We start from the raw sequence: 72,089 nt of genomic DNA on the forward strand, positions 1-72,089 counted from the left end.
AGTATGGCATAAAAAGTGAAAAAGTATAGTAAGGCCTAAGAATGGAAAAAAACTACATAGTATACTATAGCAAAAAAGTGAAAAAACGCCATAATATAGAAAGGCATAATAATGTCATAGTATAGTATGGCATAAAAAGTAAAAAAGTATAGTAAGGCCTAAAAATGGAAAAAAACTACATAGTATACTATAGCAAAAAAGTGAAAAAACGCCATAATATAGAAAGGCATAATAATGTCATAGTATAGTATGGCATAAAAAGTAAAAAAGTATAGTAAGGCCTAAAAATGGAAAAAAACTACATAGTATACTATAGCAAAAAAGTGAAAAAACGCCATAATATAGAAAGGCATAATAATGTCATAGTATAGTATGGCATAAAAAGTAAAAAAGTATAGTAAGGCCTAAAAATGGAAAAAAACTACATAGTATACTATAGCAAAAAAGTGAAAAAACGCCATAATATAGAAAGGCATAATAATGTCATAGTATAGTATGGCATAAAAAGTAAAAAAGTATAGTAAGGCCTAAAAATGGAAAAAAACAACATAGTATACTATAAAATAAAAAGTGAAAAAACGCCATAATATAGGAAGGCATAAAAAGTGAAAAAACACCATAGTATAGTAAGGCCTAAAAATGGAAAAAAAACGAGTATAGTATAGCCTAAAAATGGAAAGAAAAAAAAAAAAAAAAAAACCGACATAGTATAGTATGGCAAAAAAAGTGAAAAAAAAACGCCAAAGTATAGTAAGGCCTAAAAATGGAAAAAAAACGAGTATAGTATAGCCTAAAAATGGAAAGAAAAAAAAAAAAAAAAAACCGACATAGTATAGTATGGCAAAAAAAGTGAAAAAAAAACGCCAAAGTATAGTAAGGCCTAAAAATGGAAAAAAAACGAGTATAGTATAGCCTAAAAATGGAAAGAAAAAAAAAAAAAAAAAACCGACATAGTATAGTATGGCAAAAAAAGTGAAAAAAAAACGCCAAAGTATAGTAAGGCCTAAAAATGGGAAAAAAACGACATAGTATACTATATCATAAAAAGTGAAAAAACACCATAATATAGGAAGGCATAATAATGTCATAGTATAGTATGGCTTAAAAAGTGAAAAAACGACATAGTATAGTATGGCAAAAAAAGTGAAAAAAAAACGCCAAAGTATAGTAAGGCCTAAAAATGGGAAAAAAACGACATAGTATAGTATGGCAAAAAAAAAAGAGAAAAAAACGCCATAATATAGGAAGGCATAATAATGTCATATTATAGTATGGCATACAAAAGTGAAAAAACATCATAGTATAGCCTAAAAATGGAAAGAAAAAAAAAAAAAGGACATAGTATACTATGGCATAAAAAGTGAAAAAAACAACATAGTATACTTTAGCATAAAAAGTGAAAAAACGCCATAATATAGGAAGGCATAATAATGTCATAGTATAGTATGGTATAAAAAGTTAAAAAAACCTCATAGTATAGTATAGCCTAAAAATGGAAAAGAAAACGACATAGTATACTATAGCATAAAAAGTGAAAAAACGCCCATAGTATAGTATGGCATAAAAACTGAAAAAACGTCATAGTATAGTTAAGCCTAAAAATGGAAAAAAAAACGACATAGTATACTATGGCATAAAAGGTCATAAATATGTCATAGTATAATAAGGCATGAAAATGGAAAAAACGTCAGTATAGTATGGCATAAAAAGTGAAAAAACATCATAGTATAGTATAGCCTAAAAATGGAAAAAAAAACGACATAGTATACTATGGCATAAAAGGTCATAAATATGTCATAGTATAATAAGGCATGAAAATGGAAAAAACGTCAGTATAGTATGGCATAAAAAGTTTAAAAAAACGTCATAGTATAGTATAGCCTAAAAATGGAAAAAAACAACAAAAAAAAAAAACTAAAAAAACCATAGTATAGTATGGCAAAAAAAGTGAAAAAAAAAACAAACCATAGTATAGTGTGGCATAAAAAGTGTAAAAACAACAGTATACACTATGGTATAAAAAGTGAACAAATTTCATAGTATAGTATGGCATAATAACGTCATAGTATAGTAAGGCCTAAAAATGGGAAAAAAAAACCCAACATGGTATACTATGGCATAAAAAGTGAAAAAGAACCGCCATAATAAAGTAAGGTATAAAAAATGTCATAATAGTAACGCCTAAAAATGGAAAAAAACAAAACAAAAAACAACATAGTATAGGAAGGCATATAAACATAGTATAGTAAGACCTAAAAATGGAAAAAAAACAACTATACTATGGCATAAAAAGTGAAAAAACGTCATAGTATAGGAAGGCATAACAACATCATAGTATAGTAAGACCTAAAAATGGAAAAAAACGACTATACTATGGCACAAAAAGTGAAAAAACGTCATAGTATAAGAAGGCATAAAATGGTAGTATAGTAAGGCATAAAAAGTGAAAAAAAAAAGTCATAGTATAGTAAAGCATGAAATGATATCAAAATATGTTATAATGGGGCATAAAATTGTCAAAAAGCACCATAATATGTAAGTTATAAAAACATTAAAAAAAACAACTACATAGTATAAGGCATAAAATTGTCAAAAATGTCAGAGTAAGGTATAAAGACGCTAAAACATGTCAGAGTATAGTAAGGCATAAAAACGTGAGGTATAAAAAAAATTCTGTATTAAGGTATAAAAACGTCATAGTACGGTTGGGGCATTAGAGTCGCCAATAAACCTAATGTGCATGTCCTTGTACTGCAAGAGGAAACTGATGTACTCAGAGAACCCACGCAGATAAAGAGAAAACATACAAATTCAACACAAACATCAAAAAAAAAAGTCAGTGTAATAAAAAAGGCATAAAAAAAAGTTTAAAAAAAAAGCCATGGAATTTTTCAACAAACTAAACTCATACTTTGATATAGCACACCATTTTATGTTATAAGGCACATTGGAATGACCTAATTTAACTTCACTCCAAATATAGTGCAAATAAGTTCATTCAAATATTGTTAGGGACAATTCTGGCCTCCCAAAATATTGGTAGGGACATGTCCCTACCATTCATATGCAAACCTACACCCTTGATTAAGGGATTAAGTAAAATACCTTAATTGTGCATCACATTTAGCAAGTGGTTACTCAGTTTTTAAAGAAAACCCCACCCACATCAAAAATCACCTCTCTGAAGTACTGTCAACCACAATATGCAAATAATATGACTGGGTTTCAGATCACAAGCATGTAAGAATGCTCTAATATTCCATTGCCCACCTTCACAAGATGGGAATTCACTAGTCCATCCAGACTTCTTGCATATCATATAGTTTGGTCCTTTCAGGGTGTATCTGTCAACGTGGAGAGATATGTTATTGTCAAACACAAATTCAGAGTTTTATTCTGACCAAGTTTTACATGAGCTTCTTCAGGTATAACTTACCCCTTGTTGCATTCAGCATAAACCTTCTCCCCAAGGTATGAATTCCCTTCATAGTGCAGCTGACCATTTGGCAGATCCCCAGCATAGCCACATGATTTCTCTGTAGGGGGGGCACACACCCAATCAAAATTGGCAGGAAGGGAAGGCTGTAATCGGATTCTAATCCATTTTGTATAATTGAAGGCATCAGATTCAACTCACTAACTTCTGAGTTTTCCCACCAACATTTTGTCATTTTTAAAAACACTGGAATGGTAATATACTATGGGAGCTCATCTACAGACCCCTACAGTTACCCATGTGTTATTGTAAATCAAAGCAAGACAAATTTATTGGGATAATTATTTCGTCATTCGATCCAGCAAACCCAACAGGTACAGGAAATGAACAAGCTCTGCACTCTTTACAACATGAGACATTAAAATTGATCCTGTACAGTTGAGAGTTAGCAACATACATACATACATACATACATACATAATTAAGCAATACAAAGCTTAAAAAAAACTTCAGTGACTGCTGGAATAACATGCAGGGTTCCCTCATGGCCACTAGGGGGCGTTTGGCTTTTCTAAGCTGCTGGTATTTCAAATTTAAAATTTTTGAAAAAATGAAAAAATATCAATTGTTTTGCAAATATCCCACTGAAATCAATTATTTACGTCTATGTAGCCTATATGTGCCTGTCTGTCCAGGTAAAAATGTACAGGAGTATTGTGTGCCTATTTTATCGGCCCTATCATATTTTTTACGCCCCCTTTTAAATACTTTACATTTTTTGTGTACTTCATCACTTTTTACGTTATTATAGGCCTATTTGTTCTTTGTTGTTTCATAAGCCTACAGCCCTTTGAGACGTAGCCTGCTTTGTGATACTGGGCTACAATAAACCTTTACTTACATGGTAAACAACATTTAACAGTCTCTTTTCTCTGTTATTCATACACAGAGACAGCGAATGTGCCAGGTACTTACTTTCACATTTCAGACTCAGTTTGGTCCATTGTCCTCTATCACACTCCACACTTCGGCTGCCACTGGATGGAGTGAAGTCCCCATGGCAGTTGTAATAAACCTTCTCCCCATGGTGGAACTTCTGCTTGCTGGAAAATGTTTTTACTAGTATGGCGTGTTGATATTCCGGCGGCGACGAACATTCCTTTCGTTCCCTAGCTTCTTTTTTTTTTGGAAGACCAATCACCATTAGTTACAATATCAAAACAAATCACAACCTGCGACATTCATGTGGATTTTATTTGTTTAATTTACCTGAAGTAAGCGCAGCAAACCAGAAAAGCAGAATATTCCTCCTGAAATTCATCACGTTTGTAGTCTGCGTCGTTCAGTGCGAAAACAGTTTAGTCGCGGATTACACTTCAAGTGGCAACAGCAGGGTCAAATTAAGTAATTTATAGAGTAGGAGTGTCACAAAACAGGAGCAGCCCAGGAGACCAGCTGATGGAAATATACTATCACTGAGAAAACAGCGCCAAAGAGACAGAGGGACACAGAGCACTGTATTTAAAAAAACAAACAAAACACACACTGATTCACAAAAGAAAAGAAAAGAAAAACTGGGTATCCAAATTTAAGAGTGATGTCACGTTGGTTAACAAGCACCTCGAGAGGTAGCTACTGTGAAAAATACATTTAAAAACTTAATCATTCTAACAGAACCCCTATGGTGTATCTACATGAAGGCTAAAAGTAATTCAAATCAGGCCAAATCAAGCCCATATACACACAATATATGTGGCGCAGTGGTGTCCCAAACCTATCTATCTTATCCAAGCAAGATTTCCAATTGGAATAAGAATCACATACGTAATTCAAAGAAGAAAAAAAGAACCAAAACATTTATCTTATGGAAATTATTGCAGTAATTGTTGAAATTATAGAGTAATTGGAGGATTTTATCATAAAAGATGAAAATCCTCAGTATGACAGTAAAGCATATATATTCACAATTTTCAAGTCAGTCTTAAAAAATGTAATCAGGTGCCCATATGTACACAGGAAGAGTTTCCTTTTTTCTTAGCTTTAATCATCCCTCCTGTTCATACTGGCTACAGAGCATCACCTTTTAATGCACTACCTATGTAAATCTGCATTCCAAATTCTAAAGTTTATCTGAAGTTAAAATGAGGCTTTAGCAGTCTGAGTTGGACAAATCAAGGTGCTATCTGTCAAAGTTAAAGCCTTTCTGGTACAAAATTCCTTATTTTTAACCTTATTTTTTACCCTTCCACTACAGCTCAGCACAGAAACACTGAACAAAAAAAGGGAATTCTGTACAAAAATGACTGTGAGAGGCTTGGAGAGAAGCCCAATTGACTCGATTGATTCAGACTGGTGGAGAATCACATAGCGTCACTTTAGAATTTTTGCATGAAACAAGGACTGTGGGTTTTGCATCCTCCAAGGGAACAAAACTCCCATTTCATTTTAACCCTGCTGACCTTTTACCATTAATAGCCGAGTAGACAAAAATTGTTTGATAGACTAATAAACAGTACTAATAATAATCCTGAATTACAAACAGGCTATATAAGGCCAGAATACATGTTGGAGCGCAAATGGAAATTTTTTTTGGCCTCCCTTATCCAAGTTGTTATGATTGTATTATTTCTGGTTATTTTAAATTCCACAGCTAAATAGTTGGACTTCCTGTGGTGGTGGTAACAATCACGTCACAACTTTCCCAACGTGATTTTTAGTCACTGTGGTTGTGACTGTGCACCAAAGCAGCTCTGGATGAAGTAGTAGATCTCTGAATAAAATACCAAAGGGTAAAAAGCCATATTTACAAGTGAAAAGTGTGTAAAAGATGTGAAATATTATCCACTAAAGGTAAAATATTGCAAATAATTGTGCCTTTCGGGGCATTAGATTATGAATGTATTATATGTGAGGAGTATTTTTAGGTTGAAGCTGCTTCATTTGTGTATTTTTCTCTACTCTTCCCTTCATGTATGTAACAGATAGTTTTACCCTCACAGGCCTCTAAAAACCTTTCAACTGAAACAATCTGACATAACTGCTCACAATTCATTGACATATGTAATCTGTGAGAAGAGGTAACATAAGACACAGCTTCATCTTTAAGGGATGTGAACCAAAAAGGTTGGGCACCAATGTTTTTTATGAGGTCTTTCTGTGGAAGCCAAGTAAGTCCATACTCTCAAGATAACAAAATTTGTTATCCTGAGATAACAAGATATCATAAGGAAAAAACAACTTTTTGTTATCTCGAAGTAAAAAACATTTGCAATATGGCTTTTCTCAGCTTCTGTACTTTTCCTGCTTTGAATTTAAGAATCTTAACCTACAACATATCTAATAAATTTGCAGCCATCAGAGGACTGTAACAGGGAGTTAGATCCTTTGAGACTCTTAAAAATTAACAATCTGCCTTGCTCAGCTTTCTGGAGAATCAAATTAGATAAATTACATTGTATCCTCTTTGAATAAAATATCTCTTTAAGCCTGTATTCGGGAGCTCCTTCTAAAAATGAAATAAAAACAGTTTGGCAGATCAAAATGTTATGAATACATCAGAGAAACACAGATGCCCCAGATTGGCAGGGTTGAAAATTAGTTGGGTAAAGGATACTCGCCAAGAAATCTCAGATGACTGTGGGAAGGATTTTTTAGCTTCTTGGTACACTTACTAACATGAATCACAATCCCAATTAATACTTTACAAGACTATCAACTTGCAAAACCAAAACTGAGGGACAATGACACATGCTGGAGATGTGGTAAAGAGGGACCCTGGCACATGTACTATATTTATGTGAAAAAGTAGGAAATATGTGGAAAAGAGATTGTCTTCTATGAATGAGTTCTATGAATGAGTTGGTAGGAATGCACTCCTGCATTGTGTCTATTTGGTTGCGGTTACCGCCCTGTTATGATTACAGGTTGTGAAGTAACTTTACGCCATTGGAAATCCTCCACCTTGTCTACTTTTAAAGAATGGATTCCATTGATGGCTAAAACGGCTTCATATGAACAGGTTACATACAGTACGTCTGGGAGAGAAGATCTTTGTGAAGGAATATGGGGTCCACTCCTTCATCCCAGTTAGAGATATTGATGAAAAATATCACACCTGAGATTTATGTATATGGTGCACAATGCAAACAAATATCACTTCCCATGGATGTTGCATCTGTTTGCTTCTCTGATTCTTCTTGATTCTATGATGTTATACAGTCTGGTTACATTGTGAGGTTATTATCAGACTTTTTTTTTAATGCTGCTGTTGTTGCGACCCAAACCTTCAAGGCCTGATTGGCACCACTAAGACCTTCAAATGTAAATTTAAGTAATTAAATCATATTACTACAGATGTGTCAATTTCTATCTTTCATTGAATAGTATTTTATACTACTAAAACTAAGAATGAATAATACATTCGTATGTATCATTTCCTTTTAAAAATCTGGAACAATTTCTTGTTTAACATAGGTAATGAGCCTGGAAATGAATCAGAGCTTTCTATCGGAATCCACTCATTCAAGGATTATTTACTGCGTCAAAGCAATTTGCAGATTAAATTCTCTGAAATAAAAATGATTATTTGACCCTTAAGGCATGTTACATAACTTTAAACATTCAGTGAGTGTAGTAAAATCACATCTAACTAAGAGCTCCTGGGATGTGTTTGAGATGTGTTTTTTAGACAGGAGTGACTCAGTGATACCGGCAAATAAAACAAACTGTATGCCACGCAGTGAAAGTTGCATCATTTGTATCCTTGACAATTTCCCCAGAAGCACTCTATGTCATTCTGACAACACCACAGCTGGCCAAAAACAGGATTTGGATGTGTTGTGTGAAGATGTGTTGTTCACACTCGTAAATCACTGTTTTGGGTTCATGTGAAGTGAGTGAGTCTGGCTCTTCGTAACATGTGTTTAGCAGACAGGGAGGAGGCCTCCAGTGAGCTCACTCTTTCTCTCTCTCTCTCTCTCTCTCTCTCTCTCACACACACACACACACACAGACACAGACACACAGAAACACACACACACACAGACACTTTTTCACCACAAAAACACAAAACAAAACTCCATGCAAACACAACATAAAACTTACTTAATTTAATGAAACATGTACATGACAGTGTGCAATAACATTAAAGGTTTTACATTCAAATGTATTGCCAATCCTTCAATTCAGATGAAACATCATTTTGCACATCAGGTACAGTATCTTGATTTCTATTGCCGCAGCCTTGTAGTCCTTCAAATTAAAGGCACTTTTCCAAATAATTTATTTTATGATCAGGAATTAAAGTCGTCTCAGTGGATGTCATCCATATGGATACTATCAAGGCAATACTTAACACACAGTATCATTATTCTATCAGCAGTACACAACCAATATTTTCCTTATGAAGAAACTAAACAGCATTAAAGCTCAGCATAATATCCAGCATCAATATCAATATCAGCACTTTGTGGTTGAAATATTTGCTTAAATTTTGTTGAGTTCAAATGTGATCGGCTTTACATTATCACAGTGAGAGGCTGAATATATTCAAGCTAGTTATTGGAGAAGAAGGAAACATGTACAGAAAGGCGTCATTGACGAAAAGAACGGAATAACTGTCACAGAGAAAAAGCACAGAGACATTGTAGCTGCTGTACCTTTTATAGAGCTACACAAAATATTTCATTACTTTTTATAGCTTATGTCTGCCCACAGCAAATTAAAATTCATATTTAATATGCTTAAATGACACTTTGGAATAAAATTACTACTACATCTTGTCAGATCACCAGTGGAAGGATGCACATTACCTGGGAATGTTAAAATAAGTAATTATCAGAAAGAATCTGAGGACAAATTAAGGCTGTATATAGCTTCCCTCTAGAGAGGCACCTTCTTACACTAAAACTGAAGGCAGTAGCTTCCACTGAGGTATACGATTCACAATCAACACTTTCTATATCTAATACAGCATCATATGACGAGTGCACTACTGTAGGAACTAATGGACAAGTTTTCAGAGTCACAACAAGTCTTTACATTGTATATCTGAGGTGGATCACAGCTCAGTTTCTGAGGCTGTTCTGAAAAGGCATTGAGTTCATTTTGTACATAGTGTATGTGCACATTCATGTTGACACACACATTGTCCTATCCAACAAAAACTGAACAGACAACACATAGTGGGTGAGACACAGTGTGTGGCACAGTGCTCAACAATTTAATGGCTGAAGCTGGTTGCAATTTTCACTGCTGGTCCTCAGAACTGATGTAGCCAAGTGAAGAAAAGTGTAAAGTAATTAGTATGAACAAAGATACGAGGAATTTGCGGAGAAGAGTACACGTATTCCACGTGACAGATGAGTAAAGGGCCGAAAATTCCTCTTTGTGCTTCTCTAACTCCGAACACAGTCATCTGTGTCTGCTGCACTGAAACCGTTCAGAGAGTCCTGCAAGAAGCAAAGGAGAGGCAGAGAAAGTTAGAAGCATTCAGGAAGAAAGGAATGAGACGTTTGTTTTGACTGGCACTGACTGAACTTGAGCTAATATTAAAATCTGAGGTTACCACACAAAGCAAAACACTCCCTTTCAACATGTCTGTTCCCAGTTCCCACAGTAAAAAAACATTGGAAAAACTATAAGATCCATCCCTTCACATCCAAGATGTTTATCAAGGGCACTGTTTGTTGTAAACATCCAAGCACATGGAAAAAAGAACATCATTGAATGTGAGCACTGATCTCTGGAGTAACATGTGAATATATGGAATCCCAAAACTGACAAAAGGCAGAAAAAAAGAATCAGATAACACAAAAATATAACCAGTTAATAATATAGCTGGTTGCACATGGACCTGCCATGTTATCATATAGCAAAATAGGGAATGCATAAATGATTAAATGTGGACCAAGATGCAACATGTAGAAAAACTAGGGTGCTGAAAGATAAAATGAGCTACTGCAAGAAGAGTAGAAGTAGAAGAGTAAAAAGAATTGTAAACAAAAACTAAAAAGTGTTTTTCTTTTTAACCATTGATTGATTGATTGGAGGTTAGAAGTAAAAATAGAAAATTTAATACATTTCTTTTACTAAACCGTGGTTATTTATCTAGCTGAAATGTTTGTTGTTTGCATTCAGTTCCCTTTCCAACATTTACTGCCTTTTGTTGGTTTCTGAGCTCCATATGAATTTACCATATCTTGTTAACTATAATATTTTTCATTTGAATTTCCATTTGTTCATTGGTTCGTTGGTGAAAATGTTGTTTTTACTGTCACAACTGTCAAAACAATTCTTCTTAATCCTATTTATATTTTCTGTTTTCAGAATCTTGTAAGCTCCGTTACATTTACAACACTGACCTCACTTTGCAGCAACTCTGCTCCCTCAGACGCCTCAGAAAACTGCATGCTGGGTAAAGTGGGGGCCTGGGACATGCGGGCCTGTGGAGGGTTGCCCACGCTATAAAGACGAGGACGTTTAATCTGGTCTTGGCTGGACAGCGGAGTGAAGCTGTTCCTTCTGAGGACAGCTGGCGGCACATCTGTTTGGACTTTATTCTGGTGAGTGACGAACAGACAGAGAAAGTGGATTGATTAAGGTGTCTTTTTATGTTGTACTAATTAAATCGCTCTCTGGTCTGGACTCACTGTGTCCTGTGTAAATGGCTGTCAGAAGGCAAACAAAGAGAAACAGCAATTGAGAAGAACAGCCCTAATTATAGAAGCCACTGTTATATTGGTCTCACCAGACAGGATATCTCTCACCCCATTTAACAAGGGGTTTCTCAGTAAATGTGTTTATGTGTTAACACCCACTCTGATTTGAGGTTGAAACGTCCAGTAATCAGCACAAACTTATACACCCAGGGAGAAAACATGGTGCTGACTGATTAGGAAATCAAGACAAAAGGCACTGTACTGTACAATGGTTCAGCTCCCAGTGGGTACAGATGAAAATACGACGTGCACTCACCACCAACATGCATACGTCGTTTCCCCACACGTTAACATTTGTAAAAACAGATCATGTGGTGAGAATATGTGCACCTCATGCATACTTCAGGTCAGGCATAGTTTTTCTAGAGCAATCCAACGATGGTAGAGGTGGGTTTTTAATAATTAAACGTTGTACATTCAGCCTGCCAGCCAGTTTCGCCAACTGTGTGATGTGATGCCAAAAACATATTTATAAACTTCATTTGGAAAACATTCCTTTTGAGAGCTAAATTTTATTACTCTTTTCATTTACATTGGAGGCATTGTTCTATTTCTCTGTATACCCTTAGTCGTGAAACACAAGTTCCTTTCAATATGGTCGCTATAAATTAATGAACTGATCAGCTTTCTGACGTTTAATGATGTTTGAAGCTTCACTGCTGATGATGGTTTATGGGTACATGTGATAAATTCATCCTTATACAAGCGCTATAAATAGCCAGAAACGTGCAAAATGGTTGCATGTAATGACAGATGCCTTGGTGTAGTTAAAGGGCTTTGACTGCACAACACATATAATCAGTGAAACTGTGCTTCTCTCTGTCGTTCTTTTCATCAACAGACGGAGCAGGCAGACGTGTGCATGTGTAAATAGGTAATTAAAGGAACAGTTCAACATTTAGGGAACTATGCATATTTGCTTTCATGCCCAAAGTTATAAGACAAGATAAATAACACTCTCATATCTAACTTTTATATATGAAGCTAGAGCCAGCAACTGCTTAGCCTATCTTAGCTGAGCATAAAGACTGGAAAAGGCTAGCCTAGCTCTGTCTAAAAGGTAACAAAATCTGCCCACAAGCAATTTATTAAAGTATCACCTTGTACTTGGTGATACTTAAATAAATTGCTATCACCATGTACTTGGTGATACTTAAATAAATTGCTTGTGGGCGCAAAGAGTACCATGTACAAAGAGTTTTAGTTGTGACATCTGGGTCTGGGATGTTTTAGAAAAGATATCTGACTCCTGAAAGTCAAAACATCAGCATGTAATTTTGGTTTGAATCCATAAATAAAGCCCTGACCTTACTGTCGAGTTCAAACCGCCTCTTCAAGCTGCATGCACTGAACACGTGCACTGCAGTGAACTGGGTGGACAGTGCAGACTTCAGAGTAAAAAGACTGAATGTGCATGACACAAAATATTAAAGAGAAGCTTACTAGTGGCCTGTCCCTGTGAGTGTTGACAGCCTCAACCTTCAGATCAAACATGTCCACTTTACAACCTCAAAGAGAAAAGCAGGAGAAAAATGCGTCACAAATGCGTCAGAAAATGGTTTAGTTGACTTATGAACAGTGCAGTGACTTACCATAAGCCACAGGGGTGAGTTTTAGGACAGTGTGCAGGGGACACTTCAAGTAGGGTAGGTCATCTGTGGCAACAAAAATAAGACTTGTGAGACTTCCTTGTGAGGCTTCCTGTTCTGTGGTTATATCATAAATGAGAGGATTTTTCCCTCAGTTTCTGGATAGGTGTCAGGACAGCTTCGAATCTTATGCTGTGCTTTATAAAAGGTACAGTACATTTAGTTGTGTTACGTCTGTAGAGTACAAGTCCAAAAGGTGGAGGGTGCAGTGGATAAAATGCCAGTCAGAGCTGCAGCCACAATGGTTGGTTTAGCCTTTACACAGATGCTGCAACGATGACCACATCCGCTCCTGACTAACGTCTGCCCCAGGTCTAATTATGGAACTGACTTAGAACATCATTTTCCACTCTGACCATGCGGTTATTACTTGGGTGCTCACAACATTAAATCAAATGTAAGCACGTTTTTTTTTTGTTTTTTTTTTTGTTTCCACTATTTGCATTACAATCAAGCCAAAATGTAAAATGTTGTTATACTTTTTATTTTGGTTTATTTATTTTTGCTTTTGGAAATTGATTGTTATTTTTTTCCCCCATTCTATTTATTTTTGCCTTGATCCTTGAATCTTTACAGTGCACTCCCATACCAATTTATTTATGATATAAGTCCATTACATTACAGGATAAGAGTCCTTTACAATATGACAAGCTTGTTCTGTCATTAAAATATATGAAATGGGCCTTATGTTATTCTCACCATGGGGAATCTGCAATTGTCTCATGTTGTTGCTGTTGTTTATACTATGAAACACTGTTTTGTTTATTTGGAAAAACTATTTAAAAAATCTGTCACTCACATCTGCAGAAGTCGACATTACTGCAGCAGCAGAGCATCCCACAGATGTTATCATGTGCTGTACTTTTGGCACTTTATGTTTTAATCAATCATGTAGCATGGATAATTAAAGGCAGTGTGATGAATTTTCAGTGTCCTCTTGTGGTGGCAAAAAAAAACATGTCAGAGAGCGATTAATTTTTTGTAAAATAAATAATTGCTTCACAAGCCACCAAGGTCAAATTTTCTAAAATATTTGCAGCCATTATTCTGTCTCACATCTACATCACCCACAAGTCAGTCACTAGTGTACTTAGTGATCTAATTTCTGGGCGGGTCTATTCTGAATGGGTCTTTGCAGTGGCCTGGAGCTTAAGGCGGACCAAGACCTAGCGGGCAGATAAGCACACCCACCCAACAAGCTAATAGCCTGAGCCTATGCCTAATCCTGTTATAAGTGTTAAGGATATATGTATTTACAAAACAAAGTTGGATGATACCTGTAAAATACAAGATTAAACCAACCAGTTTTATTTCCACAGAAGCACCTAATTCCGTGTGATTATTTTGTAATAATCTTGTGCTGTTTGTGCATGAGTTAATTAAAATATACATAAAGCTTGTGCAGTCATGTTTTGAAATGTACAGTAATTAATTTAATTGTTAATAACTTTTTACAAAATGTCAGCACCTCCCCTCATTTAGGAGCAGTTCTCGCACCATGTCAAATCCAAAGAGCATAGTAGTAGCAGATGAAATGGAAAAACATATTTAAAAATCACAAAAATGCCTAAATGTTGTACGGCTACATTTAATACTCTCCACCGCACCAACAAAAATAGATGCTTGTTTTGGCATCAGTCAAGTGCTTTGGAAACTCACCCATTAAAAGCTGCACTTTTCCATTAGATGGACTGGGCCTTTTTATCTTTAGTTCTTTTCCTATCATAAATACAAATGCTTTTCTGTCTCATTAAGGCATTACCTTGGTAAATTCAGGTCATATTGAATATCTCTCTAGTGTGTCTTCAACACGCCCTCAGAAACATTAAGGTCAGCTGCAATGTGTAAATGTTTTCCTCTTTGGAACAATACGGCTTTGAATTACCTTATGAAGCTGTTTTGCACTGTTATAGAAGTATCACTTCAGTGAGATAAGAAAAACCGGTATAAACAGGTCTTTATAATGTAAGTCATTGTCTTAGCATGTATCATGTTTCTGTTCATGCACATAACCTGCGCTTTTGTCCAGGAAATAGGCTAGCAAGCAGCGCATGACAGCCTGATGACAGATGACCAGAACGTTTCCCTGTCGCTCCAGCTCCATGATAACTGGCTCCAGCCGCTGAACCAAGTCCTGGTACGACTAGAGAGAGAGGAAAGGTACATATCAAGTCAAGTCAACTGACACAGAGTTTGGAGTCGAGGTTAATTCAGTTTTCTGTCTTACATAAGGCTCCCACTTTTTCTTAACCATTGGTTACTGATGCTTTTTTTTTCTTCAGTATACCTTAGCTATGATTATTAGGTAAGGTATTATTTCCAGAGCAGCTACTCTGCACTAAACCCATATAACAGCTACATGTCAATTCACAGGTTTTACCTGTCAGACTCATGTTTTAAAAGGAGCTATTTGTAAGTTTCTGCTGTTGCCACATAGCCAGCGTTAGCATTAACGCCTATAATACACCCTCCTAACAGTGCTACTTCTTCACAGCAGTGGGGATGCTACAGTGACTTAGTATCAGAAAGTGACAAGACGGGCTGACAGAGCTGGGGCTAGCTGGTTAGCATGCTGACTTCAGTTGAAGAAAAGAAGTAATAGAAATAGAAGCAAAACAAAAGGGTTTGCTCTCCACCACTGAAGAAAGCTCTTGGAGAGTAAAAGAATAAAATTTGATGCTGAAAGTGCAAAGTTTCTTCTAGACTGGTAAGTAAACAGCTGTTTGTGATAAAGTTGTCTATGCAGCAATAGTAAAACTCAAAAATAGCTCCCTTAATGTCTTTGTTTATAATCTGTGATGTGAAAAGATCACATGTCCACATATTTAAAGAAATTAAAAGTATGGGTACATAATTCAGTAATAAAATCCCAAATTGCTCCATGTACAATAACTCAGCTATAAAAAAGTCAGTTACACAAATCCTCAACACACTCACACTGCCGACAACACCTATCATTCAACATCACTTTTAGTAAAAGGAAGAGCTTTTACCTCTCCTCCTGGATAGCGGTAGTGATACTTGTCCTGGTCCCTCATGACAAACTCCTCTGGGTACGTTTCCTCTATCGTCTCATATGTCATCTCTTCACACACTCCCTGAAACACAAAAATACAACACTCAAAACCTACAACAGACCCTCACAGCGCGTCCGTCACTGCTGTGGTATTAAAGAAGACTTACAGCATCTATTTCATTGAGGATCTTCCACTGCTCGTAGGGAACACTCAGTTCTTCTGCCGTCTGAATGGTGCGTCTCAGCTGGCTGGTCCAAACTTTCAGGTCTGACAGATGGTGCTCTTCAACAAAACCCTTCAGAGCTGCTGCAAACTGATGAAGAGAAACAGAGAAAGACACTGTTATACTGGAGAGCTGACACCTGAAGAAAAAACAGAAGTTACACAGTGAATGAAATTAAGTCATTCTTGCCATAGTGGCCCTAATGTTGATTTGTAGCAGCAGAACTTAATTGATTTATGCTAGAAAATGTGAATCTACAATGTGATACCTGAACTTTGTTGTAAATTTTATGACTTGGCAAAACATTTTCAGTTTGACAAAGATAGTAGAGCTGTTGTTGTTGTTTATTATTGAGCTTTAGATATGCTGATAGGTGACGAAGACTAGCCGTTACTCCCTGCTTCTAGTCTTTATAGGAAGCTAAGCTCATGGCTGCAGCTTCAGATTTAAAAAGACAAATATGAGATGTATTCATTTTCTCATCTAACTCTCAGATAAGTGTATTTACCAACATGTCGTACAATTCCTTTAAGAGTTTTGGAGACGCTGCTATCTTCATAACGAGGATACGTTAAAGCACCTGTTTCCCTCTCTCTGACAGCTCAGAGTCTCCCCCGATACGTCCCTCCACATTGTGATGGCTCTCTCCATGTCGACAGAGGTAGATGGAGTGGGAGTGCACATGGATGTTCATGAGGTAGTAGACTATTTTACTCTGGATGTAGTCCTGCACCCTGTTGACCAAGAAACGACGGCCAACATTTATGACCTGGATGAAGGACAGGTTCCTGTAGGTCAGAGAGAAAAGACATTTTAAAAAGTGCCACAAGGGTAAGGAAGGGATATCTTGTGCTTTCGGTGTAGTCTAAATATCCCGATATTTCATCCCTCAAATGCGTCAGAGCCTTCTACGTCAGCAGTTCTTTAACATTGATATGGTCCAAGAACTATTCCTCCTCTCTACAATCAAAGGTTAAAAGTTAAGTATCTACCTAGTCTTTATATATGTAAATACATGTATGTTACGTATTTGGATCTGTAAATATTTTCAGTTTAAGTTTTTTTGCCTTCATTATGATAGGGACAGTGAGAGAGAGAAACAGGAAATCAAGGGGAAAGAGAGGGATGACATCTGGCAAAGGACCCGGGCTGGACTTGAACCCTGGTCCCTGTGGTAAGGATTGAGCCTAAATGGTATTAAAATTATTAATATCAGTTAATAAAGAAATCAAACAAAACACCTGCAGTTGAACCAGTTGGCAGGAATTAAGAAAAAAAAGCATGAAGCCTAATCGCTGCTACCTTCAGATTTACTGTACATCAGCTCCACAAATCAGACATCAGTAGAGAATAATCACCTGAATCAAAAATGAGCTCCTGTTTCCACCTGCAGGACAGTTTTTGCAAGTACATGTTCTTGCCGACACAAGAACAATTGGGAAACAGTTAAGTCTGAATGACTTTTGTTTAGACTGGATTAGTGGCGAGAAAAACACACAACAAATACAGAAAGAAATGCAACTCAAAATGTCCTTCACAAAACAATGTCTTACTTGTCGTGTTCGTCCGGATCTAAAGGTTGGTATGTCACTTTATAACATTCTATTCTCTTCAGAAAATCCTCCATGACACTTTCTCTGTTCCTCTCAGGGTAATCTGGGCTGGACACCTTCACATCCTTTGCGAAAGAGATTTTGTCAACGATGACTTTTAACAATTCAGGAACAAACGTCAGCTCATGATTAAAATATATAAGCATAAATGTGTCACTTACAAGAATATTTGTAGCGATGACATCTGGATCGTCACATACAGATTCGACAAAAAACACCTAACAAAAAACATTATCGATGAGAAATTCATAAACTGTATAAAAAATTTTAAGTGCTAAGATGATGAAATCATCAATGTAATTCTGACCTTGTATGCACTGTCTTTTGTAAAATGGAGGATGAGATCCCTCCTCTCTCTGGTGGTATTGGTGGCATCAAAAACCTGACGGACAATGGGAGATAATCAGGCCAAATATTACACTTAACATTTACTAAGAGAGAATACAAAAATGCTTCTCAGATTTGTGTCCTTACAGCAATCTGGCCTCCCTCCTCATTCAGATATACCTTGACATCCTCCAGTGCCACCAGAGCACACTTCCTGTGGAAACAATTAGAAAACTAATCATTTATTATTTATTAATTATCTTCAGCAAATTATCTTCAGCACATAATGTGCTAGAATATTTTTAGCCACATTTGTTAAACAAAAGAAGCATTTGCATAGCTAGCCTACATGAAACGTGACCAGGTGTTTGTGTTGAGTGGTGGAAGAGGAATCAGTCTACGACGCCAGAGGAGATTAAGATCAAGATGAACACTCTCACTCACTTTCTAATTTCCATTGCTTCTTTGTTGTCATGTCTGAAAAAGTCATAGGACTTGTACGACTTCACTGCTTCTCTCCTATAAACTCCAAGGTTAAATACTGCAAGAGAACCAAGGGAGAGAGTCATAGAGAGACATGCAAAGACAATGAAAAGGATTGCTGTACTGCATGTGCTCCATCAAGGCGGTGACCTTTATCTCAGCTGCCGAACTGCCAAACCCGTTTTCCTACATTCCATTTACATGACAACTACAAACATAGCCGAGCGATAGGATGCACCGATAACAGTTTTAACAACAAATTAACACAGCATTGCCTCAAGCAAGAGATTTTCATTAATGTCCAAGTAATGTCTCTGACTGCCAGTTTTCCTGCAGGAATAATCAAGTCACCACCCTGTTTTTACCTGCAGATGCATGTTTGCACTGAATACAATGGCCTCCTCCACATACTAACAAAAAAAAATTTACTTCCTTTTTAAAATCACACTGATATTTCACTGGGCTCACAAAAGGCCCTAAATTCAATATTAAGTTGTTTTTTTTTTTATTATTATTATTATTGGTTTTATTTCCTGTGGACAGATCAAATGTTACAACATGTTAAAATGCATAAAACTCAAACATATGTTGCCTCTATTACTGACCCTTAGTTGGCACTCCAATCCAGTTGAGGTAGCGTGTCAGCTTTTTGGCCATGTAGGTTTTCCCCCTAGCGGGCAACCCAATCATCACTATCACAGTCGGAGAATTGGTCATGTAGGAGGCCCAAGCTGCAGTTTGCATAAGCACACACACACACACACAGGTTTTAGTTATTGCGCACGCTGTTTAACATTTAACCTCACTTTAACTTTAAAGATCCTATTTGTAATGAAAGAGCAGACATGCATAATGTTTACACACACGTGCAAACACATACAAATATATACAGACATCAAGGAGTGAGAGAGAGAGAGTTGAGAAATAGTCCAGTGTCACCCCTGCAGTGTTCATCTACCAGCTGGTCAACACTCAGTTTAATATTTCAATAATACCACAGTCATCTGTGGACTGCTGGATAATGTTTCTCAAAGTACTGCTGCTTGGCAACCAAATTTATTAATCCAGTGTTACCTTGTTGGCTAGAACATGGAATGGAAAACATTCTAACTATTTTGTTTTCTTCTTTTTCTTTCAGTGTCTGTGAAAGACCTCAGACCATCATCCTCAGCTCGGGGAAAGCAAATCTGTCAAAACAAAGACCTGGCAAGACCAGACCTGACTCCAGATTCTACAAACAGATGTCTGTGACTTTGAGAACCGGCAGGCAGGGGTAGTTTTGTGTTCAAGACATGTTTTGATGAAATCATTTCTAGTCCACATTTCTGATTAAAAAGATTCCTCAAAGTCTGACTGTGAAGTTATAATTAAGTTGAGCTAAGTGACATTTCTGCCTGCTAACTCAGGACGTTGACCTTGCCACTTATGAAATTACTGTCCTTCAAAAGTGTGTGGTAGTACCTGCTTGTGCAAACACACACACACACACACACACACACACAATAATGGCAGAAGGTGCGTCAAAGTTGACATTTAACAATCAGTGCCTGCAGAAACCTTATCTCTCTTTACTGATGGCCAACAGAGTAGGTAATGTAATTAAAAGAACCATCAGAGCACAACGTTACTGCATCATGTAATAATGTAACAGTGAATGTGCACAGAGTTCAATCATTAATACAGAGGAGGACAATGAGTCCACATTTCACCTTCAGTGCACACAGAGGAAAAACAAACTCACAGCACTTCTTCTCATTGGCCCTGAAGTCTGTCCTTTTGGCCTCCACTGAGCCGTCTGAAGCAGCTACAGGTTTCTGCTGCCTGGCAGCCATGACGGGCCTGATCTTCGTCCTGCTGTCGTGTCACGGCTGGTGTGGGGGTGGCAAGCTATGCTCACTGGTAAGATGAGGTCAGCATCTCTCTGGAGAGGACAGGATTTTACTGTATCATATCAAACACTGCTTGATGGTACAGCAGTCAACTGTCAGATGCCAACTCATATTCAGATCCAATATCAGATGATAATCCATTTTAAGATGCTGAACACATACAGCGGAAACAGAAATCCTTGGAGGAAACTGGTAGAGTCAATTAGCACAGGAGATAAAAGTATCAGAATATTTTATACACTCATCAATTTACCACTTCTGAAATTATTAATTCGTCAGTCCTTCAATATATATACCAGTTCATAATTTCCAGTTATGATAAATCTTGCAATATCATCATGTTTGCTGGTAACAGCTTTGCAGATGTGAAGAATTGCTTGCTTTATTCCATTAATAACAACAGGCACTTACATTATCGATTCATCAGTTCATTATTTTCTTGATAAATTGATCAATCGTTTGGTCCATAAAACAAAATAGAACGCCCAAGCTGACATGATCAATTGCCTAGTTTTCTCGGCCCAACAGTCCAAGCTGGACATTTTATGGCTCCCAAGTTGGAATCATAAAATGCTTTGAATTCTTGCTTGAAAAATGACTGAAATGATAAATCGATAAATAGTAGAAAATAGTAGCAATTATTTTTCTCTTGATCGACTAGGGGCTGAACAATATGCAAATATGCAAGTAATATAGAGACTATTTTGACCAATATTATGATTGCAATATTAGTCACAATTTCAAGAGAATATAAAAATGAGGGTCTGCACCCACAAGCATGTCCCCTTACATGTGGAGGATATGATATGTAGGTGGGGCATCTAATGGTATATTATGACACATTTTACCAAAAATTGTAGCTCCTGTGATTTAGATATTGCACTTGACCACACTGCAGTTTCGATTATATACAGATTAATCGATTAGCCCGCTAATCTCTTTAGCTCCACTCAGTTTCACTAAACTAAAATGAATACTTTCAGGGTTTTTGGTCAATAGACTTCACTGCAGGCTTGTGAGAGTCTGTCAGAGTGTTTGACATTAGTTATTCATTAGTTGAGATTTGTTAATAGGTTAATGAAAATGCCTGTAAACTCCTTACTGATTTCCAAAGACATCCCTTGATCCCCTCACAGGACTGGTAGAAGCATAGTGACTGATGCCTTGTTCACAGGGTACAGGTCATAAATTCCAAAGCTAGTTAAGTATAATAAGGTCAATGCTGTAAAATAATGGTAAAGCATCAGTTCGACATTTCTGACATTATGATAACCTGTAATAAGTCAGAGCAGAAGTTGTATGTCATCCTGTCACATAGCTGAGCAGTGGCTGGTGCATGACTGGCCTGCAAAGTTCATCACTTCTGTTTCAACGAGAATAATTCTCGTTTAAAAAGGAAAAACACGTTCAAGCAAAGGCGGTATGAAAACCCAGTTTTATCTAAACTTACCAAACATAGCAGGTGCCGGGTGATGTTCGTTTCCCCCTTTGTTACAAGGCTGTCACCAGTTGGCTTTCATCGTCGGCGGAACCTTCTTCTTCTTCTCGGATGTTTTAGCTCCACCTCCCCGGCCTCTGAGGCTGCCGGAAGTTCCCCTTTGTCAAGCTCGCAGAAAACAACTACAACTTCTGGATGTGTTTTTTCAAAATAAAACATTTTATAGCTAGCATCCTTTGGAATATTTTGCGTGTCTGAATGTGTTCATTTTGTTGTATGTCTTTGTAATCGTTCTGTTTCTCTTTACAGTAATTTTGTGTGCCTTTTGTTTCTCTTTCCTATCATTGCGGTGGTTCTGCATCTCTTTGAGGTTGTTTTGAATTATTTTGTGGTCGTTTTGTATCTCTTTGTGGTCCAGTTGTGTCTCTTCGTGGTTGGTTGACTAATTTCAAATATAATCTCTGCTTAAGGGACCCGTGATGCCTTGGGCTCATTGTGGGGACGTTCAGTCATCCTCTCATGGATGCATAAAATAAAATATAACTATATAATATAATTATTAATTATAAAATTTTCTATCAATCAACTAATCACTCCTTGACGGTTAAATCAAGCGATTAAATGGATTTATTTTGAAGGCGCTTTGGCTCTCTTTGCCTGACTTGACGCTTCTGGTCACCATTATTTGTTGCTCCTTCACCATGAAGCCTGTGGGAGGCGCTATGACGTGACCAGATGCTTGTAACAGCATCCCCCTTCAGTAAAGGAGAATGCCACTGAGTGGAAAGAGCCTATAGTCATTTGGCGCTGGTGTCAGTGTTTTCAAGTATTATCAGGCACAGAAGGAGATGTTATCACTTTACAGGACATTGTGGGACAGGATGGTCACCTTCTGTTCCAATACCTAAAATTGTAAACATAACATTCATTGTTTCACTTGTCTTTCTCATTGGTCAGTGCATTGTAAATCATACAGAGGCGTAGTGAGAAAATTTGGGCCCTGTGCATATACTGTTTCAGTGGGCCCCCTTCACCTCCTCATATCTACAGCACAAATAACTGCATAACAAACACGTACATCTGTCGTGCTTGTTAGGGTAATCAATAATCACCTATTTGTACCACGTTGTATTAAATGTTACTTGAATAATCAGTGATACTTTAACTTTGAGGTTTACATAAGGCTAAGACTAAGGTAGAACAAGACACCTTCTCTGGCCTCTATGTGGCCTTGATGTTTGATGCAAAACTCCTTTCATTGTAAACTGCTGCAAGTGATCGCTTGATATACAGCATCTATCATCCACAGTGACATGAGAAGATGGAGGGAGGGAAACGTTCATCTACAGGTCAATTATCGGCCACCTAAAATAATTAACTTATGAGGTTAATTAAGTAAAAAAAGAAAAAAAAAAAATCAAAATTGCACATAAAGACAAAGATTTGTGTCCAGGCTTCTTGAGGGCCCGCCCCAAGTTGGGGCCCTAGGTAGTTAGTTGCACTATTGCAAAAACCTCCAACACTGTGGGATGCTGCAGGGTTAATGAGGATCAGATCTTGTGTTTAATCACCACTAGGATCCTTCCAGAGGAGCGGGTGGGGGTGGAGGGGACAGGTAGGGGTGAGATAAGTAGGGGGGACTGTCATGTTGAAACAGGAAAGGGAATTCTCCAAACTGCTGCAAAAAAGTTGGAAGCACACTTTTAACATTAAGTTTCCCCTTAATTTGATCTACTGTGTACAGTCCCAGACCAAAAGCAGACAAAAGTATGTGGACACTGTTCATTTAGTGCATATATTTATATATTAATACATGTGTCTTATAAGTCTCTGTGGGATTGGCACTTGTATGTGCATAACACAATAACTATTATTGTATATCGTTACTACTAGGAACGATTTTTTGTATGACTACATACTAAGGTGGACCAAATGGAAGTGTTTTGCTGACCCTTGTTTTATTTTAAGTTATAAAACAATAAAAGCAACTGTGCACAAAAAGAAAGAAAAAGAAAGAAATAGAAGTGGCTTTGGGATCACAAAGAGAGGTTTTCTGGACACTAATTTTCTGCTCCAGATCCAAGAACAACAATTAATAGAATTGAGGTAATTTGTTTAAACATATATCAGGGAAAACATACATGCATTCCAAAATTGAGTGGCATTCCCCTTTAATTCAACAGCTTATTTCATACAGAAAATATGCCACATAACTCATTGCAATCACAATTCTTTATTCTCTTAAAAGAAACTAGCCTCACAGTGTCTAACTAATACACCATAACATTAAACAACCCTTTGTCTGTAAGATATGTGCTTATTTTGTAAAATAACTTTCGTCAGTACAAGATAATCTGGAACTACATAGTTTTTGCTCATTTTCCAAGCTGGATCTCTGAGAGGACAGATGTGAAGAGTGAATATGTAGCCAGAGAGAGACGGCCACTACAGGGTGGGTATTGAAGTCAGAATGGGCTCATGATTCTCAGTGTGTTTCTGTCCATCAAGCGTACACAATGACCCATTTTTTTCTCCAGAGATATTCATGACAACCGGCGCCGACTGTGTCTCAGACAGTTCCGTAAATTCTAAAAATCACTTAACCAGAGAACATCGCCTCGTCCACATGGTGGTTGTACAGCACATCCATATATTCTTCCTTCAGAGTTGCACCTTCTGTTCATTGTTTGTCCATTTTGTAGCCCTTTGAAACTCAGGAAGTACTGGTAAACAAACTGAAGTTCCCTGATCAGGTCACACTCTCTTAAAGTTCAGTATGTGGGCAAATAAAGGGATCCGGCTCTCAAATGATATGAAAAACTGAGAGGACTTTCCACCATTTGTCACAGTTATAAACTTTTACGTACAGTACATACCCTGAATGCCTCACACAGATTGAATAGTTTCAGATCATTTGCAAGACTCATTTAAAGGAGTACTGAAAATTCACTGGCAAGGATATTTTTATATGTAAGAAGGCCATGCTTTTAGAGATTACACAGTAACAACAAAAGGTCTAATCTAATGCTTATGATTTATTTGTGTGTAATATTAACATTGCAGTTAATATTACCATTGTATTATGGATGAGTGCAATAAAAAAAGACAGCAAGAATGATGACCAGGACATGTAGCAAAGGGATGTTTAATGATTTCTTTGGACAATGAAATGCACATGTCCATTGTTGATGTAATACAAATAAGAGAATAAGAAAATCAACAACTTGGTATTGTGTCAGCATTCCCAGCTCAATTTTATTTCTTGTCTGAGTTAACTAAAAGACTCAAAATGGAGCAGGACAAGATGTCTGGAGTGTCACGCAAGGACTGACCAGTAGGGGGAGAGCCAGCTCTTACTAGAAAAAAAAACAAAAAAACTAGTGAGTCAACCTACACTTGTGCATGAGTAATTGTTATGCCCTGTTCCACTCATGTACCCTTGGCACTTGTGTTCCCATTTGAGAAAACTGAAATGTGGAAACTGTTCCAGTCCCATGCTGAAAGTGTAGGCATAGCGTATCTGGAGTGAGCCGAACACAAACAAACTTTGCTGAGAATATGCACACAGACAGCTAAACTCATGAGCAGATTAAATAAAATAATCACTTTAAATAAAAGCTTTATCAAATGACACTGAAATGTTGATGATCGTTGCCATTTTGGCACAATACGAAATCCCTCGCAGCACCATTAATTTTTATATAATTACAGAAGTCAAGACATGTTTAGGTTCACCTCATTTTCGAATGAAAGTCACAAAACGTGTCGAATGACGTTACAATTTAAATTAGAAATGTACCACAGTTCTTCATTCTCAACAAGCGGGTGGGAGTTCAAGCTGCTAGAAAGGGGAGTGAAGGAGACGGCTGATTTTAGCAGTCAAATTAAGCCTGTACTTCACTGAACCGAACCTTATGTGAACTTGTTTTTCTTATTAAAGAACACTGAGTAGGTCTGGAACTGAAACATTTGGCAATGGTTCTGAGCATTTGGCTAGTTCATTTGAGGATATATAATAAATAATCAATTCATAGTGGTTTTACTGATGTGTTTGAGTGTTCAACCTGAGATTTTAGTCTTTTCAAGGACAGTTCATAAAAGAAATTAACATTCATCCTTCATTCTAAGAAAGTTTTATTAGAGATGCTGAATTAAATCATTTAAGACTGGGTACCTACTGCATTGCTTCTTCTAATATGATTTATTTATTGCTATGTATTCCATTTCCTTTCCAGTAGCAAGTACACCCCCACCCTATCACATGTAGTCTGTTTGAATGGGAATGCCATGTCAAGTGGTGAGTCTTGGTCCCCTACATCACATGAGGATGCAGTGAAAGTCAGAATGGTCAGGCAACCAAAGGTGGGCGAACTTGATCTGAGGTGAATGGAAAGTGCAGTGATCAAGTCAACATGAGCTGTAAATGCATACATTTCATACATTCCGCTATAGCTCACTGGCTGGGCAGTCGGTCCTCACATCCCTTCACAAAAACAAACAAATGTAAGACTTTAACAATGGGTATTCACAGACACAGACTGTGTAGTGTGCGTTTGTGAAAAGGAGAGGAAGAGAGAGAGAGAGAAGTGGAGTGAATGATTGCATCAAGTGCTAATATATCATGACAGTACATGTACTTGATCTATAAAAAACTACCTTGGTACTGAACACTGACCTCTTTCTAACAAATAATCTGGTATACAACATTTACAAAATGAACATTGTAATAGTGTGATATTTATAATATATATGCTACTGCCTTCCTCTGGTTCTCTGCATTTTAAACCTCTGAGTACATTAACGCCATCTCATAATTCCTACACAGTAAAGCGTACACACCACACCCAACGAGTGGCAGCCTAATACAAATAGAGAACAGGAAGACTCTGTGGACAGTGAGTACACCTGCATGTGTGTCCTGAGTGTGTGTGGATGGTAGCTCAGCTCGTAAACCAGGCAGCCACAACTTGCCGGTAGACTCAGCAGTGAAGGGAGTTTTAAGAGAGTAAACTTCTGGGATACCAAGATTCTTCAGCTCACAAGGTACAGGATGTCCTTATCCAAGATACTTGCACATTTAAGACAGTCTTGATATACTTTAGGAGATAATAATTATTATAATGTCAATAATAACAATAATAACAATAGTATTAAACATCTGTCAATGTTATTTCTGTCCCACGGAAGCAGGGTGATGATCTGCATTATTCTGGATTGTTTCGGTGCCCTGTGATCCCCACATTTCTCCTGTCATCAACTGTGCTGCTATGAGGGATCGGCCTCTGTGCATCCGTTGTACGTCTGTGTGTTCGCCTCAGATCTATTTGTGTGTTTGTGTCAATGAATGTCTGAAGTGAGTCAGGATTTTCCTCAATGATCGGTGCTGGTTCACTCTCAGAGGCGGGTTTGGGCCTCGGGGACGTAGATTTCGATGCTGTCAGCACTTTCTGTGGCGGAGTTCTGTCGTACTGACGCCGCGCGCTTTGCTGCCATCAGCCGTTTTCGGGCTTCTTGCCTCTGCTTGTCCACAGCCGAGTCCACACTCCTGTCCTTCCCCGCAGACAGTCTGGGCTTAGACTGCTTCTTTGGCACAGATGATGGAAGCTGCTTGTTTTCATCCTGAGGAAATCATGTCGAGAAGGAAGAGGAATAAGGCACGGTGTTGAGCGAGCTGAAAACACAGCCTCAGTGGTGTTGATGTTCCGTTATTTGTAAGCTGTTAAGCATAGCTTTATAGTTATAAATTTACATTTGCATTACATTTATTCATTTGGCAAATGCTTTTATCCAAAGTGACTTAGAAGTGAGGAGCATCACTTAAGCTTCAATTTATAAAGTAAATGTACAGATAAACTCCTCTAAGCTTGAGTTGGGCTGATTAATCTGCAGATTAATTTTGACTAGTTTTGTCTGTAGAGAAAATTAAAAAAAATTGTGCTATGCCGTTCCTATGTCTCCTATTCTCCAAAGATATCTCGTAGGCTATGGTGTAACAGGTGATGTAACTAACTGTCGGAGCTACAGCATCAACAGAGATATCACATGGGAAAAGCAACAACTGTGGCTGGCTGCTTGTGTTTTCCTCTACATGTTTCTGATGCCAGTGATGTGAGTCAAGACAGAAGGAAGTTAGTGAAAGACTCTCAGTTGTCTTCTCCTTTTCAGTTACATACATCTGACAAAGTGATTACACAGCAAATCTTAGGCTCACTGTGATCGCTGCACTGTATCAGTGAAAGAATGTAAACACAGTAATTGCAGTACTGTAGTAGTTTCCTATTCTGTGACGAAATGCTGCAAAATAATGCAAGTGACCAGAATGTAACTCCAGTTCTATTAATCTGTGTGTATCCCACTGTCACTCTGTATCACAAAGTAAATGAAAGAATGTTAACACAGTTAATGTGAGGAATACAAAGCACAATAAGGCTTAATGTTGCATAGGTGATATCAATGAGTGAAATCTAACTCAACTATAAATGAAAACCTACTTCACAGATATCTACAGTAGCACTCCTGTTAACCCTCCTGTGTCAACGATAAATCAACAACTCTACTTGACTTACTACTCGAAAGAGCTTTAGTATTTTGAATACTGTCAAGAACCAAAAATTACCTTCTTCTCTGATTTCTCAGGAAGTTGCCAGTTGTTGGCTTTCAGTTGGTAGAGCTCATCAAACTTCATGCTGATGTCCTCTATTGAGAGTTGTAGAAGATCCCAGAACCCTGCGAGGTCCTGTGCTGTTGGTCGTGGGTTGGCATTCACGTTCTAAGGGACAGTATAGAGAAGTGATAGATGAATGGCTTTGGCCATATCAGAGAGAATTAATCATATCCGTCCCCACACACACATTTCCTGGTCAGCCTCTCTTTAAGGAAACGGATGAAGAGAAAACACATTTGACACCAATCAACTTTCAGATGATTAAATTTCAGCAATATTAGACCTGTAACAGAGAATGTCTGACAAGGAGGAACAGCCGACAATTGAGTCAAGTTAAGTGCTCATCTATCACAGTAAATCTTACTGACTAAATCATCGAGGATTTCATGTTTCGGGTTCCTCTCTAAATGTAATGTAACAGGAAGACTTCTGCATGTCAGTTTATGTAGGAAATTTTTTGCTGGCAGGACAAAGATGAACGAGATCAATAAGAACTTGAGAGGCTAACAAAAACATGTAGTAGAGTAGCGTATCAAGAGAGATTCAATTGGATGTAATGGAGCCACTCACCAAGTTCTCATTACAGAGCCCTCTGAACTGCTCGAACTTCTGTGACATAAGGAGCTGAGCGCTGCCTACTGCACTGCGGATCGTCCCCAGCACTACAAAAGAAGAGAAGAACATGATAAATCCTCAACAAGCTGACAAGAATGAGCAAAAGAATGAAACATTGAGAGCTTAAAAAAAAAAAAAAAAAAAAAAAAAAAAGAGATATAGCACTACAAAAAGGACATAAAATGCTGCTACTGTGAGGTCTGGAGTAAAGACACAAGTCCTTTTGCACTTGAGAGATGCAGTAAATAAAGGGTTAGAGAGCTACATCAATACACAGGAGGGGGTGACTGCGTAGAATTTATTCCTGTTGTCTAGTAATGAAATATTTATCCCAACATTTACTATTTAACATTCTGTGACAGTAAATGATTTCCTTAGAAGTAATTTATTAACTCAATCTAAGGGAGGACAACATATTACTCTGTATTCAGTTATTTTACGCCTAATATTTGCATGTAAATGGAAATTCATAATTCAGGTCCACAGAGAGCAGGAGGAATGATAATCTGATGGAGTTTCTACTGCTAGTCTGCTCTTGCTCATTCATATTTAAGACACTGCAGAGATAGATCTACCTAAAAGCCTGAGTGGTATTGTGGTAGGGGAGAAAATGAAATGACTCTGTGGTGGCTCTATTACAGCTAAAACAAAGCTTACTCCCACTCTAATGAGCAACATTACTGTGAGTCAATAGTAGTATTGAGTATGTCGTGCTTAGCCTCATTGTCCATAGTCAACATGGACGAGGCCTGGCCTAATCCGCTGTCTGTGAACTTCGGTAATAGGGGCAGCAATTCAATTCTTCACATCACTGACATGACAAGCCACTTACTGTACTTTTCTATTACATTTATAATGTGCCTTTGTTTTATGTTTCTGTATTTTCTCTCTTTCTTTTCTTTTTTTTTAAGTTATTTTTTCGGGCTTTTTATGCCTTTATTATAGTGAGAGATAGAGATAGGAAAGTTGGGGAGAGAGAAGGAATGACATGCATCAAAGGGCCACGGGTCGGATTTGAACCCGGGCCGCTGCCGTTAGCCTTAATGATATGCACTCTACCAGGTGAGCCATCGAGGCGCCCCCTTTCTTTTGTCTTTTATTGTGAATAACTAAGTGATGTCTCATCTAGACAGGTGCTGTAAGTAACCCTTACTTCTTCTACTTAGCTTTACTTCACTTATTGTATAAAAACAAATCATGCATCTCTTTTGCTAGTTGGAGGGCCACTGTACAATCTACCATTATGTCTGCTCTAGCTCTCCCTCCGCCTTAGAGCTTGCCTCTGTGTATCACAGTGCACTGCGCTTTATCATGGTTGGTCATCCTTAACTGACAGAAGGAAACTGCATTGTATGTAATTTATCTATGAGGCTGTAGTGTCAAAACTGTCTCATTACACCGTACTTACAGTACCAGGTCACAGAATATTTTAACATGCTGTACTTAATGTTTTAACTGATCTTGGGAGAACTGGTTTCAAGAACTATGTTCCCTATAAATGGAATGAGCTGCAGAAAACTTTGAAACTGAAATCAAACCATGTCATTTCACTTGTGGATTTTAAAAGTTCACTTGTAATTGTTTTCCTTAATGTAAAACAGTTGCAACGTGTGTCTGTCCATATTTAAATTGTATACCATTTTCTTAGTCATGTCTCCCTTGAAAAAGAGATCACAACTTAAAACTGTTCAAATAAAGAATAAAATAAAATAAATTAAGTAATTGTGAGATCATTAAGACCACTTTAACATGTTGACACTTGGCGTGTTTTGGGCCAGAGAGGAGAGTGTAAAGGCACCCACAAAGTATTCAGGGGAGATTGAAATCTGATCATTCGAATTAACTCAGGAGGATGTTTGAGGCAGGTTCATTACCAACCACCCTCTGAAGTGGATCATAGCTGATCCTGACAGCCGAGGAAAAGTGAGATATGCTGCAATCAGATCTGTGATCTGGCCAACAGTGACATATACAGTATATGTTGCTAAATATAAATCAAAGTATCTTAAAACCTCATCTGGATTATATGCAGATGTGAGACTCGTGAATTGGCAAGTGTAAACAGGACCTAAATGTTTTGATAGCCACTTTATGCAATTGTGTCACTTACCTTCTTCTGAGAGCTTATTGTCTTTGGTCTCCTTCTCCATCTGTTGACACCAGCCCTCCATGCGGCCTGTTTCTGCCTGCAGCAGCTTTAGAAACCAGTTGCCATCTCGGAGGCAAGATGGCGTGCTGGGTTGAACAGAATCTCCATGGGCGCAGCAGTTTCCGGTCTCCAGGCTAGGGTCTGGCGGTGGCAACGAGGACGGGTCTAAAGCTGGATCCAGAGTCTCCTGGGTTGAGTTGGATATCCTGGTTGGGGCTGAGGTGTGTTTAAGGGGCTGCTGTTCCATGGCTTTGTCCTGTCCGTTGGGCGCAGAGCTATTCACTGTTTGACTGTTAGTACAGTTGGTTATGTTGTTTTCTGTGGGTGCGGCATCCTGGGGCTCCTGAGGCTCAGTCTCTGTATTTTGTCTGGAGGCCATACTGCTGTCCCGGCTGAGACTGCAGAGACATGCATAAACATCAGCTCCTGACAGACAGTTAAATGAATAAGACAATGAAGTGATGGGTCAAACATATTCCATGGTAACAGTTTGAGGTCAGTGAGTTTAACTGACACGGCTTTATGGTAGATGATGGTGTAGCATCATCCACTGCAAAGAGGCACAACAAGTCAGAAGACACTGTATTGAAGATGGGGCAGCAGGGAAATTAGCAACAGATCAGGTATACAACACAAAAGTAGCGGATTGCTGGCTTCAGAGATAATGAGCAGGAGAAAAGGAAGTGGGCTGTCAAACAAATTTGATTAAGGGAAATTACAGTGCACTGGAAAAGTTTAAATGGCCAGTTTCTCACTATGCTCAGCTCACTACAGTCAAAACAAGAGTAAAAAGACATCAATCAGAGAGCTGTGCTGCTGCCAGGCTGACTGCTGAATGACCTTACCTACTCACTTAGCACAGGCTGCAGATTCACCAACAAAACATATAAATATATGTTAATATATGAAAAATGTATATTATTTGGTTTTTGAATGTTTATCTAACCAGGAAAATACCTCTGACAGCCAGGATCTCTTTTTCAGGAACAGCCTATTCACACTTACATATATTCACACCTGGAAGCTGCCCAGTATGAACACAGTCTGACCTGCTGAGCAGTATACACTGGATCACTTGGAGGTTAAAAGGTCTTTCTCTAGGATCACCTCAGTGCTCGCTGCTCTTTCGCTTTCCCCACCAAGATTTATTCTGCTAGACCGGGATCAAACCTGCTTAGAGCAGCCTGCTTGCCCAACATTTATGCCACCACTGCCCCCTCTCATAGTAACTTTTGGCTTTACTTTGACTCATAACACTGCCCTCAGTTCAGATGATCGATCTATCTCCGATTAAATAAAATACTTTTCCTGACTGACTCACACACAGTTTTTATACTGAAATACTCTCCATTTGTTCACACTATGTAGCAGTCAGATGTGTACAAGAGTGCAACACACTATGCAGGTTGTTGAGAAGCCTTAAGTCAAACAGTCTTTTAAAGATGCCATTTGAAAATCAGTAACCTGTTATGTCTCATTATACATTCATATAATGATACCATTAATGGCAATATCACAGTGTGTATATGTTACATTTCTTATCAAGTACATCCTGTCTTTGCAACGTCTTTATGAAAACTGGAAAAAACCATCAGATCATTATTTATGGCTTCCCATTCACTGTTATGTCAAATGTGAGCAGAGACTTACGGCCTGCCGTTCTCCACTTGAACTCCAATTGACTGAAATTTTAGGGGTGTAGCCAGGAATAGTGGTTCCTCTCTTGGAATTGGATGAACGCAATCCACCTGAATAAAAATCAGAAAAGCATTCAAATACAAGTGTGACAGTGGCTTTAGCCTTCTCCCAGCATGAATGTATCTCACTGTAAAAGTAGACAAATCTTACCTGAATTCCAATTGAGGAGAGTTTCCTCTTGGGTGCAGTCGGGGCCTGCGCTAGGGTTATTCCAGTGCTCAGGGTGTCATTTTGGGGCAGGGTAGATGTGGAAGTGGTGGCGGTGGCGACAGTGATGGTGGGAGGGAGGTCACGAGGGGCTGGAACAGGAGGTACAGAGCCTGCAGCGGGTGCAGGGGTTGCGGCAGGGACAGCAGCTGGTGGAGGCTGGGTTCCCTTAGCCAGACTGCCCGTGCGGATGCTACAGAGACTGTCAGAGGAGTTGCTGCGTCCTGACTGGCTGTTGACCTCACTGCCACGGTCCTGCTGGTCAAGGTATGTGTCCTGGGCTGACTCAGTGCTGCTCTGCAGCGTTACTGAGATGAGGGGCTTGGAGGTGGTGCGGGGTGGGACTGGAGGAGGAGCCTTTCTATTACTGACTGCTGACAAGAAACAGATACAAAAAAAAAATAGAAAACAATTAGCTTAGCATGAGAAACCTGCTCTTTGGTCCTTTAGACTTCAGAAAGAAAGCAACTAAACATAAGTCAGTTGGTGCCTACTGAGCACCAAAACATAAAGCCATTAACATCGCTAATCTGAGAAACAAATCTGCACTTTGCCCTTGTTGCTGCCTCTATTAGGATGTACTCAAAGCTACCTCTATGTTTCCTGTAAACCTGCTGGTGGTTGTGTTCCATTGACGTCAGTCTGTCTCGGGGGATCGTCCTTTACATGCCACACCTTCACAGTGCTTTTGCTCTGGAGACTGTCTGACAGGACAACTGTCTTCTCTGCTCAAAGCCATTTTCAACCAAACAGTTCCAGATACTAAAATGTTCTTTTTGCAATTTCCTATTTGCCTTTTTCCCACATCTGAAGAACCGTGGAGATTAGCCAAACCACAACACAGTTATCCTGTACAACAGGACTGCACAAATCATGTATTGATAACATGTCTTGATAACAATCTCCTAAACATTTACACAAATGAAAACACAAATCTACATGGTAAAATCATGTCAGTATACACATGCTCAATGAAATAACCCATCAGTCAATTTACAAGGACTGCATTTGTGCTAGGAAGTAAGACATTTTTTGCAGCTATAAACAATATATTTATGATAACAATGTATGAAATTACAAGGTGAAGGGGGTCACTTGTAGTGATGAGCTTGGAGGGAATTGTCACTCAAATCTGCAGCTCCCTTCAGTTTTACAAAGCTTTATAGCTGGTTTCAGTTCATTTATTTCGCTGTTCGACCTGCAGCTGTTTTCAATGAAAAAGCTCTAAAGACCGACTGTACATAACATGTATGCTCTTTCTTTATTCATAATTTTTTACAATACAGCAACACTCTTGATTTCTGTGTTGTAATGCGCTCAACACATTTATCCTAAAGAGAGACTAAAATGAGGCCTGAAAGTGGATTAGAAGTGAGTAAGACCAATCTGACTCAGGCACAAGGAATCGGACTGGTGCCTCTTTTCCTGCCATCAGTCTGACTGCAAGGTTGTGGTGGATGATACAAAGTTGACTACAGTAAATCAACTTGAGAAACCAAGAAAAACCACAGGCTTTCTTTCAGAATTGGGTGTGTGGGTGTGTGTGTTGGGGCAGAATATATAGATGCTATTTGAACAGCTGGTTGACTGGTAATCTACGACTGACAGAGTTGCAAAACACACTGCAAATACTTTCACCCCATTACAGCGTTCACTCACACATGATGGATGAAATATTGGTTTAAAATTAGCTGACCAAGAAAGTAATTCAAGAAAATGTAGTGTTTATTCTCTCCGGTAGTGGTTTCAATCTAAATAGCAACCCAACACCCTGTAATTCTGAGGGCACTGCACTTCCGTCATCAGCCTGTGAGTCACAGCACTAGTAAAGCCCACATTAAATCCCACCAACATACACAAACATGGCTGTGGAATCCACTCCATGTAGTTCACGAGTTGCTCATGCAGTCCTGACCTGCATATGCAAAAAACAACGGAACATTTATTCTGAAAGAATGAGACACTTCTTGTGATACTCATAGCACAGATGCATGACATTCCCAAAGTTAATGTCCTATTACACCCTGAGTCTTAACACATGCCTCCCATTTGTTGTGTCTACAAGGCTGCAGTGCATCTCTTACTCACACAGAGCTATAAAATTAATTCTTAACATTTACACTGAAACAGATCATCTATTCTAAGCCAAATATCCATGAAAAGTTGACTACGGACGTGCAATCCTCACTTAGCTCTACAATAGCACGATTTATGAACAACAACAACAACAACAACAAATAGGTCAAAGCAAAATGGGCTAATTGCAGATTATTTGCACATTTAGCAAAGAGCACAATCCATTTTGCTGTTCTACTGCAATATGTGGTGTGATGCCTGCCTATGGGGATTGTGCCAAAAGGGAATTAGGAGATGAACAAGCTGCCCAGACCCTGTACGTCTGGGGCAGGGCCAGCAAATAGCCTCCAGCTAAAACATTTCCTTCTCCAGAACCCTAAAGGTCATGCCACCTTCAATCATCAGGTCTTTTAACACAATCAAGGCCTGGCCATTGAATGCATGAATGAATAACAGTCCAAATTGGAGATGTGAATGATTAACTGCTAAATTCCAAAGCTGGCTGTCCCAGCAGGTTAGTGGCTGGACTAGTGCCGAATTTCTATACAATTGGGAAAACTCCAGAGTGCTTACTGCAAGCAACGGTGACTGAGCCTAAAATGTCACAATTGTTTTAAGATATAACAAGAATGGCACAGGCAACAGTGTTAGCAGACATTCAGAACGAAATCAGCCCTGTTTTAAAACAATCTAAGAAATCCAGTTTGAGTGACAGATCTGTGAATATGACTGCTTCTCCAAAACCGAAAAACTGCAGAGAGGTTTATAAAACTATCAGAGAGAATATTACAACTCTGGAAAGTTACAAGGTCTGTAATTTTATCTTTCGTTGCGATGATTGTGAGGCACACAGTAAAAATACACCATTCATGTCACAAAGTAATCCAGTGGGAATGTGGGTTTGCATGTATTTGACTAGCAAACGAAGCACCTTGCTAGTTGAGCCAAGTCCAACTTTTTGCCAGACCACCCTGCAGGTTTTAACTGGCCCTCTACAATGGCATCCCACTATGTTATATCATAGCCTCATTCAAATGAATAAGGATACCTTTTTTTGAATGCAGAGATGAAGCTGGTTTTAACACAGCCTCCCTTTCCTTAATGACCTATTAGGTAACACTTACACAAATTGACACAAGTAGCCGTTGTCTGCAGCTCTTCATTTAACCAAATCACTAAGGATTCGTCCTTTTTTTTTTTACCATTCGTGATACTATTCTTTGCATTACTAATGACATTTTTATCAACAAAGAGTTACAGTTACAGCCTCACGGTCTTAGCAAACAGTGAGACTTACGATAAGTCTGTCATGAGGGGAGTGTGGCAGCACATTGTATTCTTTTTCGTTCTGGGCTCCCAACACTTTTCATTGTTTAAAGAGTGGGTCAGCATTGTTTCATATGCTTTACATGTTTATGATTATTAAAAAATTTCAGTTCTAGTCCAACTATTGTGGGAAACATGGCAGCTAACCTATTGAGAGAATGAAAAGACACAGAATTTTTAATTTTTACATGTTCAAATATGAGACAAGTAATGAGGACAGCAGCTGTCTTTGAGTCACTTATTTTAGGGGCCCAAGAGCTTTCTCTTACTCTGAAAACAATTAAGATCAATTACAACGCTGTCAACGCCACTATGATGATCACATGTTAACTAAATTGCTTCACTTATGAAAGCTATGCAGTGTCTGACCCAGGATATGCTCTGGCTCCATCAACAGGTCTGTCTGAGAGCTATCAGATGACCACTAATGGGCCCTCCACAGCAGACTAAAACTTGAGTGAACACGATTGACTATTTTCAATGCTGCTGTCATTAGCTGTTTTAAAAAAGCACTAGTTTCTCTACCATTTTAGGTGACAGTGTATGGCCTTCTGGTTTGGTATGTAGGAAGTCTTGATTATTACTGAGCTCATTCCTGAGTGAATTTGACTTACAGTCGAGTGTGTTAATTAGGCTGCAGCATGAACTTTGCAAGGGGAGACAGTCTGGTTCCACATACGTTTCTACTAAAGCTCGAAGCTCAATACATACAAAAGCAAAGTACACACCAAGCCTTTTAAAGAGTATTGTAGCTTATTGTGGATGAACCCTTGTGAAACTCTGGACATGAGCCAAGTACCATGAAAAGAGATGGTAGCAGAACCTACGTCCTAGATTAGCAGTCTTATTGTAAGATAGTATGGCAGGCTGACAGGCTGTGGGAGTTGTAGACTGAAACATTAGCCCAGGACACATGGTTGAGCATGACTTCTGACAAACAGATTAAGCACAAAAGAGATATCATTCAGCAGAATACTGCATATTCAAATATGAGCAGAGAACTGGCCTATGTTCAACTTACTACTTAACAAAAAATTGGCACTTAATTAAAAAAAACAGTCTTAGCCCAAAAATCAATGTCAGCTCATGTCAGCTGGGAAAACATTAGTTTCATAGAACTATACATTTACATTATGTATGATGGTGAAATTACAAATATAGTGTATATGCATAGGCGATTTTGCATCAAAAGTATGGATCGTAGATGTTGTAATAGATGGCTGACAGCCTCAAGATGGCCATTTCCTATGACAAAGCCAATTAGTAGAAGCAACTACTTGATGCCGTTTGGTTTTCACACTACTGCGGCTGACTACTACCGATCAAAAATGTTTTCATAACGTTTCATGTTGTAGAGTTTCATGAATAAGAAGCTATAATAAGACAAGCTCAGAAGTATGAGTAGAAAGGAGGAAAATCATTCGGCAGGCGGGACGGACATCATGACAGAGAGTGTGATCTGTTAAGACAGAGAGAGAGAGGCAGGCTGACATTTAGTAGACAATGCTGACACACTGACAGGGAAAAAAAGTAAACCACTTACACAACACACAGACCATAACAGTGACAACACCAAAAACATAACATAAGGTGGAAAAACAGCTTTGATTTCACTAACAGTCAAGCTACTTCTTCTCTATAACATATTACTGTGGTTGGTCTTCCAAAAGTAAATGTAACCATACATTTTTTTTAATAAAAAGCAAAGAATAGCTTGCCTTGATAACAGCCATTCAAACAAAAGACAAAATCCAAATAATTTAGTCCGCTCTTTACACTGCTGGAGACTTGGTTTGTGCATTCTTATAGGCAGTATCCTGATATCCTTAAGACCTCCTGTGGCTCTGACCTGTTGGACTGTGGCAACAGTCTGGGTTGTGACCTAATCAGCTGACATAAGTACATGTGACAAGTGCCTCTGAGGTCAAACCTTTCAGGATTGGAAAGTGGGATACTTTTCAACACAGCACATCTGAGCAACTTTGATTTCAGTTAGATACAATGCTGTGAAATAAAGAACAGATACTCTTTAGAAAATTTCTTTTACAACTACATCACATAGGTCAAAAGCACACACAACTACTGGATGGTCAAGTACCTCCACTTGAAAGCCTTTTAAAAAAATCCTCAAACAAGAATTTGGCCTTTAAGTACAGCATAAGGCTGCATATCATGGCTGAAATGAGAAACCTGCAAAGTTCAGTCAAGAAGACTTTGTCTACATCAGTGTGGCTGTGAGGATGTGCTTCAAACATGCAACCTTTCAACTGGTCATTGTTAAGTTGCATATGATGAAAACAAAAAAACTAAATAGGGCTGCAAGTAATTACTTTAGTGATTACTTTAATTATCCATTAATCTGCCAGTTGTTTTCTTGACAAATCCTAAATTCTATAAAAGAAGATATTGAAAAATTCCCATCGAAATTTCCTAACTCCCAAGATAATGGTATCAGATTGTTTGTTTTGACCAACCAAAACTTGAGGAATAAAATATTAAACATTATCACAACAGAAAAACAGCAAATCCTCATAACTGCCTCATAAAAGCTAGGTGAAGAGAACATTCCTAATGTAATACACAAAAAGTGTCTATCAATATATACCAAGAATAGCTTTTCTCCCAGTAGCTGACAAAAAGCAGTACATCATTAGTTCAGGAAATGGAGATGCCTTTACTATGCTGTCTAACCATGTTAACTAATAGCTCCACACACATAATTAGGAAGCCTGTCTGTTGCTGACCTTACAGTGAAATTACAGTTGCTTTACCCATTCAGTCAAGAGATTACCTCATCAATGAATGTGAGAGGAAGAGTGTGTAATACTGTGGAGGATGACTCACAGTCTATCCATGGTAATACACAGACACACCATGTCTTGTGTAATATGGTGCTGGATACAATGAACACGCCTTGTGGCTACAATGGTTGTCTGATGGATGGGTGAATTTCAACTTTGGGGAGACTAAAAATTAAATAATTTACTAAGCATTGGATAGAATAAAAATATATTTAACAGGAATTCTCTCAGTCAATACAAACAATAGTGTCAGTGAGCACAGAATAGTGTTTCGCTCTGATGCTACACGTTTTTGTGAGCACATCTTTCTTAGGTCAGGTGGTCCTTAAAAAGCCCAGTTGAGTGTCCTAACTGCTGAACTGCAAAGCACTGCACAGGGCAGGAAGCGGATAAATTATTGATTGTGTCCTCAGGTCTTAACACGTGGTAGCTAGCTACTGAATAAAAATGACACATGAAATTGTAGCCAGAAATAGCCACTGCGGTTGCTGGAGTTGAGGTAATATCATTTCAGATGACAGCTTTCAAGACACTATCTGGATCTACGAATGCCACCTGTGATATAAAAGAGAAATATTAAAACTCAGAGGTAGTCGTTATCTTCTACCACTATGAAACAACGTCTTAAATTTCAAATGGTACTTTGACCTAGTCAGGACAGAGCAACGAAATAAATCAAATCTGCAACAGAAAAGACTGTCAGTCTTGGCTTTGTAAATGGACTGATAGGTGATTCATTGCTTCCCCCGTGCCTCTGAGCTCGCATCACTGTCACATGTTGAGACTGGTATACGAGAAAAGAATCGCTACTCTGCCTCATCTTTTAACATTAAATGTTCAGATATAATTACTTAAATACTTTATCAGCCCGAGTTATGTGCCTTCATAGAGAAATTCCGGGATGGTTTTTTTCGGTTTCAATGATTCGTGACAGTAAGAAACGATTTAAACATCTCTAAATCCAGCTATTCGGTAAGGTATTGTGGCTTGTATTACAGAGTCCATTAGTCAGTGTCAGTAATCTATCTGCTTTCACAAATGAGAATGGTTTGGTTAGCCGAACTAGCCGGGTACTGGGCTGTCCACACTGGGCTGTTGACGCCTCAGCTACTGTTAGCTTGTGCTAGTAGCAGTGAACGCTCATTACGGTGTGCTACCACACAGGGTATTTAACGTTGAGTAACGTTAGCCGGAGGCATTATATAGTAGATGTGTAAGTGAGCCAACAAAGAGACGCTCCCACCGGTAGCCTTTTTTGCCTCGTTACCACCATTCTAACAACAGCAGCCACATTAGTGTCTGCCAACCTCGCCCGCTTGCTAACAACTCGTATTAGGGTTTATCCCCTTTCTTCATCCACGTTAGCTAGCTAACCTACCAGACCATTAGCTCATGTTAGCTTGCTGTTGCTAGCGCACCGACAACAACTGACAGCCCGAACAATAACGCTCAGTTATTGAAAATCGACAAAAACCCTTACTGTATCGTGGTTGAGTCGAAAATCCTTATTTTCAGTTCATTCATGAAAGACAGACGAGGTGCAGACGGGCTACGGTGTCCTGCCGTAAGATACACAACGACGCTGTGAAGAAAAGATTTGTAGTACACGCCCTTGACGACGAGGATTGGAGTCCACGTTTTCCCCGTTTACTGCTTTCTGCAAACGATTGGACAGTTCAGCTCCTCGATCTAATCGATGATGGATGTGATTGGTTTAAGACTCAGGGTAACGTTGTATGTGAATGTGTTCACGGTAGGTGCGTTTCATTTTGTCTCTGAATGCCGCGGGAACAGACTCAAGTCTAGACATAAAAAATACATATCGGGGCTGTACCTAAATTTGGTTATTTATTCACACGTTTCTGTAAAACGAAGCCAATTTTCAAAATAATTTAGAAGTAGTCTCGGTGACAGTCAAGAAATCAAACCAAAACTAAAACCTCATTGGCAACACAAATTCAGACAACATTATGTTTGGATAATAGGATATATTAAATATTATGTATTAAAGATCACCAGTAACCTAAATATACGGACCTACCCTACTCAAGACAGGGGCCCCAAAAACCATAGGTTTACTCCATATTGGGTCTATGTAATTTCTATGTCAATTAATGCAACTTGTCAGAGATTTGCACCACTGAAGTAGGATATAAATTATGAAGGGCCCTCCATCCTGTTTTAGTTTATATTGTTGTCACTTATTGTAAAGTTGTATTTGATCAAATTTAATTTCTTTTTCCCTGTGTCAAATAAAGATTGAAAGATTTCTTTTAGTGAATAAAATAGTAAAACATGCCCCTCACTATTCCCTGAGCTTTTTTTGTCAAACCAGCTGTCAAAAACCCCAAAGATGTTGAGTTTAGTATAAAAAGAAGATCGTGAAAACTAACAAATATTGGCATTTAAAAAATTGGTAGTAGAGAATTTCTGGCATTTTGCTTAAAAATGAAATGAAAAATGAAACAATTTTTCAGTTATTAAAATCGTGGCTGATTAATTTTCTATTAATTAAACAACTGATCAATCAATTAATGATTTTAGATGTAGAGTAGGCTACAAATTGGTTTCTGGATACCTGGCTGGGGAAATAATGAATCTGCAGGTTATAATGGGGTTAATAGTGAAGCCTTAGGAGGTTAGTTCAGCCATTATAACAGTTAATGTTCTAAATAATTTCAATTTAAAAAGGTCTAGCAAGTACACATATCCTACTGTGTATAACAATAGCTGAAAATATTATAATGTTATGTAATACATTGTAATGGACTGTAACAATACATCATGGTAAAAGCAAACGTGCACTTTCTGAGGTATAAGTCCAATATAAAAATACGCTTTTCATATATGAAATTTCAATGCATTTAGACATACAGTATGAAGCAATAATACATGCAGTTGTGTGCAAACATTTGGGCAAATTACATATTATGTGGATTTTTGAAGTGAAAAGAAGTAAATGCAACCCCTGCAGCAAATGGACATTAAAAATGAGCCTTTCTTCAAATGTTAATTTCCATGTTACTTTTTATTTCATGAACTTAAAAATTTGAAAAAAAAAATAAATTAAACAGTACAAGCAGCAGTGTGCAAGAGTTTAGAGGGAATAAGTAAGGGGAAGAAGTAAATATCAGCAAATTCTGGATGCAAATATCATGCAGTTAGTTAAGAAAGTGAAAGTGAAACGAGGCAGCAGGCTTCTACAACAGAGCAATGAGCCAATGAACAATGAACTACATCATGAAACATAAGCTGGAGCTTTTGGAACGGCCCTCACAGTCCCCTGACTTCATCATTTAAAATCTGCAGAAAGATCTTAAACATGTTGTGTGTGCCAGACAGCCTAAAAATATCTCAGAATCTGAAGTGAAGTGAAGAGTGGGGGAAACTGATAAATCACTTACAGAAAGACTCTTAAGTGCTATGAAGAGCAACTTCAAGCTGTGATATCTGCCAAAGGAGGGTTACTAAGTACTGACTTAGTATGGAGACCAAACTTTCTGCACATGCCACGATTACTGTTTAATTTTTTATCTAAAGAAAAGTAACATTTACATGTACTTTTCCTCATTTGGCAGATGCTTTTATCCAAGGCGACTTACACGTGAGGGACATCACCAAAGCCTCAAGTAAAAGTGCATTAACATTTGAAGAAAGGCTCATTTTATTAGTGTCTGTTTGCTGCAGTGGTTGTATTTACTTATTTTCACTAAAAGTGTAATTTTCCCAGGGCTACCCAAACTTTTGCACACAACTGTAACACTTGTATAACTACCCCAAAAAGAATAGTTGTCTGTTTCATTTGGTTGGTTTAAACCCAAAACAGTAAAATATGATTCACTTTTATTTTATGTTGCTGCATTTGCGTTTTGCATTACCGTTCACATAATCCTCATTAACAGACACTAACACAGCATGTAATCTGAAAGTTGGTGGAGACATTATTACACATGTTGCCCCGAAAACAAAGAGGTGCCTCAAAGTAACATTTTCTATCAAACAATGTACTTCTGTAAAAGTGTACACAAATGTAATGGCAGCAAAATAGCGTCAAAGTTTTAAGTTCTACAGTTCACAATAGTTCAGATAACATGAAAACTGGTTTGCTTTTCTCTCTGGATTCATTTATTCAGAGATAAGAGGGACGTTCTTTCCCAGTCCTGCACTTTCACTGTTAAAACTAGAGCTAGAGCAATTTGTAACCAAAACTCCTCACTCAGATTGAAATGTAACAATTCTGTTACTACCAATATAGTGCAAAAATCTTTTCTATTTTCTACATCTCATATGTTGCACTTTTTTGAAGTTCAGAGCTTTCTTCCAACAGAGTTTGCCCACAATGAAAAAACTAGTCCATGCAGAAAAAACACCTAAAATTAATTTTACTTATAGTGAAGACAGAGGTATGTTGTACTGTCTAGATTAATATATGTTTTCTTTATATTTTTCTTAACTAAACACACAAAGTTTTATCATTTCTACATGTACTTTATAAGTAAATATGTTTTTAATTCTGGTTTGTATAATTGATGGATTTCATTGATACAAAAAAGTGTCCTATCTCCAATTTTTAGTTGCTTACAAAATGTTGTGAAGCAGGGAAAATGGATGTGTTGATGATATTTGGCATGTATTCCCTCCCTTTCAGCTATTTGCAATCTATCTTCAGCAGCTCTGTCCCACCTTGTCCTGTCACTGGTACTCACTGGTGTTGGAGCTGTAGCTATAGCCTGTAGTGGTGGGTGGTGGTGAGTCTGAGTCCACAGAGGCCGTATCCTCATCCTGGGAACAGCCCGCCTGGATGGCCCGCAGGTAGCTGTGGCTGCGTGACCGGAAGCACGTTGGCGCGGGCAGATCCAGAGCCTCCACTGCCTGCGATTCGCCGTCACAGTATGGTACTGAGTGCCCACAGCCCTGCCCACATACCTGAAAGAACGTGTGCAGACTCACACGCTGAGGGCAGAGGGCAGACTGAGAAACATGCATTCACTAGGTCTATACCCAGTGGTGGAGGAAGTACACACAGATCTTTAACTTTAGTAAAAGTGCCAGTACAACAATGTAAAAAAAATAAAAATTTCACAAGTATTTTCACAGATATCTACTTAAGTATAAGTAAGTATCAAAAGTACCAGTGCTGACCAGTGCAGACAATTAATGACTGTGACCGTTACATTATTATGTATGACATCATTAGACCATTGATACTTATGCACTGCTGTGTAAACACCATTTTACTGATGTACCTGTTAGGTCCTAAGAATTTGGGTAATTCTAGGGGGTTGTGAGATGATTGAAGAAAGAACAAAAAAAAACCAAACAAACAAAGTTCTAGACAAATTCATTAAAAAAAAAACTTTTATCTTATCTATGAAATGTTGGATAATTTAGCCTCTTTGGGCCTTATAATATCCCTCTGAACTGTATTGGTGGAGAAGAATAAAGCAGCATACCCTAGAATGGAAATATCCAAGTCATACAAATACTGCAAAACTGTACTTTTTACATCTTTACTTAAGTGCAATTTTGAGGTACTTGTACTTTGCTTCAGTAAATGTACTCAGTTACTCTCCACCACTGTCTATACCTATGAATTAAGATGCAGGCAGTTTGAACTAATAGTTGAATCTCCAACTATTAGTTCAAATGTTTTGGAAAATCTCATGGATACATTGGCTAACGATTTTTTTTTCAAAAAAGTGTTAAATGGTGTAAAAAAGAAAAAAAAAAAATCAAAACATGTAAAAGCTAATACAGAGATAACTAATTTTAGTTCTTGGTTCAGGGACAGTATAAAAATGTTTTGTGCTGAATTGTATGAGTTACTCAAAATAACTTTTTGTCAGTATTTCTTTGTTGCAAGGATTTGTATTGTCATTGTATGATGGGAATAAGCAGTGACAGCCAGCGCTATTTGAAACCTTCGATCAAGCAACATCAAAAGAAGTATAGTAATATGAACAACCAGTAGTAAGTTTTTCTATTTTTGGCATTTTAGTAGCAAATATGAAAGTGTTGTGAGTGGTACATAAACATGAATAATCCTTTCTCAAAATTAATTCACTCATTTACTCAATCCAAATGTTGTAGTTTACTGTCCATACAGGTTTTACTCTTTGACTTTCATCTTAAAGGAAATGTAATCCTTAAGTCATTGTCTGATTACTGCTAAAGTTCCCATGTACAAATACAGATTGATACCATTCCTTTTCTATAAAAGGCTGTTTTCATTGGTGTGTGATTTTGCATCCTGCTGATGAAGATATACAACAAGCCTCCTCCTCTTTACACTGAGGCATACTCTATGTCCCACATTGACAATCTGCGAACACACTCAAGCATCTTTTCTATTCCACCAGCTCATTCTCGACTGCCTTATTCATATACCATCTCTCAGGCATTACGCACTGTACGTTTAAATATTTTCTCTCAGTAGCTTCAACCTGCTCATTCCCTTGTGATTACCATTGATCGCAGTCAGTCCTCTTTTTTTAAGGTCCCTGGAGTCAATTTAAAATGATCTAATTAGCTGTTTCTAATATTTATATTATACCCCCCAAAAAATACATAAAAAATTTCTGTCATGGAAACGTTGGTCGATCATGACTTGAATCTACAACTCTTGGGTATAGCAGGCACACACGAGGAAATAGTCTTTCCAACCAAATAATAATACTATGACAAGCTACAGCAGCACATTTGATAAGACAGTAGACATACCTGAGTGCCCGAGCCTCTGCCCAGTGTGCCAGCGCACTGGCTGAAATCATTGTTCCTGTGGCGAGGAGGGGCCTCCAACGGGCTCACCAGGCAGTCTAAGTTATCGAGGCTCCGATTAGTCGACAGCTCTTTCAGGGACGGCAGAGTGCTGTGGAAGTGAATGTAATAATCAGCCTCTCAGAAGTCAGAGACCGGAATAAGTGAGGGCTGTGTTTAATTGATGATATCCAGGAGAAACTTTAAATTACACTCCAAAAAGTTCCCCTGGGTATTTTGAAATTAAATACAATTGAGAAGTGCAGATAGTGATATGTGCTAGGGTTTAAAATAGCAGCACAGAGGAAACAATAATTTCTGAGTAAAACTGCTAAATACGATTTTATAAATGTACTTTCAGATTGATCTGAGAAATTTTTGAGAAGTTTCCTCTGTTCTGGCTTGCACGTCTGACACCTTGTGTTAGTGAAAATGTGTGTGCACTAAGCAGCAGGGTGTGTCGGAGTGATTTCCATGGAACATTTGCATGTTATGAGATCAGGGCTTGAGGAAGCAGGTAAGAGTTAAGTACTAACACACCACTCAGGGTACCTGCAAGGTAAGAAATGGAGCACGGGAGCAAAGAGGAAAAGTACTGGGAGGGTTGAACATAAAAGGTGGTGGTGGCGGTGGTGGTGGTAGAGCAGGTGAGGTTGGGTGGAGGGCCACGCTGCCTGCCTACGGATGACACTGACCTCAGATGCTGCATAGAGCATGCACTTTGCAGAGGAGACCACAGATAATCCTCCCGCATGAGAGCGTAGCAACGAGGCCTGTCCGTGTGGATGTAGGGGTAAAACACATGGCAAAATTTCACCTCCTATTGCTTTTGTAGCAAATAAAGATGATACTGCATGTCATGTCTTGTCCTCTCTCATTATGCTGCATCTTTACCTCCATGAGTAGCTACTATGAACCTAACTAAGTGCTGCTGCACATCCAGACGATTATTTGTGACAAGATACTGCCACCTGCTGACTACCTTTGGGGACATGAGAAAAGACGCTTCTTCCCACAATTTTAACATCGAATACACCTTCAGGGCCTATTTCTGTTTGAATGAATGTAAAGTAAAAGAGCACAAAATCAACTATGGCAAAACAATGAGTATGATAATTAAGTTTATAATTCCAGTATGATTAAGTTGATTCTCTGTGCTGTGGGACTCACTTGCGTGGAGGTGGTGGCGGCTGTTGCTCGCTTAGGGAATGCTGCGTGGCCTTTAGGTAGCTCTGGCGACGAGCTGCAGATTTGGGGGAAGGTTTGGGGCTTCCCTCGGAGTCTTCGCTGTCTTCTAAGTCTCCCATAGCTTTCACATAGCTGCCACTGCGCATCCTTCGACAGGGGATCTCAGTTCCTCTGGCCCGGCCGCGACCCAAAGTTCCTGCCCAGTCCCCCAGTGGAACCTATTATGAAAACACATACACACAGTTGAGAGACTCTCTATGTAATGTATATAATTCAGGGTGTATCCCTTAAACACTGTATATATGTCATTGTTTGTGTCTGATTTTGTTTACCTTCTTAAAATAAATATTAATAGTATGATTCTAAGCAAGTGCAGCAAAGATACTTAAAAAAAGAAATCATGACTGGGGTGAATTCCAAAGGGAAAAATCTATTAATGTGACTAAGTATGAAAAATGTGGATAAAGTGTATATGATAAATAGAATAAGGGTTAATCTAATCAAATTATCAGGCAAAGCAGGAAGTGTCCTCTGGATAAATAAAACCAACAAACCTCAGAGAAATTATAAAGATATCCATGCAAACTTACAAAGAAGATGAAGGTGAAGGTGAATACTCACTGGCCCTCCTACCTGAAGGAACTGTTGTGCCAGGTCTTGGTGGCATGACTTAGATTTAAGCAGGGTCCTGTTGACGGTAGCAGAACCCTTCTGCAACACTTGCCTGGCCTGGCTGAGCGTGAGAGTGGACCAGGAGCCCCTCTTCACCAATGTGTCATCCTTGCTTCCCCTTGTTCTTCCCTCCTCTTCCTTAGATCCTACCTGTGTCGCCGGGCATGCCAGGAACTTGAGGTCGCTGCTGCTTTTAGAGGTCTTGAGAGTATGTGCAGAAATAGTGTTGTAGCCCTGTGGGATATGTCTGGGAGGAGCCTGGCTGTCTGAAACCGCTCTGCCAAGAGTCATCATGCTCAGTGGGTTGCGGTAACCTACAGCAATAGTGCCAGCTTTGGTAGTGTCAGTGTCCAGGGCATCATCTGAGCTCCAGAGGCCTAGTGCATTGGGCCTAGGTCTCTGCTTTGGCCCCTCAGTTTTAGCCCTGTCTTTACTCTTGCTCCTGCGGGTTGGTCTACCACCATCTTCACCAGCCCCCATGGTGCCAGTCATTCCTCCAGCGGAGCGCCCGTTTATGCTGCCTTTGATTGCAGAGTTTTCCAGGGACTGGGACTTGGCAAACAGCTTTTGCACAGAGTGCATCAGGTGACGTATGCGTCCTGGACTCTCACTGCGTTGCTTCGACATGCGTCCTCTATGAAACTGCAGAGTACTGAAGCCATCACGCTGTAGGGGCAGGTGCCTCTCTAGTTGATCCAAAAGGTTGGAGGGTAACCGATTCATCTTGGCTGCTGCTGCTGAGGATATGGTGGCTGATCCACTGGTGATCATAGGAGCACCAGTGAGGCCTAGACCCAAGCCCATACCCATAGACAAAGAGCTGGATAGTGTACCTGCCCTGCTGCCCTGTCCCACTCCACCACCAGCCAAACAGCCCTGGGAGCAGTCAGCCTGGTCAGTCTGGGAGGTGAAGTGCAGACGAGGGAAGGTGCTGCTGTTGGACATCTGGTTGAAAGGCAGCAAGCAGTCAGGGGTCAGGGCGGTTGGGCTGGTGGGAGGGCACTGGTGGAGATGCGGGTCCAGAGTGCCATAGTGGTTTAAGGTGGGGCTCAACAGAAAGGAGCTGTGAGGATCTGAGGTTAAAGGACAGAGAGGCTTCTGTGGGCATCCCGCTGGTTCACATGAGTCGGACAGGTGACGACTGCGGTTGGCTCCTAACCCTTTCATGGTGGCTGAGATGTCGTCCTTAGAACATGTCTCCAATCAGAATGGGTCTACAGACCTGAAGGGCTCATCCTGCAATGTAGAAAGACACAGAAACGATCCATCAAACATTCAAGTCTCTGATTGGTGCTGCTATTTAGTGCATGCACTCTGAATAAAACTTTTAAAAGTGTAACAACTGCCCTGGGCATATTTCTGTCACATTTCATGTTATATTCTCTGATTAACGAGTTTCATTCTAGTTTAGTGGCCGATTCTCTCAGCAATTTTCACTAAAATGAGGCCAGTGTTGGTCCCTTTACGGAGATTATAGTTAACAGTGCATAACAGTAAAATAGCATTTGCATACAATATAAAGCCTCAGAGGGGGCGCGCTACACATCTATACTTAAAGTTAATGAACAAATTAGAGTTGAAGCCCATTTAGAAGTGTTTCTTTCAGTGTGTCCTTGGATTTTCAGAACAATAGTTAAGCTAAAAAAAGGCATTATAGACTCTCTCTGCTGTGTGGTGCATAACACAGACATGAAAGTGGAGAACAGAGCTTTTGTCCTACACAATCAGTTCCCACTTACGTTGCACAACACAACAAACCACCAGGTGGAGCACCAGCAGCAAGTGCACAAAGGACACTGTTTGAGTTTGGGGTAAAAGAAACCCACACACATACAAACACTGTATTTGGGTCTAAAATTGTATTTCAAGTCAAAATGTAGAAGTTTAATAAATCATATGCATATACAATTTAAAACAATACCACTAAATAGTTAAAATCAATTCATATGTTTGTGCTTTAAGTGGTTAAAGGCAAACAATAATACATATCCCTACACAATTCACAGTCTCCATCACTCTGCCACTAGACAAATAAGAACAATGGAGCCATGAGGGTGAAAAAAGACAGAGACTAAATCACACATTAGTCTCACAGGACAGTCTTTCCGGTTTGGTGCATGAACTGAAACCAGAGAGCCAGAGGACCAATCTGAGAGATCACAGTGATGTAGAGCCTGGAGCTACTCTGCTGACAATGCCTAGGAGAATGATTTTGTGACTCATACATGTAAATGAGTTTTATATTTAAGAAGCGCTATTTGTTCCAAAGCAGGAAGTGAAACCTAATTTCCACAAATCACTTTGTTGGTGCTTCGCCATCCTCTTGAATCTACTTAGTTTGGGATAAACTGTGTTTCCTTTACTTTCTAACCATGGGGAACAATAAATCTTCTCTAATGCGGACTAAAAAAAGAAGAATTCTGGGGCAATGGCAAATACTTCATAGCTGTATTGCAATGCCATCTAGATTAGATAAGCAGACAAGCAGAAATAAATGCTGAATTAAATCTGATAAAACTTCACCAAACTGTCCGGGTATTATTATACACCTCTTTGTTCTAAGTAAGATTTTGTAAAAACAGATCGCCAGAGAGCTGACAGTGAATGACAGCTCTGATGTACGGCTAATGGTCATTTTTTTTACTGCTTCTATGGGATAAAGCTAATTATAATATGGCCTCCTTGTCAATATGTATTACAGTTTCCAATGCAGCCACCAGTAATTAATCTTAACATAGTCCTCAATTTGTTTTGTCATCTGCTGTGTGTGATAGATCTCTGCCATAAAGGCGAACACCGTGGCCTGGCTAAGCGCCTCAGCCACTCAGCAATGGGCTGACAGCTGTATACAACAGAACAGTATAGAAACACAAACACAATCCAGAGAACACGAGGGAAATAGAGATATCTTAGGGCGTCTCCTGCTCTTCCATCACAGTCCTACTCAAAGCTCACTGTGAACAGACAGTGACATTGCATCAAGGTTGTGAAAACTCATAATTCACACAGCAGCAAATCCATGCTGCATTAAATTCACTCTAACAGATGCTGTCTGTATCACAGTGGAGTGACTCACCGATCAGTCAATGGTAAGAGCCCTCTCCCACAGCAAGCATGAAATCTTGCCTGGGAGCTGAATGTGGAATGTTAACTGCACACATTTTCATTCCACTGTGTTGGTTTGCCACTTCTTACATCTCTCTGACCTCCCATACACTCTCTACAGTGTGAGAACAGCCACTTATCTGAGTCAGTGTTCCTGGACGGGCACAGCAGTGTGCTGACAAATAGACCAGTGTTTTTACAACAGCGCAGCCCGCTGTAATTCATCCACCCGGGCTGACTGTGGCCACACATGTTCACATCCCGTAGGCGCCACTGCTGACGAACTGACACACACCTACATGCCGACACACCGACACACACTGACACACACATAAACGTGCTAACCGCCCACCCACCCATCCATCCATCGCACCAGTGAGACTCTGTTAAGTGTTGAGCATCGCAGGGGTAAGATGAGAAAGAAATAATGTTCACAGTTCATGTAATTCTTTCACAAGTTCAGCGCATCTGTCTGTCTGTGCGATGGTGGCCGGCAGGCTCCTGCATAATTACAAGGTGAATGAATCCTTGGACTGTGTGTGATGTTCGCAGATATGTGTCTCTGCTTCACACACACCACAGGGAAGCAATAACTGGCTGTGGGAATTATCTCTTGCACGATCAATGAGTGACAGGAGCGCTATGTGTCTTTCACCAACAGCGACGCACTGCGTAACCTCACATGGCCTCGTACACACGTTAAGTGCCGTATTGGTTGCAGCTGCTGTCCACTTATGTAGCGTAGAGAGTGATCTTATAGTTGTTTGTGTATGCTGGCCCTGTAAGGGTCATCGGGAGGGTAAAAACTCATTCATGCATTTAGCTGATTGGTGTGCGAAGGTGAACTGAAAATCACAACCACCACTAAACTTTACGGATAATGAGATTTGACAACAGTAACTTGTGGTTGAAAGTCTACACAAGGAGCCGAACATTAGAACCTGTCAGTGGTCAAGCTCTCTCTGTGAGGAGTTCACTGTACACGAGTAGCCTAAATGTAGTATGTTACAAAACACATCTCACTAAAACACCTTATAGTGCATGCAAGATATACACTACAAAACAAAAGCAAAGGGCTGAACAAAAAGAGTTAAATTAAAGCAATTTATACAAATGGCACTATTTTCATGGCAGTGATGGGGGCAGCCAAAGGGGTGTTTCGGTACCACACATTCACTGGTCTTTTAGCTCTGTTGAAATCTCCGCTAACTAACTAACTAACTAACTTGAAAATATCTGGTTCTCTGCTAAATGCTCTGCTATCTTAAAAAGCTAGTCGCTAACTGTGTCTGTCTGCCGTTTGGTCCTTCGTATCAAAACTTCTTTTGCTATTACAGCTTCTGCAGTGAGAGTAAACAAAACCAAAACAGCGAGTCAAAAGATGTTAAACTGCTCTGTGGAGCTCAGGGGAACTGCAGAGTCCTTTCATATTACACACAGTCATTTCATTCATTGGTAACATAAGAATTTTGAGTATAGCGGCTTAAAATACCTAGGAGCAAATATGTTATCCACCACAGTTACAAAGCTATACTAGGTGAGAAAGAAATTCTTATAATAAGGTTTTAGGTATATATAGGTAGATAATTCAGATTTTTATTTCACGCTATCTGTTCTCAAATTTGTCTTCTTGCATCAAGTTACATTAAGAGGCCACTTAAATCTTCATGTTAGTAGCCCCTTTAAATTAAATGATACAATAACAGTGTCACTGTACCCATTCCAGACCACAGCAGACATATTACAATTCATCTCACAGTTTTTTTCTCCCATTATCGTCTCACTGTTACTCTATGAAATGAGGCATCTGGAGATAGAGAAGTTCAGTTCAGTTCAGGTTGACTCAGAGATTATTTTTGACAATGCCGGACAAAGATCTCTGTTAGATCAAACGCTGCTCTGTTAAATTAAATTTCTGCTGGGAGCTGTCAGTACAGCGTGCTGGTTTTTTTTTGTCTGACTTTTGACTTCGGTTTTGACTGCAGCATCCATAGAGGTTTTTTACATGTGTGTGCCCTACACTCTGTTTATACAGCGTTGCTTTCACATGCGATTGTGTTGTAGAATCAAAGCCAGATGGCAAAAAACAAACCAGCACAAATGTTGAGGCAAGCAGAGTAATGTTCATTGTTGGATGATGTCTGAGACTTTCCAAGTATTATTACATAATGTTGTTTCTACAGCTTGCTCTGGAAAAAAAAACCCCAGTGGGAAAAACAGTATTCATAGTATTCTTTAGGCCTTGCATCAGATGTCAAGGTAGAGATGTTGTTGATAATGAGGGCACTTCTGGCCAAACGCATTGGGGACAAGTACAACATGATGCTTGTTACAGGGCAAGAGAGTAAAATCATTTTCATTTCCTTTTTTACTGCAATATACTGTGATGTTCCATTTCTGTCATTTGAATGCATTAGAAAGTTCTATTCTGTTAAAAATAAAAGCTGAAATCAATTATACATGAGCCACAGAACATGAATCAATTACAAAATTCAGTCACTTACATCACTTTTCAAGATCGTTGTGATTAACAGGCATGAAATCGTCTTTTACTTTGTTTTAGAAACATTAATTTAATGTCAGAACTTTAAAATATTAATCAAAAAGGGGCAAGAATACAAGCACGGAAAAAAATACTGGTAAATACCTACTGAGTGTAGAGTTTAAAAGAAAATAAATGAGTTTCAGGTTTTGCAGCGTCAGTATACTGTAGTTAGACTACATTATTAGTGTTGGATCAGTTTTGCACCAGTGCTTGAGGATGCTTCACACTGAGTTCATTAAGGCAAACCAAGATAAAGGAGAAGGGAACAAATTGTGAGAAGATACACTTTCTGCGAGTCTCTTTAATGATATTTTGTGAGTTTCTTTCAGTAAAATGAAAAATGAAAATAAAACATAATAATAAAATAAACATAAACCAAATACATTTTGGGGTCATTTTTGCACAAGGTTTACAATTTAACAAATGGGGAGGGACCTCTGCACATAAATGTGCTTTGACAAAACAATCATCCTCACAGGGCCAGTGAAATTGCTGCTACTTTGTCAAAACCCCCATCATTGGCCCATTGGGAGGTGATGTCACGTAGTCCAGTGCTGACATACAGCCCCTGTTAGATCTACACGAGGCCTGCTAACAAGCAGAACCAAGAGTTGCTGGGCTGTGTCCCACAGAGCCACCAAGCAGGCCTGTAATAAATGTCTCCTGTAGCTGTGCACTTCCCCTCCAGCCTCTGGTGATGAGCAGAGGGAGCGGAGTGACGGTGATGAAAGAGAGAGGTATCGATCCGGGTCTCGCTCCTTGTTCTAAGGGTGAATATACAGCTGCTAGGTATTGGCTTTTGCAGTCACCTTCAATAATCACCTTTTTTCTCTTTGCCTCTCATCCACTCTCTTTCAGCCACATGTCCAGTACATTTACACGACAGTACAATATAATTACTGACTGCAATTGTTAACTGTTAATATATACGGTTTTTAAAATTCTGCACTTTGTCAGCTTATTTTTTACTCCTGTGTCTGTTTTATAAATATGACTGTGCTTACACCAATACAAAAATAAAGGCATCATGGGGACTCATCTCATACAGTGTTTGATAACCAGTGAAAATGTATCTCTGTTCCTCCCAGCTCCTTCGAGTACATGTTTACAGTATGAACACTTAGCATGAACCAGCACCACCCGTTATCCCCACTCTCTGGTGAGAATCTACTAATATCTTGTCGCCAAGTTATGTCATCAGTGCTTCCTGTGGATAAAGTAAGTGTTGTTCTTTAGTGATGCAAGTGTTATTCTCTACTTCCTGTGGAGAGCAAGAGCAATAAGGCTCCTCTCTGTGGACAACAGGGCTAATCAGCACAAAAACTTGATGCTGTTCCATATAAAGTCGGCTATGTCGTATAAACAACTACAGAATGATTTTGTATTTAGGATTTTTAAGAATTAGATTGGGTTTTTTACCTTAAAATATGGCATTTCATTAAGCCTTTTTAATGACAGATCACAGTGTCCAAATACTTTATCTATTTGTCATCAGCATCCAATCAACATTAAAGGAGAAGTTGGGCATTTTGGCTCTTTGCACCTCTGCACATATGTGCCCGTTAAATTCAAAGGGGCTATTTGTATGTTTTATCAGCCGCCGGATGTGTTTTCTTGCTGGGAGCGGGTGCTGGTGATTGACGCTGGAAAAGAGATTTGGCCACTGTTGTGTTTACAAGACAAGAGATTATAACACACCCTCTGAACAGTGCTAAGTCTTCAGGGCAGATTGGAGGCTGCAGTGAGTCGCTATCAAAAAGTGACAAGACAGGCTGGGGCTAGCTGGTTAGCGTGCTAACTTCAGTAGAAGAAAAGACATGATACAGACTAGAGTTAATGTTGGCCTTGCTTCCCACTGCTGGAGACAGCTCTTGGCAAGTAAAGGAATGTTTTTTGATGCTGAACTCACAACGTTTATTCTAGACTGGTCAGTAAACAGTTGTTAATGCTAACGTTGTCTATGTAGCAAGTAAGACTTACAAATAGCTCATTTAAGGTTACAGCTAGCAGCCAGTTAGGCTAATTTAGTTGAAGGACTGAAAGAGGAGGAAACAGCAAATCTTGCTCTGTCCAATGGGAACGAAATCTGCCTCGCAACACCTCTAAGCACATTACATCTCACTTGTTTACTCCAGATTGTATATAGTGTTATATTGATATATTGTTAATGCACAGTATTTTAATTCTCACACAAAAACCTATGCAATCATACAACTGTATGTCATTAACAAGTGACCTACCATCCAATAACAAATTACATGAATGAGGTAACAGTCAGACACATAAACCCCTGAAAATGGTGTATTGTCATGTTTGGTTTGGCAACTTTGGTTTTTGCACAGATGAAACAAATGAGATATAATGTGTTACAGAGTGAGCGTTAGAGGGACTGGGGAAAGATGCTGACAATGGACAGAGTCAGGCTAGTTGTTTCCCCCCCGTTTCCAGTGTTTGTGCTAAGCTAAGCTAAGCTAACCAACTGCTCACAGAAGTGTCAGTCTTCTCATCTAACCCTCCAAAGGAAAGTGAATAAGTGTTTTTCTTACAATGTCAAACTACTCCTTTAACATGACCAGAACAGGCAACGCTCACTCTCTTCTCTTGTGTTTCTGTGTCACTGAAAATGCCAAGTCCATATCCAGGAGGGATGAACATCACATCTACAAATGTGAGTTATACAACAAGAATTCTTTCTGTTTTAGCACGCAATGATTCTAAAAGGCTTTTTGTTTTTCAAGCATTATCAGAACCATTAAGTTGCCAGTGAGCTGGACACTAAAGATATAACACGATGTTTCTGACAGTGTGGCTGTATATATAGGTTTTTTTTTTGTTTTGTTTTGTTTTTTAAAGGTATATATAGGTTGGTAAAATGGTTAGAAGAAAGATTCAACTAGACTAGAATAGAAAATTGTACTAAAAAAATACAAAGTAGATTTGAGGTATATATATATGTTATATTTGACGTAATTTTTTGGTTTTTGTAAAACACAGTTCATGTTTGAAGTTGATTGCACATTTTAGTATTGACCAGATGGTACAGACATGACCTGAAGACCAGATTGTTGATACTGTGGGATTTGGCATGTTTTGATTATCCTGTTTATTAGTGCGGTTAGACTATGGGAAAGACAGATAGTCAAGCAGATGGGGGATTTTACATTACAGCACAAGCTAGAGCAGCTGACAGCGTTCATATTTACTGTAGGTATGGAGCTATCCAAAACACCTGCTTATCTCATTCAGTAACTGCCTAGTCGGGGAACTTTGTTGATGGCATGCAAGCGCGCCTTCCAAAATCTGAAAGCATCTTCCTTTCACATTATTGAACATGGGTGACGTTGTTCTGAAAATGTGAAGCCTGCTGAAATATTCAGTGCTAGGAGCATTTGGCGTTCATAGGATTCTCATCAGTGCTTTGCCCATTAAAGCGATCCCAGTGCAGTGCTCTCCCTTATTCACCATTGCACGCATTGAAGTGTAATTAGAGAGAGAGGTTGCACATTTCCCTTGGGCCATTTACCATCCTCACTGTATTGCTGCTGGTTCTTTTCTGCATGTTTTCATTTGGTAACATCTTGTGCCAGTGCTTCAGCACTGCCTGACCACAAAGATCCAGTTCAGTAACTCTGCATGATTGAATGCATGGCATGGTGCTGGATAGAGGAGGAATATTTATGGGTTTAATTTAAAATAAAGAAAGGCTGTTATCCTAATATTGGCTCATTGGATAGCCATGCAATGACGTATGAATGTAGGGAGACATAAATCACTACCATCACTTGCTAGTAAGATTAGACTATTAATAAGATAATGGGCAAGTTGGAAACTCTAGGCTTGAAAGGAAAACCATGATTTTGAAAGTGCGTCTCTGTGTTTCTGTCTTCATAAAGCAGAACTGTAATACAAGCTGTAGGGCGTGTGTTCAGAGCTGTGAACTTCCCTCCCTGACTAAATGACTTTGACACTGTATTGGTCTCAGGCGAAACAAGACATAAAGCACTCGATACGCCGCACGCATTAACCTCTGCAGTCATGTGCTGCTGTATCATGCATGCTAAGCATGCACAGCCCACTGTCTACACTGTTAAAACATGGTACCCATACATTCAGCACAGCCCCTGGGCCCTGGGGAATCATTGCATGCTATTGGTTAGTAGCTGGCAGGGTGAATCCTCCACCAGTGCTTGTTTAAAATGCTGTCAAAGCTTTAATAGTCCCCGGGGCTCGGGCTTAGAGAGGAAACGCTTCAGTCTACTCTGGAAACAGAAAAGGCATTACAGACAGTACTATGCCATAGGAAGTAATACAATTGCTTTGTTTGAGCTTTGTTTGAGTTTTAAACTAATCTGCTGTCTGGCACGTTGTTCTGTACAACTGTATCTTAATAGCCCTTTCCATTTCTAACCCATTTTCAAACTATTGGGGTTAATTCTTTGCAGGCTGGATTAAATCTATCCGTCTGATTGTGAGCTGTGTGTGGTTTATCTCTTTCAGTGCGAGCTGTCCCTCAGAGTGGGACTTCCTCCAATATGCTGCAGGACAGTGACCTTAAATCGACTAATCACAAGCACAGAGAAAATAATTATCCTTACTGCTTTGTCCACTCAGGTCAGGTATTTACTGCATTTTTTTTCATGAAAACAAAAGGGATTCCTGATGATAATTAATATGATACAAATCTGGACAACATTAGCTCTAAAAATAAGATTAATCCTAAAAAATGCCCTGAAAGTTGACCTACTGTGTAATTATTGAAATTAAAGAACAACATATTGCTGCACTGGGGGTTTGTGGCTGCATCACCATAAACTACAACAGCTTCATCTATATCATGTTCCAGCTTGGGGTGTCATATTAAACGGATTTCTCAGAGATAGTCCCACGTAAATCCTATGGGAGGCAAGATCAAACCAGGCACACAGCAGCTGTCCCGAGCTGCTCAAATTGGCCCCAGCACTAGAAACAAGATGAAATTAATATGCTGTTTTGCTCTCTGTAGTGTGAAGGGATTAGAGCATCCAACAGTATCAGGATTTAGGAGTCAGTGTGTACTGCACATGACCATGCAGAGCAGTTCAACTGCAGCAGCCGTGGTCAGGCAGGGTAGAGCAGAGGGCTGGAGGAGGAGCACATCTGTCCATTATGAGCCACACTTAAACAGGAGCAGAAGCTATTGTGAAGATCACACCAAGGTCATATTAAATATGCACAGATTTTTTTTTCTCTAAAAAGAGCGGCAAAGTGGTCTAATTAGAGTGAACATCAAAGCTTGTGTAACCAGCAATGGGAGTAATAGGATCAGAAGAAGCCAAAGGATCACATTCATAAGTATTACTGAATGTTAGGTCAGCATGGTAAGACAGTGTAGACTGTCAGTCCTTTATTCAGAAGGCTACAAAAAATAATAAGCTGTTTTTCATACTGGAACACAGATAAAAATGCATACAAGTCAACATGCTCTACGCTTGCCTTATTGTCATGCCCTGACGATGACCACCAGCACAACCTCTTGCTACAGTACCCTGATTCTTGAACTGAGGCCAATGCATCACTTTGAAATTGTAAAGCTGATGAAGCCGATGAATTATCTGCACGTCAGCATCATCCGTGTCGGCAGGGTCATTAGAGGACAGCAATGTCTCTCTCTGCCAATATCTCTTACTGTCATTTGCACACGTAATGTGTTTAGTTAGGTAATATCCCATTCCAGAGGTGGTTCAGGTCTCCTGTATCTGTCATTGGAGGTGCCCTGAAAAAAACTGAATCAAAATGTGCAACCGCTCTGAACTACAAAGTGAGTTATATATAATAGTAATTTAGTGTTGAGTAAAAAGTAACAACAAAAAAGTAACAAAATCATTTGACTCGGATGCAAACAGTGAGGAAGAGGATATTTCAGATGTGGGCACACTCCTTGGTGGCCACAACTGCAGGATGTTTGATGCCTTCTGGCCCAAAAAAAAAAAAAAAAAATTGCCATATGCATGCATTAAAAAAACACTGTAAAACGAATAAGAAAACAAATATTATATCTTTTTCACCAGCATGGAGAGCAGGCTTCTGATAGGACCCCTAGGAGTATGAAGATTCAGCAGGGGGGAGCATTGGTCACAGGTTGGAGGCTACAGAGAAACACAATGACCAAAGCTCAGCACTTGCCTGTCCTTTTAGGCATAAACACTACGTCTTGTATTGGAGGATGCACTTGTCAAATGGAGGATATTTCAGCTGGGTGGTATAATGCAGCCTATGGCAACCACAACATCTTTGGTCATTTTATTTTATTTATCCGTCCTACACATGCAGGGCAACAACTTCAACTTCATGGCTGGCAGGGAGACAAGGACACTAAACAGCTCAAGCTTGTTGTCTGTGGTGCCACAGTGAACATACTGTATCGTACCTGTTCTTTGGACTGAGATGTGGTGAGCTTTCTACTCCCTAAGCATTTGACACACCCTTGCTAGAAGTGGGCAACTAGCACATCATCTAATTGGAGGAGGGCCCTGGCACAAAGTACAGACTGGAATTCGTCTGATAAAAACTGGCAATGGCAGCTTGACAATGAAAATCCTGACAACAAGAGACATGAAACAGAGTAAATGTGGCTCAAGGGCAGCAGCAAAGAACAGGGCACAATGGGCAGTGTTTAGCCAGTGAAGTGTCAGACTAATTTATCCTTGCCTATTCTGCCATCTTGAAGCTAAGATGAGTGGCTAAGCCTATGGAGCAGGCAAAGTGAAAATAGAAAATCTGTCTATGGGTTTAAATGCTGTACTTTAAGCTAGGAGCAGCTGGAGGTTAAGTTTATCATGCACAGTTTTCTTTTTTTTACATTTCCTCAAGTTATTGAACTGGCATAGCATTGTTGATTTCAGTGGATTTACACAGTGCATTGGTAACAGCAGAAGAGCAAGTCTGCAAATGTAATGCAATGTGTGTCACACACCAGATTGACTCATCTTCATTCCGCATTATATATATATATATATATATATATATGTTCACAGCTGATCATGTAATTACTAACACGCTGGGATCATAGTACAGTAGAGCATCTACATATTTAACCTCCCCAGTGATATAAGGAAAAGCTTTTTCATTATGAAAGAAAAAGCCATTCATAATTAAATCTTTAAGAACAGAATAAAATAGATTTGCATGGAAGAAAGGCGTAAAATAATAATTAAGATTTCAGTCTTCAATTACAAATGAAGAGGCATCTTAAATCCATGGTCAGCAATATAAGTTACTGTATAGGGGTTGTCGCTGCGAGTACTTTTCCTCATTATAAAGACCAGGTAGGAAGTATACTTTTAAATATAATAGAAATATCACTTAACATAAAATACTTTTTTGGACAAACCACATATGACCACCAGCTAGATACACTATGTATATGCTTATATTCCAATTCTGTTTCTGAGTAATTGCATTTCAGTGAGTTTGATACGTCTAATTCTTTTTAGATAAAAGTGTCTGCTAAATGAGTAAATGTAAATGTGATACTACATTACCTACAAGCCTATGGGCTGTTACTATGGCAACAGCACTCGCCAGTGGCACAATATAATTCAGTAATTCTGACACCTTAGGTAATCAAAGAGTGTAGCCTCGCTGACATTATGGCCTATTAAGAAAATGGTGTTAGAAAGGGAGAAAAGCACCTGAGATCAGTGCATGGGGAGCAGTGCAGTTTAACCATGGGACCTGTCACAGGGGCAGGAGTCACAGGGTTATGGTGAGCTAAAATATAGATTATAGCTAAAATCAGATGTGTATAACACCAGGGCCAGTGTGCATTCATGTGAAGTGCTTGGACTAAAAAATGTTGCCAGAAGCTCGTTTTTTTTTTTTTTTTTTACACTAGTGCTACACTGAGGACCAGTGGAACAACGAGAGGCGCTTATAGAGGTCAGGTCAGGACTTTTTTTTTTTTATGGGGTAGGGTCACAGATTTATAATGAAACTGTCAATGACGCTTTTCCCTCAGCCATTAAAATTGTTCAGGTGTTTTGATGTGGGTGTTTCTTATTTAATTTGGGATGATGTAATTTTGAATTTCAGGATTTTATTGTTTAGTTTTATGTTTTATGTCTTGTGATTTGTCTTTTAAGATCTTGGGACCATGTTGGAAAAAACTGTTTTCTCTTTGAGTTATCCCTTGGATTTTTCTGTACCTGCAAGCTATAAATAAATTATGTAATGTCATATAATCATCCCTTTTTACTGTTAAAAATAATATGAACATGTTTTAATTGTACTTTTAATACTTTTGTACGACTAAAAGGAAGAAAAAAGGTCTTAGATCTAATGTCAGAAATGCTTCACAGTCTAGCATTTAAACTGATCTTAGCAGGCCACTTTCCTCCAGTGAATGTTTGTTTGGTCGCTCATTCAACAAGCCAAAAAGAAGATAAAAAGAAGAACAACAAAGAATTGATTGGCTGTATTGTGTCAAATTAATACAAAAATAGGGGGCAACATCAGGAAACCAAGACAAAAAAAATATATATAAATGCCTCCCTTTTTAACTTGTTTTTTTTTGTCAAAGGAGAATGCAGGTGATTTACAGAGATGACAGATATAAATACTGTATGTATTTCACTTCAGTTGAGAAGCTGAGGGAACCACAGAGCAGAAGACAAGTTTCTTCATCTGCAGCCAGACGGCCCAGCTCTGCAGCTTTTAACAGAAAAGCAGAAGGGGAAGTGAGAGTCCATCCCTGTGGGACTGTTTAATGCTGTAGGACAGAGTGTTGAGCTGGGCGCGTCTCCTGGGAACTCTTGTCTCCCTGAGCCTGCCGCTGGGCACAGACACAGAGCTGTGAGCTGTGAATAGGTGTGTTTGCCACAGGATCACAGAAATTATTAAAGGCAATCACAGTATCGAGTAAATTACTGTTATCAGTGAAACATTTTAAACCAGCCGAGACATTTGGATGAGCTGACGCCACTAAGTGACTGAAGAAGTTTCGTTTGATCCTCATTGAACGTGTCTGAACCGCCCATCAGTGTAACCTTTATAGGTCAGCTGAAGGTCGGGGAGTCGCTGCTCTGCTATTTTTCAATTTCTCTACAGTTCAAGCCGATGTTGGCAGAGTCTAACTATCACACAGAAGATATGAGCACCTTGGTTTCCTTTTAATTAGAATGTTTGTTTGGGATTTTGCATTTTGTTGGATATGTGGACATGGAAAGGTTACTGAACAGCCCTACTGGGCACAGGCCCAGAACATTGCAGAACACTGTGATGTCACAGTGAAGTTGACCTTTGACCGTTGACCAGCAAAATCTAACCAGTTCATCCTTGACACCAAGTGAATCTTTGTGCCAAATTTGAGGAAATTCCTTCACAGCGTTCCTGAGATATTGCGTTCATGAGAATGGGATGCGCGGACAGATGGACAGAATGAACAGAAATGCACAACACCTCCGGCCCTGGCTGTCACCAGCAGAAAGACATGAAAATGTGTAAAATGACCACAAGACATTGATTCCTTCTGCTGTTTGGAAACAGTTCAACTTATTCTTACACAGAGAGAGAAAACAATATCATGTTTGTGAAGGGAAAGAAATCTGTAATGAAATTTCTTACTCTTCACTGAACTTCACCAAGGGACATTTTTCGAGGAATATTTCTCCAGGGGACAAAACATTAGATTTGTGAAACATTCATTCACTTACTGTGCAATGATAAGTACACTAAAATCAAAAGGAATATCCATACGAAATGTGGATGTAAGTGGCAAAAGAAAAGAAAATATATGGCAGTTGAGACCGAGTACAATGAACAATACCACATCACATATAACATTTATATTATGTACGCACAGACATGAACAGCAATATCCCCCATTCATATAACTCTAATCTGTGTATAATTTCTTTCTTTATGACTCTATGACTGACACTGATATCGAACATTTACATCATTGTGTGAGCACAGAATAGAGTCTTAACATTCATCTCAGAAGTGTATTACTGATTCTCACATTGTCAGCACCACAAACTGCCATCGGATTGTGTGGTCGAGTCACAATACTCGTGACAACAATGAAAAACGCTTGGCTCGCTCTGTGCTCTGAGCATCATATCATCACAAAGCAATTCCACCAACAAAGCTCAGCCTTGACAACAGCACTTTACTTCTCTCTGAGAAAAATAGAAAATTACAAAGGTTCCAAATATGCAGAACGTTTTATTTAGCAAAGAACGCCTCTAAAAACTCTCCAAATGTGCATCTAAAGCTCCTCATAGATTTACAGTTTTATGAAGGTTATCCATCTGTGGCTACATTTGTGTGGCTTCTGTTCTTCACATAGAAACCTGTTTCATGTTGACATAGAGAACAATCAAAACTCTACCTGGATACATTCATTGTCTGAGTGTGGAATGGTTGTGATCCCTGGCTTAAAAAATACTCTTTACTACTGTATCTACTGCCATTTTCATTTCTTTCCTCAGAATAGCAGTAATCAATATATTTATTAATTAACAATAGATCAGATGTCTACATGTAAGTAGTCATGTTTTTACATGTATGTGAAAGGGGTCGCTCGTACAGATGACTCCATAGAGAATTATCACTGAACTCTGCAGGTCCTCTCAGCTCTTCGCTTTATAGTGACTTTCAGCCCACTGTTTACTTTACTGTTTTGATTCAGTCTGACTTCTCTTGTAGCATTGTTTTTGGCGGCATCAGCTCAGCACCAAACAGCAGACAAAGTTAAAGAACATATTGGAGCATTCAGCAGCAAAAAAGACAGAAATTTCATCAGAAGTTGGTTGAGACCAAAAACAGAGTGAAGGAATATTGTCTAGTGGCCAGAAACTCCAAAGTGATGCTAATGTTGCTCCGCAATTGCAAGGTATGTAAGTAAGCACGATTTGCTAAATATATCAGTGTGGAAAGGTGACAATATGTCAATATTCCCAGCATGTTTCCGTTGTCCCCAAGTGGCCAAAAATCAGTTATTGCAGGTTTATGTATTGTCATGATTCTAATCTGTATCTGTGGGCAGGTCATCAGGTGTGGACAGGAATATTCTGTTACTCGATTCATTTATAAACATAATAAAAAGGTGCCAAATGTTAAACCTTCATTAATCAATTTTTGAATGTAGTGGCCATTGTGTTAGTAAACAGTTGCTTTTTACACACAGCCAGCAGACATGGAGCAGCATTAGCATTCATCTGGATATATATATTTGCGTTTGTCACTACAAGCGTCCCTTTTATCTAACACATTGTTAATCTCAAAATATTGGTTAGTGTGGTTTTAATGTCCACAGTTTGATTTAAATAAGACCAAAGAAAAACCTAAACAGACTTCAGAGTGCTGTTGCTTGTAGCCAGACTGGGGTGGATAGAAGCCACAATGTATGAACACCCAAATATTATAATAAAGACACCAAAATGGACAAAAATGTCAATTGCATGGGTTGACAATTAGAGCAGAGCCTCATTAAGTACTGGTATGATCCTGCCACGTAGTACTTGTTCATACTGTAAGTAAATGTGGTCTAATTGGCAGAGCGACCCGTAGACCAAGCATTTGTTCAATCGCTGCTTCCCTCGATAAGGAAGTGTTGGAGCGGAGGATGAGATAGCGTGGATGAGTGCTAAACCTGTGACTGATGAACATGGAGCAGGCTGCATTTCTCAGAGTACCCTCTGCTGGAAGGACACTCATTTACCAGATTGATGGGGTGCTTTATTGCCTGCCACTGCTCTTCCTTCTCTCTCACCATCCGCTCATCTCCTCCCTCTCTCTTATACCTATTTCTCTCTTTATCTCCTCCTCTCGTTCTCCTTCGCTTTGTCACACACACAAACACATACTGTAAATTCACACACACTATCCTCCCTCTGTCTGTTCTCCTTCCTCTACACACACACACACACACACACACAATCTTCCTCTAGCGCTGTGATTGCTTTGCGGAAGGACAATGAGACTTTAACACCTCTACCCCCACTATACTGGTGTTCAGCCACTCCATTTTGTTCATCAACAGAAGAACAAACAAGAGAGAAGACACACACACACACACACACACACACACACACACACACACACACAAATGCCATAACCTATTTAGACTGCAATTAAACCATCACACTCATTGTTTTAATTAGTCCTGCAGATAACAGTGATTTTTTATTATCAATTAATCTGACTATTATTATTTCCTTAATTAAAGGTACCCTGTGAAATTTTTGAACAGCAGTGGTGTTGTATAGTAGTGTTTTTTTGAGTTGGTTTTGAGTGTTTTTCATGCAGACATGGGTATCTCTAACAACATTTCTGCTATAGGTTTCATATAATTCCACTGATCCACAGGTGGTGGTAACACAAGGCACCAGAAAAGGCAGGGAAGCAGCATCATAGGCCCTGTTCACACCTGGTATTAACATCCATCTCAGGTGATCCAATCACAATGCACCCAAGACGCACTGAGGACGTATTTGAGATCTGATCACTTAGACCACATGTGGAGGTGGTCTGGGCCACATGAGGCCCCATTCTTTTAGCAGTGTGAACACAAAGGTGTCCTGGGCCAGACTGAAAGACCGCCTACTTTACTGACGTCCTCTATCGAAGTCTAATTGGTCCCAACACAGTTTCATAAAGAATCAAAACTATTTTACTATTTCAAATGACCTTATTTCATAGTAGAGCCGTGGGCAGAGCATCGATTCGCTCAGTCCCTCCTTGTCCCGCTCTCTCAATTTCACACATTGACAACGGACCTGTCTATATATATAAACGCATATGTGTTTATATTGTTTACATGTTTGTTTACATTTATATTGTTTATACAGTGGGGAAGTGAGATCCGATCAAGTGGTCACTTGAGATGCATGTGGGGACACATTTTAATGCCAGGTGTGAACTCACGCATTTAGAGCTGTCCACTTATGATTGGATCACCTGATATGCCTGGTAATGCCAGGTCTGAACAGCGCTTTAGGCACACACAGAGCATTTTGCTGAGTAACCCTTTATCTAAACTAAATTGTTTGTTTATAAGAAAACTCCATAGGGCCCCTTTAGTCATTTGGTATATACAATGTCAGGAAAGTGTGAAAGTGTGAAAAATCCATAACATAATTTCCAACCATCAGTCCCAAACCCAAATGAAGATTGCAATTCGCAATGGAAATTTCACATCTTACAATGTGGAAATACATAATGTTTGGTATTTATGGTTCAGTTAAAGCAGCTATAATCAATATTTTTACATTGACAAAACTCTACCGCAACTGTTTTCAGCAAAAAGCTCTGATAAACCCACTGGACGCCACCTGGCCAGCAACAAACAGCAGACTGGCAATGTTATTTAATAGCTGGTGAACATGGTGGAGCAAATAGAATATAGAAGGTCAGGAAGTCCACTATCAGCAACAGCAGCTGCATCACGTGGGACAAAAAGAAAAGGAAGAAATAGTCTAAAGCAAACAAGCAAAATATTAATCTAAAAATGCTGACTGATAGAAGTGCAAATATATTTTGATGACATGCTTCTTTCACTGTAAAGATCTTTTTTTAAATCCTGTATGACTTTTGCAGTCAGACAGATCCCAAGAGTGATTTTACATGGCAAATCAAATCAGTGATCAGCTGGAAAACTACTGCCTCATGCATAAGTAAAGGCCACCCCCTGGCCCATGTGCACACTACACACCTGATCTTACACACACACACACACACACACACGCACACGCACACGCACACGCACACGCACACGCACACGCACACGCACACACGCACACACGCACACACAAACATTAAAGTCCATATCGAACCAACACATATGATAACTTATTCATATGAGGGAACATGCAAGAAGCAGACCATAAATTGCAGGTGACATATGGATTTTATCCCCCGGAGAAAAGTGATGGTGAGACGAACACATGGCTGCACAGACGTGGCAGTCAATGCCACAGAGCTCATTGCCCCTAGTTGACCTGAGAGAGGCCAAGGGCAGTAAGTGATGAGTATGTTTTTGACCCTGAAGAAACTCACTGTAATACAGCAAGAACATACTATTATGTGTTTACTCTCCTCCCCTTTCTCTCTCTTTCTATCTGCAATACTACAGATTCTGACTCATCAGCTGCTCTCACCGAAACAGAGCAACTTTCACACTGGCTGGATAAGACAATGCAGGTTTTGTTTTCTTTTTGTTTAGTCTGTTTGATTTCTAAAGAGACATGAGGTAGCAGACCTGAGCACTGTTTTTTTTAAACCAGGGCCCTTTCTCAAACCTTGGTGATTAAGTGAATCACCTGACACAATGCTAGTTCTAAATTAGAGCTTCTTCTCTGCCAGTGAATCTTGCCAGAATTGTATGTCGATGGATACTGTTCCTGCAGAGGGACCATTAATAGCGTAGTGATCATCATCGATTTCCCCCAGGTAATCATCATTCGTCACATTTTAGACATCCAAGGGTTTAATGCGGCATCACAAATGGCTTTCTGATTAATAGGAACAATGTTCCAAGGAGGCAGCAACATAGAGGCCAGTCTCGCAAGATATGTGGCTGCCAGTGCAACCCTTCTTTGTCGCTTCTCTGAAAATTCAAATATACAATTGGTGTAAAGCAGCAGAGCTTGGTGGGCTAGAGCAGGGACACAAATTCAGACATAACAGCAGAACAGACGAACCGAACATATTTAGTCTGAGGCTATTTCCAGTTTCCATCAGTCAATTGAGTGATTGACAAATCACCATAAATACCAACTATACCTAACATCATTAAAAGCATCCTTTACTTAAACAAGATGAGGCTACAGTCAAGCTAGTGGCTAGCACTTTGAGCTAAATGCTAACATCAGAATGCTAATATGTTCGCTATGACAATGCTAACATGTCAATGTTAAGTGAGTATAATGTTACTGTTTAACATGTTTGCATACTAACATTTGCTATTTGGCACCAAACACAAAGTACAATTGAGGCTTTAAAGGCTAAAAATTGGTTTGGTACTTTGACGTGGTGATGGTAATAGAAATAGCTAAGGGATCACCAAAGTGGTTACATATCATCTTGAGGGGGGAATAAATATATGTACCAAAATTCACAGCAATTTATACAGTAGTTGTTGAGGCATTTCACTAAAAAACCACAAACGTCAACCATGTGGTGGTGCTAAATAAAAAGTCAGGGGATCACGCAATTCCTTAGGATTAATCCTCTGGGGACAATGAATGTCTGTACAAATGACCAACTGACTCACAGCTCAACACTGCTATCCCTACAGCTATGCTGCTAGTATAGCTAAAATATTACAAGACAAATATAAATGACCATAAATACATAACATAATATAATCATATTGGAACCACCTTTTCAGAACATTCTTTAGCAAAAAAAATCCTTCATTTTAACCCATTAATGGTAAAAACATTGAATATCCATTTTTCAATACAAGGCAACAGATTGTATACATATAAACTGAAAGAGTACTGCTCTGATTTAGGAACAGGCTACAGAGGTCTGGTAAGCTCACTTCTCTCAAACTCCACACCCTAAGATGTTTTCCACTTTAGTCCTCCGACCTGACTGACGCTGACTCAAGTGACATCACTTGAGGCATTAAATCAGATTTCATGCAGCTCACTCTGGAGCAACAAAAGGCTTTATGCAACTTTTTTTTTTACATTTTATTAACTTGGATGTGTAAAACTAGTGAGGTTCCACTTTAAGAAAAGGATGATAACAATACTGTTTGGTATTCTTTTCCTTTAAGGAATTAATCAATCACATACTGATCAATAGACTGGTCAGTATATAAGGGAAATAGAAAGAGCCTCTGACATCACCGTGATGAACGAAAACAAAAAGCTTGAAGAATAGGGGCGATGCATGTTAACGCTGATGGATATTTGGGATAACAACATGTATGTGGAATAAAGTATTTGACCTAAATCAAACATCAGTCAAACATCAGTGTAATAAATGATTCAAACAGCTGAGTGCTTTGTGCTGCTCAGCTTTTAAAGAGATGTTCCACTCCTCACCAGCACCAAAGGTCAGGACCCTGGACAGCTCCATCAACCCTGGCCTCTCTGCCAATCAGCTCAAGGAGAACCGTCTGTCAGGCAGCTTTGCACTTCATCATTAAGAGAGTACTGATCTCTAACCCTCGGTGGAGCCTAAACCTCCACTTATATGCTGTGTGTCACATCCGTTTTCTAGCTGTATCTCATTTGCACCTTTGGGTTGATGGGTCAAAGGTCACTGTGGTTTGTCTCTTCATCACACTTGATGATACTGAGATCCAGAGATAGCAATCTTCACTTTAATCTCCCTGGGATGAATTTCATCTAAATTAAGGCCTGCACTTGTGTCATTACGTTCCACATTCACTTGGCTTTAACTGCAGTCAATCAACTGAAGTGCAAAAACAGCAGCATGAACACAGTCAGCAGTTAGATAAGTTTGTCCATGATGTGGTTAAAGGAAGTACATTACGTCCACTTAACAGTCCATTATCTATTTAAATAGATTCACTCATGAATAATAAGGTGTTTATTGATTTTGCTTAATTAAATAATGGATCCTCCTACAGCAGAGACACATTATTCAGATTCAAACTCATGCACTGGATTTTTCTGGTATCTATTACACTGTATAAACTCTGACTCGTGCGCAATCTTTTCTGAAGATTTAACAACAAAACCGCACTCTGAAAGTTTTAAGTTATCTATCCAGAAATGTGGAAAGTCTCTTAGATATCACTGGATTCATTATTAATTCATGGAGTGGTCAAACAGAACAACAAACAAACACCAACAAAAACTCACTTTTCAAGTGAAAATTCAACAGCAGCATGTCTCTCTGGAAAAAGTGTGCCAGTTACTCAGGATAAACAACAGAGTGTGTGGATTGAAATAACACCCAAACTAAGATGCTGTGGTATTAGTTTACATTAGATTATTCAGTTGTTTGAGAAATTGTGTTCTTTTTGTTTTCCAAAGGATATAATAAGGAAAAGTTCAATATATTGGGAAATACTATATGCTTTCTTGATGAGAGTTAGATGAAAAGATTGATAGCTGGCTAACCTAGCTTTGCATAGAGACTGGAAACAGAGGGAAACAGCTAGCCTAGTCCAAAGGTAACAAAGTCCAACATCTCTCAGCAAGAAACAAAATAAAGGTATTTCTCCAAATGTTCTGACTTATAAAACTACACTGGACTCAATCCGATCTAATGATAATGATAGAGTATCTTCATCCAACGTGGCTTTAGTGTAAAACTTGACATTTGTGGACATTTGGATGAAAAAGTAAGAATATATTACGATGTCATGTTCTATGACAATTAAGCCATAAAAACAGAAATAGACTGTTTTTGCATCTAAACTAAATCCATCATAAATCTAAGAAAACCAATTAAGATAACTGTATTAGATTGTCTAAAGGTTTAAAGCTACCTATGCACAATACATGAGGCAGAGGCTCTGAATGAAATGTTACTGAATTACTGTTGATAAAAGTAAAATGGAAATTTAATTAACGAGGTTTATGACCTGAGTTACAATCCAACACTGAAGAAATATTTCAGTCCCCATACAGGATCATCTTGTGCATGCTACAAAGAGAATACTTCCACCGATTTTTAATGTCAGAGGGTGCATGTCCTCTCTGCTGTTTCACTGTTTCCCTTTGCACTTAGTCTTCATTTTATGAGTTCCAGTTTCCCACCAGTGACCATACATAGCACCAGAAATTAGTCATTGCACCTCACAGTTTTCTCTTCTTTTCATTAGTGAACTCGAGGATGGGTGAATTTTAATCTGCTTTACAAACATAGAGCTTTAAAGCTCATTTAAAATGTTAAACTGTGACAAATACATAAACATCGAGTGTGGCAAATGCACCATCGAGCTGACCCCATTCCAAATGGTTAAGCATCAATAAAAGTCCTTTTTATAACAGTTTTTCTGGTGTATGTAAAAAGCTGAAGCAGGCGCATTTTACATCTTTAATAACACAAAACCAAATTGCACACAACAGCCACAATAAACAGGTTACTTTGAAAGCTATTCATGGTCTGCATAAATTGAGGGGATTAAATACTAACACATTAAACCCAGGAGACCTGAGCGAACCTTCTGTCATTGTATATGTATGAATAGGCCTTCAAGGTCTCTACCAACCCTTCATGTCTTTTTCTTTTTTTTTTTTTTTTTTTGGCAAGACATTTTCTCTGGTAGATGGCTGAATCAATGACTTTCGAGGCAGGAGAGGAATGGAAAAGGAAAAATGAAGCAAAGCAGAGAAGAGAGAGGCAGACTGACAGAGAGAAAAGGAGTTTGTGTGAAAGATTTAGAGGTTGAGATTGAAAATGCATAAAGGCAAAAGAAGGCTTAGCTCCAACCCAAAATCGTTTGGCTATTTTTCTGACAGCCAGGACTTTGAATTGATTTCAAAGAAGAAAAAAAAAGCCTTCACCAAAACTTTGAATACATT

The 72,089-nt window shown here is 39.0% G+C and overlaps 3 protein-coding genes across 3 annotated transcripts; all 3 read right to left on the reverse strand.

Annotated features, from left to right (window-relative positions):
* Positions 1–3,270: 3,270 nt before the first annotated feature.
* LOC111217364 (complement component receptor 1-like protein) lies at positions 3,271–4,845 on the reverse strand (the record flags this gene model as incomplete). The annotated part of the gene is made up of 4 exons (XM_022739194.1): positions 4,706–4,845; positions 4,412–4,612; positions 3,437–3,536; positions 3,271–3,344 (listed from the first exon to the last, which is right to left on the reverse strand). Coding segments are annotated over exons 1-4 (427 nt in total), but the record flags the coding sequence as incomplete, so codon positions are not given.
* A 3,684-nt stretch (positions 4,846–8,529) lies between these two features.
* LOC111217318 (6-phosphofructo-2-kinase/fructose-2,6-bisphosphatase 2-like) lies at positions 8,530–21,907 on the reverse strand. Its single transcript, XM_022739127.1, has 16 exons — positions 21,806–21,907; positions 20,208–20,387; positions 19,072–19,197; positions 18,428–18,524; positions 18,131–18,197; positions 17,964–18,038; positions 17,818–17,874; positions 17,597–17,721; positions 16,624–16,831; positions 15,987–16,133; positions 15,797–15,901; positions 14,817–14,946; positions 12,747–12,809; positions 12,598–12,662; positions 10,798–10,995; positions 8,530–9,885 (listed from the first exon to the last, which is right to left on the reverse strand). Exons 2-16 carry the CDS (start codon positions 20,296–20,298, stop codon positions 9,832–9,834), a joined length of 1,608 nt encoding a protein of 535 aa, XP_022594848.1. The 5' UTR covers positions 20,299–20,387; positions 21,806–21,907; the 3' UTR covers positions 8,530–9,831.
* Positions 21,908–24,921: 3,014 nt separating this feature from the next.
* On the reverse strand, positions 24,922–49,112 carry LOC111217380 (disks large-associated protein 4-like). Its single transcript, XM_022739219.1, has 10 exons — positions 47,895–49,112; positions 47,256–47,491; positions 46,050–46,197; positions 44,032–44,255; positions 33,070–33,493; positions 32,872–32,969; positions 31,183–31,619; positions 29,028–29,119; positions 28,410–28,562; positions 24,922–27,412 (listed from the first exon to the last, which is right to left on the reverse strand). Exons 1-10 carry the CDS (start codon positions 49,110–49,112, stop codon positions 27,188–27,190), a joined length of 3,255 nt encoding a protein of 1,084 aa, XP_022594940.1. The 3' UTR covers positions 24,922–27,187.
* Positions 49,113–72,089: the final 22,977 nt, after the last annotated feature.

This window comes from Seriola dumerili, unplaced genomic scaffold, assembly GCF_002260705.1.
Source record: "Seriola dumerili isolate Sdu_G_001 unplaced genomic scaffold, Sdu_1.0 BDQW01000043.1, whole genome shotgun sequence".
NCBI lineage: Eukaryota > Metazoa > Chordata > Actinopteri > Carangiformes > Carangidae > Seriola > Seriola dumerili.

Bases quoted from the DNA above. Each gene is read 5' to 3' on its own strand.
- LOC111217380 (XM_022739219.1), bottom strand. From the start codon at position 49,112: ATGAAAGGGTTAGGAGCCAACCGCAGTCGTCACCTGTCCGACTCATGT. The intron at 32,970-33,069 runs GTAAGATTTGTC...ATTTTTATTCAG, and splicing joins TCTCCTCAATTGGAATTCAG to GTGGATTGCGTTCATCCAAT. The intron at 29,120-31,182 runs GTAAGTGACACA...CTTCTTTTGTAG, and splicing joins CAATAAGCTCTCAGAAGAAG to TGCTGGGGACGATCCGCAGT.
- LOC111217318 (XM_022739127.1), bottom strand. From the start codon at position 20,298: ATGGCTGCCAGGCAGCAGAAACCTGTAGCTGCTTCAGACGGCTCAGTG. The intron at 16,832-17,596 runs GTAAGACATTGT...TCTGACCTACAG, and splicing joins GATCCGGACGAACACGACAA to GAACCTGTCCTTCATCCAGG. The intron at 10,996-12,597 runs GTAAGCTTCTCT...GTCACTCACCAG, and splicing joins CTCACAGGGACAGGCCACTA to AATAAAGTCCAAACAGATGT.